Here is a 65,027-nt window from a genome sequence, read left to right as displayed (position 1 = left end):
GGAGGGCCTTTGGGGCCCGGGGGGCTTGGGGACGGGGGGCCTTTGGGGCGCCGGTGGCCCTTTGGGAGCCTGGGGGGCTTTGGGACCAGTGGACCTGGGGTCGGGGAGGCACCCGGGGGTCGGGGGCCTTGGGAGCCTGGGGACTTTGGGGCCGGTGGAGGGCCTTTGGACCCTGTTGGTCTTTTGGGAACTCGGTGGCGCCTTTAGGGGGCCCGGGGATGGCCGTTGAGGGTCTGGGGTGGGCCTTGGGGGCGCCGGTGGCCAGCTACGGGGGCTTGGGGGACCTTTGAGTGTCCGGGGGGGGGGGCAGTTGGGGGCCTGGGGGACATTTGGGGACCGGTGGAGGGCCTTTGTGGGCGCCGGTGGCCTGCTGAGGACCGGGGGCTTCCTTCGGGGTTGGGGTAGGAGGATTGGAACCCTTTGGGGTTGGGTTAGAGGACCTCACAACACTGTTCAAATGAAACTTGTGTATTATAACGACCACAGAGTCTCACCTTTAAACTCTCTTCTAAAATCTCTTCAAAAATCTTCTTTTAAAATGTCTCTAACCGTTTCGCCGAAATAGTTCCATAACCTGTCTAAAACGGTTTCGCCCAAATTATCCCTAAACGTAAATTCAGCGTGTTCCTTTGTTATTGGCATCTCTGTGCTAACGCATTTCAAATTAATATGAAACCTTTTCGCGCGCTAAAACAATTCATCGCTAAGATGCTTCTTGTCTAATTGTTTCCATGGCCTGGAGTTATTAATATCCTTTAGAGTTCGACCAAAAGAGCTGTTTCCGCGGCAAAGACATTAATGACTTGGAACTATTCCTGGAGAATCGTTTCTAGGCGAAAATTTTTAAAGTCTGATAGATGATGTCATTGATTGATTGATCTGTCAAGAAAGGGAAATTAATTTGTTGTTTCTAAGGGGAATTATTGATTCACGATAGGTGAATTGAGGTCGACAGCACAGGTGTTCCAAATTCCGGGTTTTTGTTGTTGTAAGTGCACGCTCTCAGTGAATGTCAAGGTCGTTGTTGTTGTTGTGAAATTTAGGTCATTGACCCCATTAACCACGTGTTCTCCCTAATGAGTCCATGCCCTTATTTGGTGCCCCGTCAGTATTCTATGCCAATATATGGACCATAAAACACGTGGTTCGTACCGGTGTTGTAAGTGCACACTCTCAGTGAATGTCAAGGTCGATGTTGTTGTTGTTGACACCACTTCTGACCCATACTGCGATCGATTACGCAATCAAGTTCTCGGAAATTCACTTCCCCTTTGAGTCATAGATCAAAAACATTGTCCCCGTTAGAATTCAATGCGCATGTGCAACCTTCGCCCCGGAGCTATTACACATAGAAACATCAAATAAATCGACCTTGGAAAAAGAGGTCATTGACCCCATTAACCACGTGTTCTCCCTAATGACTCTATGCCCATATATGGTGTGCTGTCAGTATTCTATGCCCATATATGGTGTTCGTACGGGAGTAGCACCCCCTCCTCTACTCCCAACTGAAGTTTATTCGACCACCCGTTTCGTAAAAACCTTATACGACTCGAGGCCATGACTTACAACCCTATCCCCAGGGCACTGGGGGGTAGTGTCAATCCTAGAGTCATTGTTTTAGTTCTTTGGACCGTTTTGAGCAAAAGTGTTATTTCAAAATTTTAATCAGGTTCGTTTGGGGAAGAGGGGTAATCAGGGAAGAGGTAGATACCCTCCATCACTTTTTTCTCTTAAAAGGGAGCTAGAACTTCCAATCTATAACCAAACGAGCCTCCTCTAAAGTTTATACAACTATCCCTTCCATAAAAACCTTAAATAAGCCCTGGGCATAACTTACAACTCTTGTCTCTAGGTTCTGGGCTTTCCTTCAACCCCAAAAGCCTTGTTATATGATATATTTTGAATAAAATGGCTATCTCATAATTTCTATTAGATGTATTTTGGGACAATACGACGTGTGTTTGTGTGTGGGGGCGGGGGGAGGGAAGGATAGCTGCCTTCTTATCACTTTGACTCTTAAAAAAGCAGTAGAGCTTCTGATTACCAATCCAATAAACTCCCTTCAAAGTTTATATGTCCATGCTTTCTATAAAAACCTTATATGCCCCAAGGGCATAACTTACAATCATTTCCCTGAGGGCTGGGGGGATATGTTTATCCTCAAATACACAATTTCCGGACCTTTCAAATACGTTCAACAAAATGGCTATCTCAAAATTGTGATTGGAAGCGTTTGGGGAAATGGAGGGGGAGGGGGTCATTTGCCCCCCGATCACTTTCGACTAATAAAAAGAAACTAGTCCTGATTTCCAATCGAATGAGCCCTTTTTGAAGTTTCTACGACAACGATTTCTATAAGAACTGTACATGCCCCAAGGCATGTAACCACATAACTTACCAACCTTGTCCTGTGTGCTTTGTGGGGGGGGGGGCTCCTTAAAGACATAATTTCCAGACCTTTCAACTACGTTGGACAAAATGGCCCAATCAAAATGTTGATTGGATGTCATTGGGGAAATGATAGGCGTGGGGGTGATTCTTCCTTCAATTACTTTCGACTATTAAAAGGGGCACTAGCCCTTTCAATTTACAATCGAATGAGTCCTTTTGGAAGTTTCTACGACTACGCTTTCTATGAAAACCTTACATGCCCCTAGGGCATACTCACAACCTTAGCCCTAAGGGCTGTGGGGGGGGGGGGGGGTTGTCATCCTCAAAGATACAATTTCCGGAACCTTCAACTACGTTGAACAAAATAACTATCATCAAAATGTTGATCGGAAGTGTTCGAGGAAATGAAGGGCGGTAGGGGGCATTCGCCTTCCGATCACTTTCGACTATTAATAAGGGCACCAGCCCTCTCAATTTCCAATCGAATGAGCCCTTTATGAACTTTCTTCGACAATACTTTATATAGAAACCTAGATACCCCAGGGAATAACTTACAACCTTTGCCCTGAGGGCTGGGGGGGGGTTGTCATCTTCAAAGACATAATTTCCGGATCTTTTAAATACGTTGAACAAAATGGTTATCTCAAAATTTTGATTGGAAGTGTTTGGGAAAATGGTGGGCATGGGAGGGGAGTTAGTTGCCCTTCAATCACTTTCGACTATTAAAAAGGGCTCTAGTCCTCTCAATTTCCAATCGAATGAGCCCTTGTTGAAGTTTCTACGACAACGATTTCTATAAAAAACTTTACATGCCCCAAGGACATAACTTAAAAACCTTGTCCTGTGTGCTTTGTGGGGGGGGGGTTGTCCTTAAAGACATAATTTCCAGACCTTTCAACTACGTTGAACAAAATGGCTAAATCAAAGTGTTGATTGGATGTCTTTGGGGAAATGATAGGCATGGGGGTGATTCTTCCTTCAATTACTTTTGACTATTAAAAAGGGCACTAGCCCTCTCAATTTACAATCGAATGAGCCCTTTTTGAAGTTTCTACGACCACGTTTTCTATGAAAACCTTATATGCCCCTAGGGCATACTCACAACCTTAGTCCTAAGGGCTGTGTGTGTGTGTGTGTGGGGGGGGGGTGTCCTCCTCAAAGATGCAATTTCTGGAACCTTCAACTACGTTGAACAAAATGGCTATATCAAAATGTTGATCGGAAGTGTTCGGGGAAATGAAGGGCGGTGGGGGCATTCGCCTTGATCACTTTCGACTATTAATAAGGGCACTAGCCCTCTCAATCTCCAATCGATTGAGCCCTTTGTGAACTTTCTTCGACAATACTTTATATAAAAACCTAGATACCCCAGGGAATAACTTACAACCTTTGCCCTGAGGGCTGTGAGGGGATTGTCATCTTCAAAGACATAATTTCCGGACCTTTCAAATACGTTGAACAAAACGGTTATCTCAAAACTTTGATTTGAAGTGTTTGGGAAAATGGTGGGCATGGTAGGGGAGTTTGTTGCCCGCCAATCACTTTCGACTGTTAAAAAGGGCTCTTGTCTTCTCAATTTCCAATCGAATGAGCCCGTTTTGAAGTTTCTACGACAACGCTTTCTATAACATAATTTCCGGACCTTTCAACTATGTTGAGCAAAATGGCTATCTCAAAATTTTGATTGAATGTGTTTGGGGAAATAGTGGGGGTGGGAGGGGTGGTTAGCTTCCCTCCATATCACTTTCATCTATTAAAAAGGGCACTAACTCCTAGGGAACTTCACTATAGGCCCACTGCTTTGTTGCAAGTAGGGTGTCTAGGCCACTTTTGCACTAATTTGATAAGATATTGTACTATTTCTTTTGGCATAATTTCAATTACCAACATTTTTTTTAATGGAATTTTTGGAGTTTTTGATAATATGTACTATTGGAATGATAATAGTTCGTAATTTTCAGAGCTAAACTCGAAGCAAAAGCAAAACTGTATGACAAGATTGTTGAAGGAAAGCTTGGTGATGTACCTTCTGATATGTTTCTCGTAGATTTTGAAAATAAAGCAGTGGAAGAACAATCTGTTCCTGGGAAGCTTCAACTTAAAGGGTAATTTGATTCTATTCCAATTGCTTATAATGTATCGTGAAGAGTATGTATGTGGACTGATATGCTAAGTTTATAGTAAATCATTTATGTGGATTTATAGCACATAAGAAATGGTTTATTTTGAAATTGTGTTTTTCTATGATAAGTGTCTTCTTTTAACTTTTTTTATTTATTTATTTCTTAGAGAGAGAGAGAGAGAGAAAGAAAGAAAAGGGAGACGGAGAAGTTAGAAAAATCGAAAAAATAAAAATTATTAAAGGTCATAAAATTCAATCACTATTGCTGAAGCAGCCTACGAAATGACGACCTACAAACTCATCATAATTTAGAGACATTTTTCCCTGAAAAACTGGTTGCAGTAGCAAAACGGAAAAAATGTCTTAGGAACATTAGACAATACCATGTAAACTCCTTACTTAGATAAGCTTAGAAACTCTAAAATTATTTATAATTTATCGTTAATTTATACAGAGCTGTATCCTCTGGGGTGGTCTTGATGTCTTCTTTTTTCTCTTGTTTGCATTTTATATTTATTTATATTATATTAATATTTATTTTATGTTATCTATATTTCACATCTATTATTTTTTATATTTATATTTTGCTTATTTACCTGAGGTAGCCAACCTAGATGGAAAACAGGGAGGAAAGTTCTCCCTATGGAAACCCACCCCAAGCAAAAGTCCCCCCCGCCCTGAAAAATGTTCATATACTTCCCAATAAAAAATACTATACATAAACATTGGACAAATTTCCTAACTTGCATGCATCTCCCCACGGGGGTCATGTTACCCCTAATAATTTTTATTTTTCTGCCTTCTCCTTCTGTATTTTTCTTTCTTTCTCTCTCCCTATTTGAAATAAATAAATGAACCAAGTTAAAAGAAAGTTTCAAACGTCAAGCTTTCCGCAATAAAGTTAATCACAGACTGAATAAAGTTGTCCTTTATCCTACATTTATGTACATTACCTAATCAACTTATTTTGATTATAAATGCAAAGAGTTGACAAAAGATATACAAATCAAATTCATTATAATGTGAAAAATTGTTAATACGTAGACCAAACATATTACTGGGAATCAAGAAGGATTAGATATTGGTTCTTCCCCCTCCCCACCCTTCCCCCTCCTGAAGACTCATTCTATTTTTATCTGAAGACTACAAAATGACTCACTGCCCCTCCTTCATAACACTAAACATTATTTTTGAAAATCAAGGGAATCAACTTTGTTAAATCAAGCATTAAGTTACACGTCCATATCAATTATTTATTGTGTACTGACTAAGTGAGTTTTTAGGTACGAATGTGCCACCGTGTGGCAATACTGCCTTTTCAAATTGGAAGCTAAATATATTGTTTTTTTGGTACTTTTTAAATCTTTATAAATACAAATGAATGTGCATTGTCAGTTTAATATACATATACTGATATTTAGTAATCAAAATCTTAAAATCATTTGATTTATTAAAGTTATATAAGTAAAAACATTTATATTTTTTTCAGTAGAGTGCAAATTTTTTTCTGGCCTTGGGAAGGCATAGGGGTTTTGCGCCCAACTTATTTTAATTTCTGCTCGTTTTGAGTTTGACTCGGTTATTTATTGTAATTTCCGTTCGTTTTGGGTTTCGTTTATTTATCGATGCTGATTTGTGGTAGTTTCACGCTTGGTAGATTATTTGATTTTATTTTTGCTCCTTTTTTGTTTCTTTTGTTCTTTACTTTTCTCTGAAAACTTATTTTATGGAAAAAGTTTTTTTTAATTAATTTCTGTTCGTTTTATATTGACATAGTCTTTTCAGGGAAAACGAAAATAATGCTTTAAATATTTTCGTTTTTTAAGACTTTACAGTTTGGCCTGCTGTTTGTATGCTGGAGAAAAATTTTCTGCAATTTTTAACAACATACACCCTTTTAAAAATCTAGACACAAATAGTACTGTTTAATTTAGTTTCATACCTCCTCTAGTTGACCTGAAATGGAAAACTTGATACCAGTCGCAAAAAAATCTGTTTACTTTCTTTGATAGCTTGGATACACTTAAGCTATTTTGATTTGATTAAATTTTAAGAGAAGGAAAAGGAGGGTTGGCGTGGGAGGACGGTAGCGAAAGGAGGACTAGTTGCCCTACAATCCCGCTAAACAACTGCAATGATAATTGATACGATCTGTTTTCAGTCGAATAAGCAATCTTCAATTTTTTCTGGACGGCTTCTTTGTAACATAGAACTCGGGTTTCAGGAGCAACAACAACAAAAAATAATGCCTTACGTCTATATCGATCTTCGCTATAGAAAAATCAAGCCTTTTAGTCACTTTCGACTATAAAAAGGGCACTAGGCCTTTCGACTTCCAATCAAATGGGCCCTTTTGGAAACGACAACGCTCTCTATAAATACCTTATATGCCACTAGGGCATAAATTACAACCCTTACCCTAAGGTCTGTTTGGGTGGTTGTCATCCTCTAAGACCGAATTTCAAGAATTTCCAACTACGTTAAACAAAATTTCAAAATTTTGATTGGATGTGTTTGGAGAAATGGTGGGCGTGAGAGGGGTGTTAGTCGCTTTCCAATTACTTTTGGCTATTAAAAAGGGCACAAGCAACTCCAATTTCCAATTGAATGAGCGCTTTTCGAAGTTTCTACGACAACTTCTTCGATACGAAGTGCCCTGCTCTAAAGGAAAAAATTAATAAAAATACATTGTGCCGACATCGTTCTTATATGCCTTCAGGGCATAACTTAAAACCCTTGCCCTGAGGGTTGTGGGGGAGTATCCTCCTATTTAATTAGTCCCCATTTCTTGTCTCGTTCTTGAGTGTCCCCGTTCTTTACTTAGGCAGCGCGATCGTGCTGCCTAGGATTTATACAACAACTTTCTATATAAACCTTATATGCCCCCAGGTCATAGCCTACAACCCTTGTACTGAGGGCTCTGAGGGGGTTATCATCCTAAAAGACCTAATTTCCAGAACAATCAACTACGTTGAACAAAATGAATATCTCAAAATTTTTATTGGATGTGTTTTGGAAAATGGTGGGTGTGAGAGGGGCGTTAGTCGCTATCCAATCACTTTCAACTATTATAAAAGGCACTAGCCCTTTCAATTTCCAATTGAATGAGCCCTTTTGGTGTTTCTACGACACCGCTTTCAATAAAAACTTTATATGCCCCAGGGCATAACTTACAACCCTTGCCCTGAGGGTTGTGGGGGGAGGGGTTATAATCCTTTAAAATCTAATTTTCAAAACTTTCAAATACGTTGAATAAAATGGCTATCTAAAAATTTTGATTGGACGTGTTTGGGGAAAAGGTAGGCGTGAGAGGGGGGTTAGTTGCCCTCAGATCACTTTCGAATTTTAAAAAGGGCACTATCCCTTTGAATTCCAAATCGAATGAGCCACTTTTCAAGTTTCTACGAAAAGATTCTAATAAAAACCTTATATGCCCCCAGGGCATAACTTATAATCCTTGCCCTGAGGGGTGTGGGGGAGTGTCCTCCTCAAAAATATATTTTCTATCTGGAAATCAACTGCGCTGAACAAAATGGCTATCTCAAACTTTTAATTAGATGTGTTTGGGGGAATAATGGACAGGGGGGCTAGGTACCCTCCAATCACTTTTGACTGTTAAAAAGGGCACTAGTCCTTTGAATTTCCAATCGAATGAGCTTTTTTTGAAGTTTCTACGACAACGCATTCTTTAAAAACCTTATCTACCCCCAGGGCATAACTTAAAACCCATGTCCTGAGGGTTGTGAGTGAGCTTCCTCCTCCAAAACATGTTTTCTTTTAAAAATCATATACATTGAACGAACTGGGTATCCCAAAATTTTTAGTAGATGTGTTTGGGAGAATGACGGGCGTGGGAGGGGGGGGCCTAGTTGCCCTCCAATCACTTTTGACTATTGAAAAGGGCACTAGCCCTTTGAATTTCCAATCGAATGAGCCTTTTTTTAAGTTCCCATGACAACTCCTTCGATACGAAGTTCCCTGGTCTAAACAACTGCAGCAACAAAAAATAATACATTATACCCACTTCGATCTTTACTATAAAAATGTCAAGCCTTCCAATCACTTTCGACTATAAAAAGGGCGCTAGGCCTTTCGATTTCCAATCGAATGAGTCTTTTTGGAAACGACAACGCTTTCTATAAACACCTTATATGCCCCTAGGGCATAAATTACAACCCTTACCATAAGGTCTGTTAGGGTGGTTGTCATCCTCTAAGACCGAATTTCAAGAACTTCCAACTACGTTAAACAAAATTTCAAAATTTTGAGTAGATGTGTTTGGGGAAATGGTGGGCGTGAGAGGGGTGTTAGTCGCTTTCCAATTACTTTCGACTATTAAAAAGGGCACAAGCCACTCCAATTTCCAATTGAATGAGCGCTTTTCGAAGTTTCTACGACAACTTCTTCGATACGAAGTGCCCTGCTCTGAAGGAAAAAATTAATGAAAAATACATTGTGCCAACATCGTTCTTATATGCCCCCAGGGCATAACTTAAAACCCTTGCCCTGGGGTTGTGGGGGAGTGTCCTCCTCTTTACTTAGTCCCCAATTCTTGCCTCGTTCTCGAGTGTCCCCGTTCTTTACCTAGGCAGCGCGATCCTGCTGCCTATGATTTATACAACAACTTTCTATATAAACCTTATATGCCCCCAGGGCATAACTTACAACCCTTGCGCTGAGGGCTCTGAGGGGGTTATCATCCTAAAAGACCTAATTTCCAGAACAATCAACTACGTTGAACAAAATGGATATCTCAAAATTTTGATTGGATATGTTTTGGAAAATGGTGGGTGTGAAAGGAGTGTTAGTCGCGATCCCATCATTTTCAACTATTATAAAAGGCACTAGCCCTTTAAATTTCCAATTGATTTAGCTCTTTTGAAGTTTCTACGACAGCGCTTTCAATAAATACTATATATGCCCCCAGGGCATAACTTACAACCCTTGCCCTGAGGGCTGTGGGGGGAGGGGTTTTAATCCTTTAAAACCTAATTTTCAAAACTTTCAAATACGTTGAATAAAATGGCTATCTAAAAATTTTGATTGGACGTGTTTGGGGAAAAGGTAGGCGCGAGAGGGGGGTTAGTTGCCCTCAGATCACTTTCGAATTTTAAAAAGGGCACTATCCCTTTGAATTCCAAATCGAATGAGCCCCTTTTCAAGTTTCTACGACAAAGATTTAAAAAAAAAACTTATATGCCTCCAGGGCATAACTTAAAAACCTTGCCCCGAGGGTTGTGGGGGAGTGTCCTCCTCAAAAATATATTTTCTACCTGGAAATCAACTGCGCTGAACAAAAGGGCTATCTCAAACTTTTAATTAGATGTGTTTGGGGGAATAATGGACGTGGAGGGGGGGGGCTAGGTACCCTCCAATCACTTTTGACTGTTAAAAAGGGCACTAGTCCTTTGAATTTCCAATCGAATGAGCTTTTTTTGAAGTTTCTACGACAACGCATTCTTTAAAAACCTTATATGCCCCCAGGGCATAACTTAAAACCCTTGCCCTGAGGGCTGTGAAGGAGTGTCCTCCTCAAAAAACATATTTTTTTTTATCTGGAAATCAACTAAGCTGAACAAAATAGCTATCTCAAAATTTTGATTGGATGTGTTTGGGGAAATGATGGACGTGGGGGAGGGCTAGTTGCCGTCCAATCACTTTCGACTATTGAAAAGGGCACTATCCCTTTGAATTTTCAATAGAATGAGCGTTTTTTGAAGTTTCTACGACAACGTCTTCTATAAAAAACCATATATTTCCCAATGGCGTATCTTTAAAATCGGGCTCTGAGGGGAGTGGGGGAGTAACATCCACAAAAATATATTTTCTCCCATGAAATAAACTATGCTGAACAAACAGGCTATCTCCAAATTTTTATTGGAGGTATTTGGGAGACGGGTGGGCGTGGGGGGAGGAGGGCTCGTTGCCCTCTAATCACTTTCGACTATTAAAAAGGTTACTAGCCCTTTGAATTTCCAATCGAATGAGCCTTATTTGAAGTTTCTACGACAACGCCTTCTATAAAAGCCTTATATGCCCCCAGGCCATAACTTGAAACCTTTGCCCCGAGGGTTGTAGGGGAGTGTCCTCCACAAAAACATATCTTCTATCTGGAAATTAACTACGCTGAACAAAATGGCTATCTCAAAATTTTGATTGGATGTGTTTGGGGGAATGACGGGCGTGGGGGTGGGGCTAGTTACCGTCCAATCACTTTCGACTATGAAAAAGGTCACTAGAAATCTCAATTTCCAATCGAATGAGTCTCTTTTGAAGTTTCTACGACGACTCCTTCCATATGAAGTGCCCAGCTCCAAAGGAAAAAAAATAAATAAATAGTACATTATTATTGTTATTATTATTTATTGGAAAACCCGTCCTACAAAAAAAGGAAAAGACGGAGCAATAAGCAAAACAACAAAAAAAAAGCAATACACATAAACTTAGGAGTTATACATGTGGTTTGTAGTGACGAACGCTGGAGCTAAGATCTAAATCAGCACTTAGAACAAATAACACAAAACGATAAAGAAAGACACAATTATACACTGCTCTGTAGGTACGCGGCATGTTTCTTTTCTTTTTTTTTAGGCTCCTAAATACTGAACAAACATAAATAATATGAACATCATTGCATCAAGCCGTAATTGGTAAAAAAAAACAACCAAACACTAATTACACTAAGCGCGAAAACAAACACTTAAAAAAAAAACAAAAAAAAACAACAAATACATCTTAACTAATGGGTTAATACTGACGACCAGGGATGATTCAACTTCACTAAACGGGAATTATAAGCACGAATTTGCTTTTCCACGGCTATAACGGGGTCAGCAATGCTGAATTTTCTAATCAGATAAGAATTGCGCGTCCAAGGGGGAAAACGTAAAAGATATTTTGCGAACCGGAAGAAAACTGAACGAATTTTTGACTTGTCAGAATTTGTGAGCATTTTCCAAAACGGCGATATGTACAAATAATGTGGTAGAGCGACAGAGTTAAAAAGTTTCGAGAGAAGATGACGGTTAAACCGTAACTTATTAGTTACAAAAGAAGCATATGATAACCCAACTCTACGCTCAATGTGAGCAATTAATAGTTTTCGCGTGTGCATTACTGACGAGCCAATGGGAAGACCGAGGTAGGTGATATGATCTACTGGCTTAATCCTACTTTTTCCGAGAGGAATATCCCTAGGTGACGCTTGCTTCCAATTGAAGAATACAACTTCGGACTTTTCAGCATTGAACTGAAGACCTAGTTTCGCATACTCAGAATGTAGCGTTGTGAAAGTCTCGCTTATGCGCTGGATAGTGCGGCTCACATTCAGAATGTCGTCTGCATAACATACGAGAGATAAATCAAGACCGGCAAAGATGAATGATGTAGGAACAGTTGACTGTACATCAAGAACTACATTATTGAAGAGTGAAGGGGAAGAAACAGCACCTTGACGGGTACCTTTTTCAACATTGACAAAAATATTAGGGGTTGGTGCATAGACTTGAGAGCCGTCAACTTTAGCTAATGGGTGAAGTATTAGGCGAACATTAAGACGATAATACATGTCTCGAAGGGCTCTGATATATGAGGGGCTCACTCCACGTTTTGCTGCATGGAGTAGCGCAGTGGCGTGAGTGATAGAATTGAACACTTTATGAATATTATGTCCAGCCAACACAAGAGTTTCACCTGATATATCAGCATTGACCAATGCGTTCGCGACAATCAACAAAGCGTGGGCGCAACTTAGCACTGACTGGAATCCAAATTGGTTAGGTGGAACATAGCATTTTGTGTTCAGTTGGTCAATGAACAGAAGTTCAAAAAGCTTGCAGAAGGTAGTAGCCACTGTTATAGGGCGGAACGACAAGCACTGGGTTGCGAGTTTACCTTTCTTCGGAATTGGAATGAGATCTCTAATTGAAAAAGAAGACGGTATAACTCCTTGGGTAAAAATTATCTGTATCAACAGATCAATATGGATTATTTGATGTTGACTTCCATACGGACCGGGATGAGCGCTGATCTTATTGAAACCAGAACATTTCTCACGACTTAGGCGTTTGATATCTCGCTGAATAAACTCAGCTGAAACAACAAAATTGTCGGTTGGACACCTAAACATAAATTTATCAAGCTTATCTTCATATTCAGACTGTAGGGCGGCATCTGGTGGGAAGAACCCAGCAGAGATGTATGAATTCCATTTGGAATCAGGAATAACTTGAGCAGAAAGGCGGGCCCTAGGAGGATCTCTTGATACATTTCTCCAGAAGGAAGGTTGGGACAGAGAAGCTTGCTGGGATGTCTCTTCAACTATCTGGTTCATGTGGATACATAGTTCTCTTGCAAACTTTCTTTTGGTAGAAAGACGAATGTCAGAAACCCAGCCAGAGCGAGGACGGTCGCACTGGTGCCACAAATGGTACCAAATTTTGGATTTTCTCCAAGCTTCAACTAGGCTCGGATTACTGGACCTGTGCTTTGTGACACCCCGACCTACACGTTTAAGAGGTATACTGACTTTTTCTGCGCATCGCAGAGCATGGCAAATTGTGCAAGATAGATATCTACCAACATCCGTATTTCATTTGCATCAACTTGCGGATTTTCCATGAGCAGCTGGAACGGAACATGAATTTTATAAAGGACAGAATTAGTTACTTCAGCAAAAAGGTCATCTTGGATATTTTCCCAATCCCTGTAAAATTGGGCGTGGGGCTGATGTGGTTGTGTAGTGGGAGTAGACTGAACAGAGGAACAATAAATAGATGCAGATATTGGAAGGTGGTCTGATAGTTGGAAATCAGTAACGACGTGAATAGGTGACACTTGGAGATTTATAGAAGAAACTGCATGGTCAAGGTTCGATACGTGACTTGAATGGTGTGTGTAAGTGTAATTAATATCTTTCGGCAATATCCTAAGCCAATCGTCAAAAATACCAGACAAAATAGAAGTACGCAATCAGGAGGTGTCAGTTAAATTACAGTTAAAATCTCCTTTAATAATACAACACTTACCTAACAGGCGAATCTTTGAAAGGCAAGACCCTAGTTTCTCACTCGCAGAAGTAAATAAAAATTCTGATCGGGCATTGCGATAATCTGTTGTGAGATAGACGTTTACAATAACATACTCGTTTACACGGACAGCAAGAAAAAAAATCACATGAATAAAAAAACTCAGGACATAACTTAAAACCTTTGCCCCGAGGGTTGTGGGGGAGTGTCCTCCTCAAAAACATATTTTCTATCTGGAAATCAACTATGCTGAACAAAATGGCTCTCTCAAAATTTTGATTGGATGTATTTGGGCAAACAATGGGCGCGGGGGGGGGTGCTAGTTGCCCTCCAATCACTTTCGACTATTAAAAAGGGCACTAGCCCTTTGAATTTCCAATGGAATGAGCCTTTTTTGAAGTTTCTACGACACGCCTTCTATAAAAACCTTATATGCCCCCAGGGCATAACTTAAAACCCTTGCCCTGAGGGTCGTGGGGGAGTGTCCTCCTCAAAAACATATTTTCTATTTGGAAATCAACTCTACTGAACAAAATGGTTATCTCAAAATTTTGATTGGATGTATTTGGGGAAATAATGGGCGTGGGGGGGGGCTAGTTGCCCTCCAATCACTTTCGACTATTAAAAAGGGTACTAGCCCTTCGAATTTCCAATTGAATGAGCCCGTTTTGAAGTGTCTATGACAACACCTTCTATAAAAACCTTATATGAACCCAGGGCAAAACTTAAGACCCTTGGCCTAAAGGATGTGGGGGAATATCCTCCTCAAAAACATATTTTCTATCAGGAAATCAACTACGCTGTAAAAAATGGCTGTATCAAAATTTTGAGTGGAGAGGTTTTGAGGAAAGATGGGCGTGGGGGGGGGGGCGCTAGTCACCCTCCAATCACTTTCGAATATTACAATGGACACTAGAACTCTCAATTTCCAATCGAATGAGCCCCTTTCAAAGTTTCTACGACAACTCCTTCGATACGAAGTGCCTGACTGAAGAAGAAGAAAAAAAAACACCTTGTTCCCACATCGTTCTTTACTTAGGCAGCGCTAGCGCGCTGCCTATGATAAAAGCCACGCCTTTTTTCATTCTGAACCATTATCCATTCCAAATGTGTAACTGGTCATTGCCGCATTACTAAAAGGGATACGAAGAATAGAACAATTTGTTCTGTGTATCGTTATTTGCTGCACGTGCCGCCTTATTCGGGTTATTGCCAAAAAATCAGGGATCTCCATTACAGTTATTTCTCAATTAAGACAAGCCATTGCACTAGTTAAAACCGGCCTTAAAAGGAAAAAACTTAGGAGAATAAAGAAAGAACGACGTAAATCGCAGTCTGGGAGAGAGAAATGCAAATATTTTAGCTGATTTTCCTAATTTATTCAACGAATGGTTCTCTTGTTTGTATTCGTTTTTGTGTTTTTGTTGCCAAATTGTTTTACATTTTTTTTAATTTACTGGCTTGTCGTTTCTGCTATTTCTGTTTCCTTTTGTCTTTCTTTTTCTCTTTGTTTCTACTTTTGACTCCAAAATGTGAATTTGGCCTATCTGGGATCGTGATATACATTTTGTAGAAAAGAACGTCTCACCGTACCCAACCATCCCTTGTTGAGAAATAAGAATAGACAACTATATTAGAAATAGCAGTGAAGAGGCAACTGAAAAGACAACCGAATATTGAGTGTTTATTTTTTTGGTTCTCTTACCTTTTCTCGTTTAGTGACGCAGCCTCCGTGAATGATCCTGTGTCCTTCCAGATAGAGGTTTGAATCCGGTTGTCGCTAATGCTTTGGCTTGGGGTGGGGGGTCAGGGGTGTGACTCTGCAAGCTCAGCCGCCGTGAGTCTGGAGAGTTTACGGCTGAACAAATTCCCACAAAACATCTGAATGTCTGATGCTAGGTGTGGCGGAAAAAGGCCTGGTCCTGTTACAAGCCAGCAAGCAATCAAAAACTTTAGGACTATAGACTGGGAAATATGAGGTCTAGGGGCACATTTAACGTCGTAGCATTGGGTAAGGGGGCACAGTGTCTTGACTTGCAGGGAGGCACAGTCAACATCAACCGACCAAGCACAAAAATAACTCTGAGGCTTTCTAGGTTTGAAGATTTGCCAACTTTTGGTCAGATATCAGATGCTGAAGAGGAAGAGTTGAAAAAAATGCACCAAAAGTGGTCACAAGAAGAAATAGAAGCGAGTTTGAAAGATCATGTGACTTACCAGGATGTTCTATATGATGGTAAGTCAAGTATCTATTTTATTAGCTGTCTTATAATATTTATGCTAAAACAAAAATCAGCTAAGTCTTATTTTTGCAAATTTACAGAAGTAAGATTTTTAAACTGAAGAATATTTAAATAAATTAGCTATATGAAAAATATGTCTAAATTCAAGAAAAGAAATCTAAGCAAAAACAAATTTACAAGTAGGACATGCTTTTTATTTACATTGTTATTACATGCTTTGTTATTACATTGTTATTTACATTTTTATTACAAAAATTGGTATAAAGTATTACCTCGTAACTGAAGTTCCCAACAGCAAATAAATTACTGTTAAATATACTGAAATTGTTGCTGCTGTGAATGAGTCTCTAATAACCATCAGCAGTGCTACAGTCTGTTGTTCCATGAAGATGTAAACTGACCACAGTATTAGGGAATATCAAGTATAGTTGACTCAGCCTTTTCGCTGTAGGAGGAATCCGATCCCATATATACCAGATTCGTCTCTGGATCCAAAACTGTAGAAATGACATTTATTACAAATGACTGGTCATGAATGACATTTTATCTCTGGCCATTGATCCTCGTTTCTTTTAGGCATAAAACGAAGTTATAACGATGGAATTCTGTGATGGTGAGAGCTTGCGTCACGCCACGCTTTCACAGAAGATACACTCCAGCTCGTTAGCATCAGACTTTCTTTAAGCAGCCTTTAATAACAAAATTGATGAAGGACCGGCCAGCTGATTTTTTTTATCGAGGTTGCTGTTTTCCTTGGCACGTCCCTACAAAGCCAGAGTATAATTTTTTATATTAGCCACAAATGGCATTAATCTTAGTAAGATTAGACAGCAATAAAAATATATAAAATAATTTATAAAAATACCCCTCCGCCCTCAGTCCTTTACTTATACAATTGATGGTTCAAGTATGGTCATAGTTATACCCACTAGCTCCTAATATGAAATCATGCCAGAAATCATTCAAACGAAGAGCTGAAAGAAAACTCCAATTGACAAAATATACCTTGGTCTTGATACGACCTTCCGTTCAATATGGAGGAAGGGGTGGATCCATCCACCTTCTGTAGGTAACCTTGTCGACTCTACAATCCTTTAACGAAATTTTGAAATCTTTTTTTTTGGGGGGGGGGGGGTAGATTTCTGTCGATTTATAGTGATCAAACATGAGTGATCCCTTGATTCCTCTCCGCCTGAAATAGACACGCTATATTTACTAAAAAATTAATATACTTTCGAATATGCAGTGACTTTTGCACTGAAAGATAACCCAAACATGGGGTTTTATAGTCACGTCATTATTTACATACTTATAGGTCACGTAAAAAAACTGAAAAAAAATAAAAAATCGTGGGTTGGGGGTTGAGCGATAAACGCGTCGGAAAAATCCCCAGTGAATAAAAAAAACAACAAAAAAAGCTAAGAAATATAGTATAACATGACTATAAAGAATATTCGTATGATGTTTTACCTCAGCTTAAATTGATTTATAATTCACTTGTTGCTTGAAATCAACCAAGGACATACATTTTTCACATCAACTCTCACACCTACATACAAATTGGGAGGGGAGGCTGGAATTCCCTCCAGAAAAAAAAATAGAAATGGTGAACTAAAATGCCCTTCATATTTTGCTCCTCTCCATCCCTCCTTCCTACCTTCTGCCCCCATCAAAAGGGCGACAAGCTTGCTACTTGTCCCTGTAATGACAAGTAGCAATGGCGGCCTGTGCGTCAGCAATTGTTTTAGAGGATCCTTATCCTTCGTCTATTATACCCCCCAGAAAAAATTCTTTTATACCCTCGTCCATAAAAGTTGCAAACTTTTTCTCCATTCGGTGTAAAGAGCTTAATAAACTTTAACATGGATTCTCAAACTTTTTATTGTTCTCATTTTTAAGCAGCAGATTTCTTGTAGCGAATTATGATCTATGGGTGACTTTAGCAGAGGACCATTTACTTCACCTGAGGTGTAGGTGAAGTGTTACTTTACAGGAGGTGTAGGAGACTTAACACAGTGGTGGATCCAGGGGGCGAGGGAACGCCCCCCCTAGCCTAGTCTAGAGTAGTATAATTTACTTAATTAACTCAAGTTTGTGTTAATTAGACTTGCTCCTAACGCTAGTTTATCGGACCAAACTATTTTGCCCCCCCCCCTAAAAAAATCCTGGATCCGCCCCTAGCTAAAATACTATAATAAATGTATACTAAATTTAATGCTATATGAATGCTACAAATATGAATACTACATATTATGTATTAAATGTGACTGTTTTCTAGGTTTGTGTAAAAAGTGATTCTTCATAGTAGCTGATGTGTACCTATATATATCTGCAAATAATTTTATGAATCATCTAGCAAATCAATTTAGTTAAAAAAAAATTTAAATAAATTCCAGAAACATTTTTTTTGCAATAAGGAGGGAGCTACCAACCCGCGGCACCCTTATTCAGGCTTAGACTGAATGAAGAGGGATATCAGAGGTTAATTCCCTTCTTCTTAATAATTGCTGCCTAGTTATAAATGAATGAACATAATTTTATGAAAAATTAAGCGGAACAACTTAGTTCAATGAAGCGTTCAAATAAATATCTATATTACCCTTTTTTTCCTTTTTTTATATAGAAAATATAAGTAATTTGTTTCTGAGAAGAATTACTGTTGTTGTTTGATATTTCCTAACATAAAACTGAGTGTCACCTATACACCTAAACACAAACATCGCCTACATTTTGTAGTGGAAATTCTTCAAATGTCAAATATTATGATTTATCTTAGTGTGTCTAATATAGTATTTGTATTTAGAAATTGAAATTTTTGTTCAAGAGTTTTTGTCTAACTTCTGACTAAAATGAGAAATAAAAAATTTCTTTTTGGTCCGTCGAAAAGACTGTGTATTTATAAAAATATGTCTATATTTTCTAAATGAAATCAATTTTATTCACTTGATCAATGTAATTTCGTATTTATATATAGCGTATTTATATATTTTATATATATTTATATATAATTTCGTATTTATATATACCTGTATATAGCTGCCTATAATTTTATGAATCATTTAGCAAATCAATTTAGTTAAATGAAACTTTGAAATAAATTCCAGAAACATTTTTTTGGGATTTTTTTTTGTAAATATCATTTTTGTAAATATTAACCTTTTCCCCCTATTTTTATCCTTTTTTATCCAGTGTCCTTTTAATTTCCTTTTTATCTGGTATCCTCTGCGTAACTTTTCAGGAACGAGTGTACTACTGCGTGAAGTTACTTCCTCTGCAACTGGGAAGCTCAGTATATAGTTTTTCGATACTTTTAATTAATTTACATCAGTTTGCACAATCAGTTTGCACAATCGATAGCAACTTGGATCTCTTTGGGGCTAAATTCTGGTGCAGTTCCCCAAAATGGGAGAAAATGCCACTTTCCCATAAAGTGGCATAAAATGCCACTTTCCCACAATGAAAATATACAATCGATAGCAACTTGGACCTCTTTGGGGCTAAATTCTGGTGCAGTGCCCCAAAATGGGAGAAAATGCCACTTTCCCGTGCTGTAATCTTTTTGGTCCTTTGAAAAGGGGAAATAGAATTTTTAATTTCCGTTCAAATGAGTACCGATCTTCTTGGTCAAGTGTATTGATGCGATAACCCTAAAAAAAACAAATAAACACACATCCACAATCTTTCTTGTGGGAAAAAAAAATAATAAAAAATTCAACATTTTTCTAGATGATAGCTTGAAACCACAATAGGGTTCTCTGATATTCTGAATTTGATGGTGTTAATTTTATCAAGATCACTTGCCTTTTTATGGGTATTTCTTACCTTGTATCCTTTCGACAAAACCTTACGCTTAAACCAGCTTATAATTTGGCAATAGCGGATTTAGCGGTTATTCTGGAGCATATTTTGAGTTAGCCGATAGTTGACACGGTATTGTGGATATCGGTGCTCAGCCGTATCGCACTAGTGGATTGATACTCTTGAAATATATTGGTAATCTTGATGTAAAAATTCCGGTCAATGTCCAAAATACGGTTGCTTCGTTTACCAATGCCAACGTTAAGCTAATTTCAGCAATAGCTTGAACTGATCGCTCTTATGTCCAGAACTTGGTCATGTGCGAGATGTGATTATTTACCATATATTGGGAATACGTTAATTTTTGCCGTTTTTCAGCTTTTATAGTTTTGATTCTTATGACTGACATAAAGTAAACTGCCCTAAATGAATGAATGAACTTCATTTCCCCATTAAAATGACATAATGTCTCTAGCAGAGTAATAAAAGGAAAGATAACAACTAAAAAGCATCAAATAAGAAACACACAAATATATACAAGCAGAACAACAAATGGACGCTAATATCGCAAGCATCACACTGTTTATTTTCCCTTAAACTCATATAAAACTTCTCTGGTCTTTTCTGAACAACCATGTACGAGTCCGGTATGTTATATTGGTTGCTAATAGCTGTTTTACGCTTCCAAGGAGGCACATGCAAATGGAATTTACAAAAACGGTAGTAACAAGGATATGTTTATTCTCGTCAGATAAGAGAACTTAAAAAGGAGAGAGAGCCAATATATGTGATGTAATCCTCATCGAAAATAGCTGGGCCTGAATCCGTCGACAATATGAATCTTTCGAACATACGATCATAGAGAAAGATTTTCGGACTTTACTAGTAAAATCATATATTAAAGACGTGTCAACTTAACGCTACAACACCAAGTTAGACGAAGATGAACTATACTTGAAGAAGATTTTATTATCTTCGGATTTAATTGGATTCATTTAATTTATCTCAGTAGTGTATAGACCCCTTTCTAGCAAATTGGCCATAGTTTTCTCAATTACAACAATTGCCAACTTAACAGAATTGTTATCTTATCTATGAATTTTAACCAGATTGATTATGCATATATAAGAAAAGTTTCTTCTATAAATAGAAAATGAGTCAAAATTAGGTCCACACTGGTTCTATGTTTAGGGGTCGGCGTCAAAGAATAGAAACATTACATTCTTAGACCAATATTTTTTGTCGGGGGTAAGGTTTTATATACCAAAATCGGCCCACCCCCATCGCCTGATCGTGGCTATGGTATATTTGACCCTTCAAGATGAAAATCAAGTAAAATAACCTGTTAAATGAAAGTGAAGAGAAAGTGAAGAGTTAATGGACTTTTGTACGCGAAACTGTATGGAAAAAGTAAAAAAGAAAATCCTGCAGTCAGGAAATGTGTAAAATTGTTAAGATTATAAATAAAAGCACGGAGAAGTCATGAAGAATTTAACAACTTTTCATAGACATTTTTGCGTTATGACCGCTCCCCTCTGCTTTCTCTTTTTTATTCTTTTTATTTTTTTTTATTCTGCTTTCTCTTTGTTTACAACATTATGAATTTGTCTTAGTAACAGTTAAATTTTATATTTTTAGAGCATTTGACGACGTGTTGTTTAAAAGCTTTCATGTTTTTGAAGTTTAGTTTTGTTATTTTAGTTTTATTTTATTTTAGTTTTCAGTTTTTTGATCTTTGATCAATTTTTTGTTCTTCTTACCTCTTACTAAGAATCCATACTTACGTTCACGATTTTCACTTTTGGTATTCCATTCCGATACCATGTCAACCTCTCCTTCAAAGAAAACCGTTATCTACAGCTGTGCTCATTGGAGAGACAACCAAAGGCCATAACCTGATTACGGAAATTTGATCTTTGGTGCGTGACAATTAAAACTCTATAGAATTATCCACTAGGGTGCTTTTGAGCTTCGTACCCAATGACATCATAACCTGTCAACGGGAATTCGATCTTCGGTACGTGACAACCAAAATTCTATAGAATTATCCCCTAGGGTGCTTTTGAGCTTCGTTACCCAATGACATCATTACCTGTCAATGGGAATTCGATCTTAGGTACGTGACAACCACAATTCTATAGAATTATCCCCTAGGGTGCTTTTGAGCTTCGTACCCAATGACAACATTACCTGTCAACTGGAATTCGATCGTCGGTACGTGACAACCAAAATTCTATAGAATTATCCACTAGGGGGCTTTTGAGCTTCGTTACCCAATGACATCATAACCTGTCAACGGGAATTCGATCGTCGGTACGTGACAACCAAAATTCTATAGAATTATCCACTAGGGTGCTTTTGAGCTTCGTTACCCAATGACCTCAGTAGACGAAGCTAAATATCATCATTAAACGCCGAGCACAGCAGAATAGATGTCATGCTTGTTTGTTTGTAAAACAAGTCAATAGTAATGCAGATATCCCCTTATTTATTCTGTCTTTAGGGTGGTTATCAGCCAAAGTTTACGAAACTGATTTACACATTATGCTATAAAATATCGCTGTGTTTGAAAACTTTTATTTCACGCATTGTAAATTCGAGCGTATTATCGATTTTTTTATTGTTGTTACAATTATCTATTGCAGCCAGCTTTCAGAATCCTGGATTTTCAGTTTGTTTGAAAAGCATTGGTCCGGAAATTAGAAGCAAAACTTTCATGGAGATCTTCTCTCTGATGGATTTTCATCGAAATTAATGAAAACCATGCATGTTTTTACTTATGCCCTGTAAAGTTTTTCAAAGTTTTTCTTGCGAAGTTTTTCTTATTTAGGAACCTTGGTAGTTTCAAAACAAAATTAACCGTTAATAACCAGTATTCTAATGCCATCTTCATACCACGAAATGCGTTTGAGTCTTTGTCTGACTACTGTAATATACTTAAAAGCGGAAAATTGGCACGGAGTGTTCTTGTCGAGCTTTCCAAGGCGCCCCTAAAGTCTTCAAGCTAGTCATGTCGAAGTAATCGAGAGAAATACAATCGTATTGACCTAATAATCTTTCCTTTACCTTATTTCATCACTAGGTTTCTTACTGTTCTTGCCTTTACTGATATTTAAAGGTAAATACATTAGTGTATATTCTATCTTATAATTTTGGGGTCCATAAATTTCTTTGTGTGTTTCTTTGATATCGAAATAAAAATAATAGTAAAAATTATCGTATTTTCTTTCGAATAAAAAAATCGGCCAAGAGGATACATTTGTCTGGTAAATAATTGAAATACAGTAGCATAAAAAGGAGCATTTTCATGTCTTTAATCCCCCCTCTAAGTTGTGGACCTGTATACCTCTATGGTAAACGTCTGTGTCATCTTTAAGTATTTTTCACCATTAAGAAAAAAACACAAAAAACTGAACAAACAACCCTGGTGACGCCTATATATTTTGACTTTTGTAGAGGTACGATCGCATGGCGCAGGGTATTACGCTTTTTCTCGGAACGAAGCTGAAAGGGCAGCAGCGAAGGCAAGTTTAGATGAGATGCGTAAGGAAACCCTGGAAAAGCAGAAAGAGGCAGATGACTTCAAAAGGAAAAAAGAGCAGGAATTGAAGGAAAGAATGAAGAAAGTGAGAGAAAAGAAAAGATTACAAATGGGGCTTCCGTTAGAAGAGGAACCTGAAGAAGGTAATGACTATTGTAATTTTGAATTTACTTTTTTATTATTTTTACTTAAAAAGTGCATCTATACATGAAAAAAAAAAAAAAAAAATCAGGAAGCGTACTTGCACCTTCTCCTGAGCATCTAATGTCACATACTAATTGGTTTACCCAAGTGGAATACAGAGGAGCAGGAGGTGGGGGAGTCATTTTTTCTTGAGATTGGCCCTTATTTCAAAAGTACAACTAGACACTTAATTTTACTTTCCACCAAGTTTGGTTGAAATATGCGAACCCCTTCTGTAAGATGTCTCTTGAGGCTCATTTCGAGCCCAAAAAATGTATAAGAACCAACTCTAACCTCTTTAATTTTTAAAAGGTTTGATTCTGTGCAGACTTGCGCAAGTCCTTGGTGTAATAGCCTACGTAAGGCTCTTTAGGTCATTTGATGCCAAAATGTGGCTAGTCTGTTTACCCCAGGTGATGTTTGAGACCCAAGCAGTGCTATGAGGGGGGTATTTAGAGATACTGCGTTTGTACTCCCTTCCACGTTGTTGTTCCAATAAGCTCCAAAACTCAGTTGTCTAAGATATTTTAGAAAAATAAATATAAAGTAAAACATATAAAATATGAAGTACAAACATATAAAGTATAGAGTACAATCATATAAAGCACAAAGTATAAAGACATAAAGTATAAAGTACAAAATATAAAGTATAAAGTACAAACATATGAAGCACGAAGTACAAACTTATAAAGTATGAAGTACAAACATATAAAACATAAAGCGCAAACAGAAGTGTAAAGTACAGAAATATAAAGCACTAGCATAGAGTATACTTTAAAAACACATTTGTATCGTGAAAACTAAAACACACCTCTCCTCTTGATTTAGATTCTTTTTTTTGTAAAGTTGCCGCAGAAAACAAAATTATTTGTCTTCATTCTCTTTTGTTGTCCCTTGTCGTATAGCCCATCTAAAGGATTTTTAGTTTATTTGTATTTTGTTGCTTCCTTTATGCTAGGAATGAAATGGGGAGGGGGGGAATAACATCTCTGTTTATATCGAAATGCCTTACAAAGTTAACCCTTTTGTCGCTGATGAACGATGACATAAACTTTACCAATCATCGTATTATTTTAAGAGAGTACAAGAAATGCAAACTCGTCTCATTGAGAAGTGTAAAAAGTAAAATTTATTATTATAGAATTTGGAATATACATTTTAAAGAAAATTAAAACATTATCTTGTATTTATGTATTTTCTTGGGGTATCCACATGAAATAAATTTGGATTTTCAGAACTTTTGTTTTCAGAACTGCAGGAAGAACCCTGGATTACAAAGAGAGATAAAGTGGATAGATAACTTAAGTTTTAATTATATCCCCTATAAACGATGTAAGTTTTCAACCATCAAGATCGTTAGAAATGAAAAAAAATCCAAAGAATTAATTCTTATTTATAATTTAATTGAAAATCAACGAGAGAGTAAAACACAAAAATTCTAGAAAGGAAGAAAGTAAGTCTAGGAAAAGCGATAAATAAAAGTAAGAATAGAAGAAATTTGAAAATAGCAAAAGTAACTAATAATATGTAAATTATGCAAAAGACTGGGAAGTTTAAATAGTAAAATTTATTACCATCAGTTGAAATATACAAGTTCGAATATAATTATCAGTTGGAATATACAAGTTAAGGAAGTTTAAAGTATTATCTAGTATGTCAGTATTGTATCGGTGGTATCCAGAAGAAATAACTTTTGTATTTTCTATAGTTCATAATTCTATATAATTGTATAGAATCATAAACTATAGTGAGAACCCCAGTGAGAACTATAGTGAGAACCCCAGTGAACTATGAACCCAACTAATAAAACAAAAATTTATCTTGATTGAACACCCCTCATAGTAATATTGGGAATTAGTTAGTGAGACTTTGTTGGGCAAGAAATCGGTTCAAATTCATTCATCAGCTTATTTTGAGTAATTAAAATGTTTGATTTTGTGATTTTAACATTAGTAAAAACCAACGCCCAACGTCCCTTAATGTGTTGATGAATAAGATAGAAATTCATATTTTCATATTTAAATAGATTTTACTCCAGATTGATCTATTAGATTAACCCAAATTTAACCCCTAGTTTCCAAATTTGATTTAATCTAAGAGCCTAAACTATGATAAAGATAATATAAAAATGAGTTCCAAAGAGTGAACAGGAGAAAATATATAAAAAATAATAATTGAAATAACCTGAAGACGTTTCGATTTCGACTTCAGAGTTTTCGGGTTCATTTAGTTTCAATTTCTTGGTTTGTTTTATTTCTGTCTAATAGAGAAAATATTTTTATTTCAACATTCCCAATAAAAGAAGTAGTATTATTTCCCCTTCTTCTATAACAGTTTTGATAATTTCAGCAGCTACTGTTGAAGATGCTCTTCCAAAGTAGATTGAAGAAGAAATGCCAGTGCCGCAAGAACTGCCTGTTGAAACAGAGACAAAAAACCCGTCAGTTCGTCCGTGGGATATTGGAAAACCTGGTGTATTTCCTCCAATTGAGATTAAACCTACCAGAAAAGGTAAGGACTAAACTTACCTTTATTTTCAATTATCTTTGTCAGGTTTCGGTTTAACTTTTAAGTTTTCACCCTCGTATAATGTAACCATACTAACAATTTTACCAACTTTAGCCGTTTTTAATATGGTTTTTAAGAAACGTTTTAAATTTTTTTACAAGGACAGGTAGCAAGCTCAAACCGACTCAAATAGCACTGGACCCCGGGCACTATATTGCTAAGCAGAGATCAATCCACAGCTCTATCACAATGCTAGAGAATCCTCACCTTCTTTTTTATTGTGTGTAAAGTATCTTTGGTGACCGTCACCAAAGATCTTATGGTGGATATTACTCCCTTATTACGGTAGTTGGCTGAGACATTGGTGAATATTTAAGAATATTCTAACTGAGTAACTGAGTAACCATTTCTAACTGAGTAACTAAATCTTACTGTGGATTTGTCATGGTAAATGAAGGAAGTTGATTCGTTCCGTCATGCAAAGTGACAGTTTCAATTTGGATATTATATCACGCAAGTAGTTACATTGTATGTATTCATTATGTTTTCCCCATTTTATGATCATAATCATTATAGCTATTCCGGTCTGATACCAAAAAACTGTATTCGGTGACTATAGAGGAGTATAATTAAAACTCATAACAAGTAAGAACCTTTCTGTAGAATTGAGAGCTACCTAGTTTAGGGACCACTTAAGGAATGGTCCTTAAATCTCGAAGATTGAAGTGTGATTCCTCTAATTAAAAACACTAAGCTTCAACTTCTTGACATTTTTATTGATCATTACCAAGGCTTTATGTTAAGTTTTCTTTCTCGTATACTCTGAACATAGTTACGATTTCACTTCATTTAGCTGTTTCTTTTTTGGTTTAAAAAAAAAAAAACGTTTTAAATTTGACTTGCTTTTTGGTAGTTGTAGGTAATCATTAGCGTCCGCCAGATATGTCTGTTTGTAGGTTGTGAGTTCAAATTCTAAAATTCAGAGACTTGCCTAACGTAAAGTTGAGAAACGGGAAGTAATGAAAATTAACTCTCATGTACAAGTTTTTCATCTGCCAATAAGCATAGTGCCTGAGAAAGTTACAGGACAGAATTTTCATAAAAAATAGAAAATAACTGACTATAGGCCGATAACACTTTTGTTTCATACTTTGTTCTGCTAATCTTGTTCTTGAAGCAATAAATCAATTTGTGGCTGGTTTTAGAATTCCTTCAGGACGTTGTAACTACACAGAGCACCTACGTTTCTTCAGTGGTTTGGCTCAACTTCGCTCAAATTAAATTAATTAAGTTAAGTTTATCAATATTTTGTTAGGAATTGTTAACAGTTTTTTTTTCAAATTAAAGTTTCGACCCTTGCCCTGGCTGCGTTGTTTCTTGTTTTACAGATCAGAATGTAAAAAAAAAGTATTCCAATAACTGAAATAATGAAAATTAAAAACTTAAGGTAAAAAAAAGAGCGTCTGGATAGATCTCCACTATTTTAGTTTTTTGTAATCTGATGACACTCTTTAAGTACTTTAGTGTAATTATTATTATAATAATGTTACAAGATGTTAAAAGTAGAATAGGCAAGGCCCATGTTGTTGTTTTTTTTCACAGTTGAAAAAAGTTTGGAAGAATAGGGAGACGAGTCTGCGAACCAAGATTTGAATATTGGTAGCTACATTGGTCAAGCATGGTTCTAAAAAGCAGATTCTTCGGAAGACATTTGTTTGATATTTTCTGGAGGAATTGTCTACAGATTTTTCTTGACAGATTTTTGTTTGACTGACCGTATTTCAAATAGTAAGCTTGACGAAAAATGTGGCTCGAGGGCTATAATCAGAGAGCGATTGAGATGGCTAGGGCACGTTTTCCAGGTTTAGAACACCTCGATCCACTTCATTGATCTTCTTGTTACCCAACATCACTTCTTTATCTTGATTTATTCCTATTCTAAGTGACTTGGTCTTCTTACCATTAATTTTCAAGCCTATTCTTGCACCATGTACTCTCATAAACTCCAAAAAATCATTCATTTTCCTAGCCTTTTTATCTAGGATGCTCAAATCGTCAGCATAATCTAAGTCTATGAGATTTTTGCCTTCTTATTTGATTCCAAGCTACTCCATAGGCTTTGCCATGTTCCTTAGGATAAAGTTCATCAAAATGAAAATTTTTAGTTGGGATAGATCGCAATCTGCTTAACTCCTGATTCAGTACGAAACCTAAAAATCTTTTTCTGATCAGCTTGAATATCTTTAAGTTTTTGGACAGAATCCAAATGCAGAAGGGTACATAGAAATATTGGCTCCCCAAAACAGGCCGAGAAAAGGGAAAAACTTGTCCTCGGCCACTTTGTATAAAAGAGGTGTCCGCAGAAACTTGTTTGGAGGATTCGATCGAAAAGTTCTAGTGTCCTCATTAATAGCTGAAGTTATCGGGGGGGGGGGGGGTAGACACCCTCTCTTTACGCATTATTGTTGCCTCGTGCCCCCTCCCTCAAAAAAAAAACACCTTACCCTTGAGCCGGAAGATAAAAGTATTTTGTACTTTTTTCTACCCAAAATCATTCAGAAGGTATTTAAGGAATGGTCGTTGATTTAAGATGTTAGCATTACTAACCTTAGCAAAAAGACAACAAAAATGCATACTTCAAAAATGACGCTGAAGAAGTTTATAACTCCGAAATAAATCAGCTTATTCTGATTTATAATTGTTTAGGAATCACTTAGAGAATACTACTACTACTATTAACAACTCACCCCTTCACCAGGCCGCCTTAGGCCAACACAGTTAGGCACGCTCGTCCTCCATCCCAATCTATTCAACGCCTCCCTTTATACACCCTCCCAGGGAGTTCCCATTTACTTAAAATCTTTCTTTATGACGTCCTTCCATCCCAGACGAGGACGATCTGCTTTCCGTTTAGCCCTAGATGGTTGGTCGAAAAGGGCAATCTGTCATCCTTCATCCGCACAACGTGCCCTAGTCATCTCAAAATTTCTTTCATTATAGCCCTAGAAAGCGTGATTGAATCACATTTTTCGTACAACCTACTGTTTGAAATACGGTCAGTCAGCCGGGTACACAGAACAAATAAAAGCAATTTCTCTGGAAAAATTCTAGCAAATCTTCATCCGCTTTTCGAGTCATGACTGTTTTATGGTGCGATCCCAAATGATTAAATATTCATCATTGAGATCATATGACAACTGCCTTAATTAAAACGAATCCTAGGTATTGATCCCAAAAACGTATCACCAATGGATATCATCGGCTAATCGAGCCTTACTTTATCGTTGATGGTAATTTGTATTATTTTTGCACGAATGGGAGGATATCCTTTAAGAACTGTTCTAACTTAATCGCAGGAAGTTTATAGAACAGAAGAGGTATCTACAGAATTTTGGATAGAACTGGTGGTTATTGAAATTCGAGGAAGAGTTTATTTCGTCAAAAAGCCTTAGCTTTAAATCACTTTTCAAGGACAGAACCCAATCACAGGACAACATGGTGCCGCTTTACCAGCTAATCTACAAGTATTTTCTGTATGTATGATTGAACCCATGGTCGCAGAAATCTTCCAGTTCCCCATCCCCAACTTTATACACCTTTGTATTTTGCATCTTTTCATACTCGTTATCATTTAGAGGTCACTTAAGAAACCATCCCTAATGTTTAATGATTAATAATAATAATAATAAGGGTTTATATTTAAATCAAACAAATAAATAAATCAACCACCAGAAGCAACCTTGTTTAGGCTATACAGCCTTCAAAAAAAATCCTGATATCTACATCGCTATCAACAACGTAAATCAATAAATAAATAAAAAAGAAAAGAGAAAAAAAAGCACGGTACAACATCCTTCAACTTAGTGCAACTCCTAAATAAAAAAACAAAAAACTATAACTACTTATCACCGTTCTCTAACTACCACCCTCATAAAACCACAATAAAAAAGAAGCAAAATGTAACTGATAGACTCCTCAAGAGAAAATAGTTAAGAACTATTATAGCCACCAAGACACAGAAATAGTGACCTACATATAACACTACAAGTATTTTCATTGACTAATAATTTATTTGGTAAACTATTATAAAACCCTGGTCCCATGTGACGGATAGGGAAGAATGATCTTCGTGTTGAAAGTATGAGGTTGTGTTATCTGGATACTGTTCTGATTGAGTATTCATGTACATTACATCCAGCCACGAACATTTGACCGAAAGATTGTGGCAATAATCCACGCTCATATTTAAACAAAAACAAAGCTGAATAAAATTTAGAAACTCCAGTGTAAAGGCAGAATATGTCGTTCAACATATCTCCTTCTCACTGATGCAACTTTTTTATCACCACAAAGAACTCTAATAGCTCTAATGATGACGAATGAATCAAAATCAACGCAATAGCATTGTCTAACTAAAGATTGATGTAGTTTCCATGCATATTTTCCCCAGGGGGCATCATATAGAATCGAGGGTTATAGAAAGACTGGTTAAGGGCTTGGTCGATTACAAATTCAGAGGTCTAGTCCTCTTCTTAGGGCTAAAACCGATTAGAGGGCAACCTCCTACTGGTTTAACGGCCCATGTACCCTGCTTCTACACATGTCAATGGATTAAAATTTCAAGACTTCACTTTAAGCAAAGCAGTCAAAAATCCAAAATATCTGCCTCTAGGGTACCGGAGGTATCATCCCAAGGTTGTAGGTTGTAGATTATACAGATAGCCGTACAAAACAGAGGCTTTATATAATAGAAAAATAAACCTGTTGTACCCAGTTGAAGCCAGAGCCATGCAAGGATTTTCATTGTGAATGATCAGAGGCCCCAAAGTAATTTCCATAAGCCCCTTCTCCTCTGACGTCTCCTACTCTAAATTAGATCAACTTTTGATTTACTTGACTCAAAAAGATGGTATTGGAGTTTTCTGAGCTTGCTGATCACAAATCTGTGAGTAATTTAAGAATTTAAGTATGCAACATTAAAACGTGCTAAGTAACCTTTTGAAAATAGCGCTCTTTTTTTTTTTTTTTTTTTTTTTTTTTTTTTTTTTTTTTTTAATCAGTCTTGCAAGGATTTTTAATATATATGATTTAGCCCCTGTCCCATTCCTAACTTCACTTACATAGACATGATGAACCTCATTCAACACATGATCCCTGAGGGATTATTTAGGGAATTATTCTAAATGGTTAAATGTCCATGATTTGAAATATTCAATATTAATACTGACGAATACCATGCTGCCTTTCCATCATACAAAACAAGAAAAGATTAGAGGGAGTAGGTTTTTTTTTTTATATTGTATGCCACTGAGAATGACTGTAATAGAGATAGCTGAAATATCCGCTTGGCTTGTAGTATCTGTCTTCATAAATTTACTCCTTATGTTTTCTTGTTTTGTGTATTCAATATTGCAATTTGACTGTCCTAAATCAAAACCTACTTTGTATAGATGTCAGAAATGATTGTATTTCTTGCTAAATTCGACATTTAATAGATTTTGAGCATCCTCGGCCTTATATTGTAACGTATACGTCCAAAACTAAAAAACGCAAAAAAATCTATTTCACAAACAGTGTTGAACAGTAATTAAAACAGTGTTGAAATTGAAACTGTTTGTGTGTAACAGTTTCTAAGTTTGATAATTACAGATCTGAGGCTAATATTGGATCGCAGAAGCCGTAAAACAAAAGTTATCAACTAATATACTTCAGAAATGGCTTTTATTTCACTCAAGCTGGTATTTAAGAGTACTTTGAGTTTGCTGGGGTTAATAGCATAATACAGAATTCCGAAATCAAAAGACGCTAATTACTTATTTCACACCTGTTTTATTTCTAGCAAAGCTGGCATTCAAAGGTTCTGTGCGTATTGAATACAGAGCTAAGTCTAATTTTTATAGCATTGAAGTCTAAAATCCAAACAGATTAAGTATATATTCCCGCAAAGTTGAAATTCAAGAGTTTCTGATTTTGCTTATCAATAGTCTGACGCAAAATGTTTCAATATAAGGGGTCTTAAATCAACATATATTATCCACATATTTCACAAATAATTAACGTGTGAGAATATGCTTGGATTCAAATACTTGCAAGAGTTTTTAATCTGAATAATAAGGGGCCCCATGTCCCTCAAAACCCTTCTATTCTCGCCCTGGCAGATACAGCTATGTTGTACCTCTTTCTACTCACAATTATTCAGATAACATTTAAGGAATGATCGTTGATTTAAGATCTTGACTTTACTGATTAGAAAAAAAAAAAAAAACACGTTTACATATTTCTCAAATGATATTGAAAGAGTTTATAACTCTGATATAAATCAGCCTATTCGGCTTTAAGATTGTAGAGGAAATTATTTGGGGTTAAACGCCAAATTTAATTATGATCTTAAACGCCCCAAATTTTATCGCTAACAATCACAAGGATTGAAGGGTCATTGTTCGAAATAATATGATACTAAGCTCATGTTTTACAAGTGATGTTTGATTTCCACTACGGATTTCTAACCCTTCTGAATCATAGTTAAAATCATAGGACAACCTTCCTGATTAGAACGAATATAATCTAGATATTTCATAATTGGTCTTTGATATCGGTCAAGGCTAATACTTTAAGGTTCCTGAGCTTCTGGAATTCTAACATGCGTGCAATGTAGACAGTCAAAATCAGAACGAGTTAAGTACATATTCGAGCTGAACAGAAGTAATTCATTTATTTTGAGATGATGAAAGAACCATCTCAGATCAACTTAAAACTCACTATTCAAATCTGAGAAAAAAAAACACATCTTTTGAAGTGTGATTGCTCTTAGAAAAACCTACTAAGCTCGTGTTTTACAAGTTATGGTTGATTTCCCTTCTGATATTTCAGCTTCCATTTAACCCTAGACACTATTAAATGGTGATCTTTACTTTTAACATCAATAAAAGCACTCCTATATACCCTAGTATCTTGTATTGATCCTGTCAGTCTTCGGTTTACTATAACATAATCAATAAGGTTTGCTGTTTTACCATCACGTGAATACCATGTTAATTTATGGGTCATATTATGACCAGATACTGCATTGGCTATAACTAGATTGTTATATCTACAAAATTGCTGTAGTTTCTAGCCATTACTGTTTTCTTTTCCTATACCACATTTACCTTGGCTAGGATGCCATCTATCCCTATTTCTACCGATCTGGGCTTTAAAATGCCCTAATAAAAACACCATATTTATGCCAGGGACCGTGTTTATTTGTTCCTGTAACTGTAAGTAAAATGCATCTTAGTCACTACTATGTCCATCAGTTGGTTCTAAAAGGGCATATATTGCTATGACTGATACCCTGTACTTTTTAGGCATAAAATGAGCGATTAATATTCTATTATTAATACCTTTCCAGCTTAAATAGGATTTAATGGCTTCCTTATTCATAATGAACCCTACTCCCTGTCTATGGACCCCATCCTTACTGCATGAGTAAATAAATTGTATATCACCTAAGTTCATGTTTCCTATCCCTGGATATGAGTTTCTGAAACTCCTAATAAGTCCATTTCGAAGCGTTTGAATTCGTCAGTCAAAATGTCGATACGGTAGTTATCTTTTAACATCGTAACATTCCAACTTGCAATATTTACAAGTCTATTACCTCCAACTCATTATACATTCATGCCTACAAATATTATACTATGTAATAAATATTATATACAATACAAATGTTATAATAAAATGGACAGGGGCGTCCCGAGTGGCCCCCCTCAGCTTTTTCGGCATTAGGTAAAATTTTCACCGAAGGCGGAAATTTCGGCAGAAATATTCCAAAATCGGCCGAAGTTTGGAAGAATTCTTCATTTCTACAGAAAATTCGGCATAAATCAGGCAGCGATTCGGTAAAATTTACGAAGATCGCCCCCCGAATAAAATGAGCCTCGGGATGCCCCTGACTATTGGGAGCCAGCCCAATGTGGATAAATTAGCCAGAAAAGGTTTTTCAGCCCGAAAACGCCCGATAAAAAAAACTACCATCCGGGAAGTTACGACATTGGTAATCTCCAGGATAATCCCCAGGATTTTTTGAAGTTGAAAGAAACTTTCAAGGAACACTTAAATGCTAAACTGGAGAATTTAAAATTTGACAATGTAGAAGATGGTTAAATATTATATAAATATTATATATTATATACAACACAAATGTTATAATAAAATGGGCAGGGGCGTCCCAAGGGGGTCCCCCAGCTTTTTTGGCACTCAGTGAAATTAGGTAATCTTAGGTAAATAATTTTTGAAGTTGCTGATGGTGTCTTAAGGAAGAAAGTTAGGAACGCAACTAGGAGTATTAGTGAAAGGGCTTTATTTTTAATAGAGAGGAGAAGGGGCTTATACAAGAATTATCTGAGTGATAGATCATACGAAAATAAAAGGAATGTAAAGAAAGTGAAGAAAGCATTAAAATATGAACTAAGGAGGTGTGAAGTGGAGGCTAAAATTGGTGGATGGATAAAATTGTCGAGGATCTGAAAGATGCAGCTATACGGCATAATACTAAAATACTGAACTGGCAGGTTAATAAAGTTAGAGGCAGTAGTCAATCTAGACTTGTACCAGTTTAAGATAGGAACGGGGCCACAATTAGTGATAAAGAAGAGTTAAAGAGAGATGGGTAGACCATTTTGAGAATGGGCTAATCCGAGATAGAGTTGCAGGAAAAGATATAGAGGAAAATGAAAAAATTGTGACACCTCGGATGTGAAGGAAGATTTATTTTGCGAGGAAGAATTAGTGGCAGTACTAAAAGAATTAAAAAGTAATAAGGATTCAGGTGCTGTTTGGGTGGTAAATTAGTTTCTTAAATATGGTGGTCATGAGGTTAGAAATAAGTTACTGAAAATTATGAGTTTTGAAAAAGGGGAAGTCCCTTGCGATTTTAGGAAAACCCTTTAATTATAACCCTTTATAAAAGAGGTGATAAGAATGAGTGTGGTAATTATGGAGGCATTAGCTTGGTTTCTGTAGATAGCAAATTACTTAGTATGAAGTTACTTTTTCAAAACTCATAGAAGAATAGTGCAGTTTTAGGAAGGGTAGAGGATGTGTCAACCAAATTTTCTCTCTTAGGTTAATAATTAAGAAGTGCCTGAATCATCCAACTCCTTTAATCCTCATTTTTGTAGATTCTGAGCAAGCATTGGGTTCAGCTAATAGAATAGCTTCAGCGAAGGTCTTATCCTAATACGGTATACCAGACTATGTACGATAATAACAATGCTGCGATTAAGGTAGGAAATGAGCTTAGTTGCTGTTTTCGTATTAAATCAGAAGTTAAGCAGGGTTGTGTTTTACTCCCATTTATATAGCCATTTTCATGGACTTTGTTTTAAGGAGTGCAGGAAGGGCAGTGGGAGAACACGATATCAAATGGGAAAGAAAAACTCTTGGATGAAACTTTCCTAGATGAAAGTTTGAGTAAAATGAGTGAACTTTTAAAGGTTTTACGAGCTCAGGGCTCTAGAATAGGTATGAAAATTAATATTAAGAAGACTAAGTCGCTAATGGCTAGGAATAAGTGAAGATGAAAAGTTGACGTTGGGTAACGAAAAGATCGATGAGAGGAACAGCTTCATTTGCCTTGGTAATAATATTGGTAAAGACAGTGGAAGAAGTGAAAACGTTAAAGGTAGAATAGTTAAGGCTCAGTTTTTTTTCACAGTTGAAAAAAGTTTGAAAGAATTGGAAGATTAAGTCTACAAACCAAGATTAGAATATTGGAGGCAGCCTAGAACCAACCTGACCATAGTAAGGTGACCAAATCTTAAAAAAAGTGCGTAACTTGTGATTCCTCTTTTTTATTTCCCTTTATTTTGTTGTCTCATCTATAATACTTTTTTTTGCAAAACTTTTTTGTTTCTTTTTTGTTTTACTGTTCAGTTTATTTTTCCTTTCAGTTCTTGGACAAGGTGAATGGGTTGAAGAAAGACGAAAAGACCGCCCTACTGAGTTTGCTCCTCCAGTGGCTTATCAACAAAATAAGCCTCAACATCAATATAGTCAAAGGAAAGGAACACACTCAGCTCATTTATTTTTTACTCAACAGCAGAAAAGGACAACAGCTACGCCAACAACAGTTGAAAAAAGCAACAGTAACAACAACAAGTATCAACAACAGCAGCAACAAAAAGTAATTCTTACTCTGCAACAAAAAACTAATAAACCTGAAAACGCACTTGAAGAGAATCTGTCCATATCCAAAAACTCTAATGATTTAATGCATATTTGTGGCTCAGGTAAACGGATCACAACTGCTGACATATTTAATTCAGAACTAAATTCAAATATTGAACCGAATGATATAACCACAGAAACAATAAATGGAACCTCAGTGTCTATGGATTCGACAAAATTATATAAAAAGAGTTCAAATCTTGCCAGTAATAATGCTGAGGAAAGGAAAAATAATTCTGAGTCAACCCCTGGATTTTTGAAAGAAGATTTGAATGCAGATAAACTGCTGAAAGATGTTCAAGGTGTAGAGTCAGATATAATTGACGGAGACTTGGCAGCTACGGAATCAGACAGACCCAGGAAAGGAATGTCTAATTTTTCACGTGACTACGTAAGTGAAGAGACTAGCAATTTTAGTTTAACTGCTTGCTCATTTAAAGAAGACTTAAATACGAAGAAGACGCTCAAAAACGCTGAAAGTGTGGAGCCAGACTCAATAAACAAAAACCTAGTTGCTCTGGAAACTAACAGATTATGTAAAGGAAATTCGAATTTTGCAAGTAATTACTTAAAAGATAAGACTAGAAACTATAAACCAGGAAGTACACTGAAACTTTATTCAAGTGATATAACAACTAATTTCGATGAGGACATCAATTCCTCTGATAGGCAGAAATCTGCTATACCTCCACCTGCATCTATGGACTATTACACTTCGTCAGTTGTGAAACGGGGACCACCAATAAAGCGTCCGAAAATACTGGAATCCCTATCAGCTGGACTATCAGCTAATGACGAAAAGAAAAGTGTTGATCAAAAGAAAAAAGATAAGGGAATGCTTGCTTTATTTTGAGATGTGTTTTCTATTAAGTTGATGTCAGTAAACTATTAATTAGTTTTTGCTTGTTTGACGTGCGTTATTATATGTAGATCTTTAAAATGTGAAAAACTTGAAAATGTTTAAAATCACAAGAGGTCATTTCTAAGCATGGGGATTGGGGTCAAAATTCTTTGGGAGAAACTCGAAAAATTTCGAAGCCGGAAGAGGTCATTTTTAGGAATGGGGGTCAAACTTGTTTGAGAGAAAAAAAATACGAAATCACAAGAGGTTATTTCTAAAGATGGGGGCCAAATTTTGTGGGGAATATTCTAAGAGTTACGAAAACCCAATAGGTCATATCTAAGGATGAGGATGAGAGTCAAACATTTTTGTGGGGAAAAAATTTACGAAGTTACGCGTCATTTTTAGGGATAAGGACCGAAGAACTTTTTTGGGGAAAGCTCTAAAATTTACGAAATCACAGGAGGTCGTTTTTATGGTTGGAGGCACAACTTTTCTTCAGATTAAAGTTATTTGATAAGCAGCATACCATTAATCATGCCCCTTTGCGCAAGAATAGAGTAAAGCGAGGAGGAGGACCGTCTGAACAAAAAGTGTCCAAGAGGCAAAAGTTGCATCGAGTTTACTGCTGCCAATTTAATCATGAAAATAAAGGAAATTATTTGAAACAGTTCAAATTTCGGAAGGGGGGGGGGAAGACTCCGATAAAAGTGTCAAAAATGTTAGACTCTGAGTCAGTTGCTCTTTAATCGTTAAAGAAAAGTGATAGCTAAAAGAGCCAGGAATACTTATTTGATTTGAAAATTGTTGACTTGCGCTTACTTGTTTATTTTTTTCATATGAATCGCTTTTGCTTCACATGCCTTGATATGTACAGTAACAAGTACATTGTTGACTTCGATGGTTTTTTTTGTGTTTTTTTCAACCAGGGCTTCCTAGAACCCAAGGACTCTGCAAGAAAGAGTGAGTTACGATGGAGCCAGGTGATTTATGAAATGCAAACATGAAAAAAGATGCATTGCAGTATGTATGGTATGCATTTTGCAGAGGTTTCTTGAGAAAATTGACTTATTTTAAGGTTTCTTACCAAGTAACCCCTTGCTTATCTTTCACCTCCTCTCCCTCCCGCTATGAATTCACTCTGCTTAAAGCAAGATGTTTATCATAATATCCTTTATTCAGTAAACACTACAAACAACAGAAGAGAAATCAACAAAGGAAAAATATTATATCAAATAATCAGAAACTGAGCTTACATAAACAATAAATAATAACAAAATTAGAGGCACATGATAAGCAACTTTACAACTCTCGCCTAAAACAATGCTTTAGCAGCAGGTACCAACATGGGTGAAATTTCAGCATTTTGGTTGGAGGGGGAAAGAGTAGGTTCACATCCGAGAGTCTGAGATACCATTCAGGAGAAAGTGAGGTTTCGAGGGGACTTCCCTCGGAAAAAAAGCAATTCTAAGTATCTTCTTAAGCTTTTTCATTTCTTGAATTCCGATTCAGACGATGGCTCAGTTCAATCCGGGGTAGGGCCCATATTCTGCCAGATATAGGCTCAATCAGACTCATTGAATGGTAAGGTATTTCCTCGCGTTTGGTTATGGCCTGCTTTAAGAGCCACTTATTCAACAACAACTATTATTGACACATATGCTCACATGAAATTATCTGAAGAATTCGTAATGGATGAGCTCTTTGATAAGCTAACAATTTAGTTAGGTCCATACCAAGGTGTGACCTTCTGACATCTTGCAGGCAATTTAAACGCCTTCGTCGGTAACCGTGAACCCGACAATGAACGAGTTGTAGACAAATTTGGATTCAATGATAGATGCCAGCCAGGGGAAAGACTTGTCGAGTCTGCTCAACTGCACAACCTAGTCAGCCAATACCTTGTTCAAGCACAAACCGTTGTACAGGATTACCTAGAGATCTTGGGAAGGAAGGAGACAAACTCAAAGTCGACTACTTTCTAATATTTGGGCGTTGGAGAAGCTATATCATGAATTGCAGAGCCTTTAGAGGCACTGATACTCCGAAAACGGGTCCAACCACACGCTAGTGAAGTTCATAAACAACAAAATACAAGTAGGATATTAGGGAAGTTTTTTTTTTCCTATAAGACAGTAGAATACGAACTTCAAATAGATATTTCGACCCCGTATCCAAAGGCCGTCCTCGGAAAAACAAATGAAAAAAATATAAAGAAACTCGCATTAAAATACGATCATTAGAACTAAAATTCTTATAAAAACAGTCCTAGCATCACTTCTTCAGGGAAGTTCAACCAGGACTGGTATATCAAGTGAGGTGACAAAAGGCAAATCATTCGAGCGAAATAAAAATAGTTAAAAACAAGCTTTCAATGCTAATCTAACCGTTTTGGCTGCTAGCCTAGGTATTGTTTACTGGTTTTTTAACATAATTTTTAAATCGTTTTTAATTAAATTTGTGTAAAACGCATTAAGTAAGCATCCCCCGAAATCCTTATTCAAAGAAAGTGTTATTCCATCCCCCCCCCCCAAGGTACGATAAAGGATGCCTTGAAGACAAACAAATACTGGAACAATTCGCTTAGGGTTTTTTAATCCGTTCAGCATCCTGGCTCTGGGTCAGCGCTCAATATCGAGGACGAATGGAGGTCAATCAAAGAGAATTCAAAAGAAGCAGCCAAAAAGATCCTCGGAAGAAGAATACGAAAGCGTAAAAATGTATCTCTGATTAGACCATAAAACTGACTTCAAAGAAGCAGTAGCTGGGCAAGATAGGGCGATGTCGGACTTAGAGGACCTCGGGAAGCAATGCTATAAATCAGGTTGCCAGGACTGCCAGATATATCGGGATCAAGCAACAAAAGAAATGGAGAAGACTACACGGCACTCTAAGAAGGAATCCTAGTACCCTTCTCACCCGTAATGAAGGTATTAGCAGAAAGACGGATGTCTCACTTTCAGAATTTACTTAATCCTACAACGTCTACAGCAACCCTCCAATATCAAAAATATTTTCCTAAATAGGAGTAGCTCTCCTAATCAGTTCGATAAGGAAAATGGAATTAGTCAGTATGGCCCCTATGATGATGTCGATGGTGGACAACCAACTTTTCAAGAGATCTAGGCAGTTATCAAGAAATTCATGAATCGCAAATCCCCAGGAACTGCAACAGAAATCCTATAAGCTGTCCCAAACCTAGCTCCAAGACTTTGGGATCTTTTCAATACAATTTAGGCGCAAGAATCATTCTCCCAGGATTGGCGAGACTCAGTGGCGTCACTTTGGGGGGGGAGGGGGGGTAGTCATCCCCCCTCAATAATTTGGAAAAAAAATTAATAAGCCCATGCCCCTTGACTCTTTGGATGGACACCCCTCTAGCCCCCCCCCCAATAAAAATACCGAAGCTACGGCCCTGGTGAGACTGTTATCATCCCTCTATCCAAGAAGGATAAAAGAGCTGAAAGCAAAAAGTAACAGCGAATTCCTCATTAGCATAGCTGCGAAGATCTTTGCTGTTGCTCTTGTGAATTTCTTCAGATCTGCAAGAAACTCGACAGCCCAACCCAACGAAGCTGAATTCAGAGGAGGCACAGGATTCATCGATAAGCTCTTCACGCTGAGACAGATGCTCAAACACTAGCAAACAACAACAGGAATTTGTGTAGATTTCGTCATCGCTTTCAATTTGGCATTTTAATGTGAGTTTGGATGACAATGCTGAAAGATGCAATAACACCCAAGATCGTATACCTAATCCAGGCATACTGCAAACACACGTGAGACTGCATCCTGTCAATGGGGAGTTCCCATCTTTGTTCAATATTAAATTAGGTATGATAAAAGGTTTTATCTTCTCCCTAGAGCGTTTTTTATTTTTTAATGGGCTAGATTTTGAAGAAAGCCATGAAAGGGGGCGCTGAAATTGAAACAAGTCCAGATTTGCATGTCACCGATTTGGACTGCGTAGAAGATGTCTTGCTACTAGGTAGTTCTTTCCTAGAAACGCAAGAACTGCTCCAGAGAGTATCTGCAGTAGTTGGTCCCAAAGAATTGAAGACCAGTATTGAGAAGACAAAAATGGTAACAAAAGGTGAATCTCACCACCTCTAATGCTAAATAACTGCCAGATTGGGATAGTTAACAAATTTAAATATATCTAGGCTCAATCACAGACATTAATGGGAGTAGTACCACCTCCATTGGTTCAAACGCGCCCATAGGGAAGTTAATACAGGGAAAATAGCATAGGATTTCTACGGCAGTCCTCTGACGTCACGATACCCATAGGAAAAATAGCAATGGATTTCTGCGGCATGCCCTCTGACGTCACACCCTTGCACCTGTTTCTAGCTGGCATGATTCCCATTTTGGGCAAGAGTTCAATTTCCTTGGCAAGAGTTCAATGGTTGGGTTAGGTCAGGTGACACACCCTTTTGTTTTTCTATGACAAGCCCTCTGACGTCATATGACACACCCCTTTTCTGAGTATTTGTTGTTTCTAGGCAAAATCATGTCTAGACACGTTCCCAGGTGGTAGAAGCCCCCTGCGATTGTTTTTCTAGACAAAAACATGCCTCTCCAGGTATTTTTCCTCCTATACATATCCAAACATATCTCCCCAGGAGGTAAAAGTCCCCTCCGATGTTTTTCTAGACGCTTTTACGAAATCATATTCAAACATGGCTCCACAGGTGGTTGAAATCCCCCACGATGCTTTTCTATTAAAAGCCATAGAGAAATTTCCCCTTCAAAGTTGGCTATAAATATCCAGAATGGAAACAATTCATCGTCAGTCTTATATAACCAGTTGACAAGAAAGCAAGTACCTTAAATAATGGATAACTCCTATCAACAAGTAAGTCCCTTTCTCTCTAGTATACCCCCCCCCCAAAAAAAAAAAATATTTATACTTTGCTTTGTCTATTTAAAGCGTATATTTTCACTACGTAACCCCCCCCCCCCCATTCGTTACCATTTAATTCTTTAAAAAAAAATTATTCTTTTACTCCCAAAAGTACTTTTTTCCTATCATGAGTTCCATCAAAATAGAACCGTCTGCCTTTTCGGTCTAAATTAAAAAAACCAGGGTGCTATTCCTGGCACAAGGGAAGTTTCGTAAACAAGGAAGGGATTTATTAAGGCTACATGGTTTGCCGTAATTTATAGCAAATGAAAATAGGGGACGAATTGTCTGCAAAATTAATGCGTAATAGTCATGTTTTAGGATATTGAAATTATGTAAAAGGTGAGGGCATACGGTGCTTATTAGAAAAAAATATTTACATTCTAAGTATAGACAAACTTAATAAAATACAGCTCATTATTATTTTTATATGTTAAAAAAAGGATTTTTATGCTTTTCGGGTTTATTTCCAGCATGAAGTGTATTTAAATGTTTTCTAAACGGTAAAATGAGAGTATTTCTATGCTTACTGGCTGGAGATGTATTTCTCACAAATTTTACTTTATGCTTTGCCGAAAAGGAGTGACTTATTTAAAGGCTGAAAGGGGGTGCTTTGGGCCAATAGCAAAACTATGGCTTCCAATAAAGTTTTTACAAGTCTATTTATCAAGTTTAGCCTTCCTGGAAAGGAGGGGGGCGGATATTTTTGAGGGCGAGATCTAGATTTTTTTAACCTTTAAAACACTGCATATTATTTGATTTCTATTTGGTGCTTTCTTGAAAAGGAGGGGACTTATTTAAAAGCTGAACAATGTTTGAATATTTTTAGCATGAAAATTCTGTTTTCTATGGCTTTTGTAGGTGGTTTCTAGAACAGGGAACTAATGTATAGCATATATTTACAGTAAATAATATTATATACTAAATTTTTTCTCTTTTTTAGAATTTCCCCGCTCTCCCCCCTCCGAGCAAGAGAGCTAGGGGCAATGAAGTGACACTGGTAAAGACCTCAGTCATCAAATATGCTTCCCCTTCCAGACCCGCACTGCAAGCGCAGCCCATGGCTCCCCATCAAGAGAAGGTCAACCCTAACAGGGCAATGCCTGTGCAACCCTTGGCTCCCCATCAAGAGAAGGCCAACCCTACCAGGGCAGTGCCTGTGCAACCTTTGACTTCCCATCAAGAGAAGCCTTGCCCTTCTAGGGCTGTGCCATCCAGAGCGCCTTCCAGACAAGCGATGCCTGCAAAGGTTCCACCTGCATCACAAACACCAACCCATCAAGCTACAGTGCAACCAACGCAAGCCCCGGTGCGACCGATAAGGAAATTAAAGAGAGAATGGGTTGCTCCTCACATGAGGGTGAGCCCTGCTGTTCCAACCCCCAAGCCCGTGACTTCGCTGCCCCACCTGCCAAAGATCGTGATATCGCTGCTTCCTCCAACCTCCATCATAAGTTACCGGGGGCTTCAAGAGTTCCACACCCAAGTGCAGCTAGAATTTCAAGAAGTAAGTATTTTTACCTCTCAGAGATTCTTTTCTACCTGGACCCGGTTATGAAAATATCTAAACAAAACTATTTTTCAACCTAATTAAATCTTGTCAGAGACATTAAAAGCTTTTCGCAAGAATATTAGAGGTTTCTAAATAAGACTGTTTTTATTTGGCCATTTTTTCACTTGTCAGAGGAATTAAAGAGCTTTTCGGTTGAATATTAAAGTTTCCCCCCACTCCTTGTTTGAAAAGACTCAGAAATAAGATTGTTGTTCGCTTGTCAGAGGAATTAAAGAGCTTTTCGCTAGATCATTAAAGTTCCACCCCCCCCACCACTCCTTGTTTTAAATTTCACTTTCCCTCAGAGATATCTAAATATAATATAATTTGTTTTTTACTTGTCAAAGAAAGCTCTCTTTTCTAATTTTAAGTGCATACTTTTGACTTTTCAGCTTATTTACGCCCCATTAGGTTTAAAAGACTCTAAATAAGGTTGTTTTATCAATTTTAAACTCTAATAAAAAGGTAATCTTTAAGCTAAGAAGTATTCACTTGCTCGCTTTTGGGAGGGAGAGACATCTGTGTCTACCTCTAAGGACCCCCCCACCCCCTGGTAGCTCCATTCATACCTATTTTTTTCTAGACTAGTCGGCTTTTCAAGTTTGTAACTGCTTACTCTTTTGTTTTACCCTTTTGATTAAACATTAAAAGCACAAGTATATGCTATTAAGCTTCAAAGGAAATAGCAAATAAGGTTATTTCAGGGGTCCTAATAATGGGGCACCCACCAGTAACATATCAAAGCACCCACCTGGGGGAAATGGGGAAGTTCATGTTACAGCTAAGAATATGACCCAAAGAGTTTATAGAGCCCCTTCTATTTCCGTTCATACCTATTTTTTTCAGGCTGATAACGATATTGATTGGATAGTAGCCCAATTTATTGGAGGACCTGGAGCAGTTGAGGAAGCCTCGGATGAATTGATGGCCTGGGCCGAGACTCTGCTCGACATAATTCTTCCCCCGGTAAGTTTTCCATGACTTTTTTTTAAATACAACAAAAAAAATCTTTTAGAGCCTTGGTAACATTTATAGCAATTGTCTGGGGCATACCTTTCATAATACAACGAGTAGTAGGGTGCCTACACTTCCAAGAGGGCATGGTACCCGTTCATAAAATAATGAGTAGTAGAGTGTCTACACTTCCAAGGGGGCTAGGTACCCTTTCATAATACAACGAGTAGTAGGGTGTCTACACTTCCAAGAGAGCATAGTACCCTTTCATAACAGTTCTCTCTTTTTCACAGGGCAATACTTTCCAGTGAGCTAAATATGCTCTTATTATTCTTCTAGGTTCAGACAACACCTACACCACGGCCATCAGAATTCCACGAGAGTACGACTGAAAGTGAACACGAGGGGGTTTACTGTAGGGGTGAGTCCGGCTAGTTTTCTGCGGGATGTCGGCCTCAGCAATGACTTTTCGGACAATTTACTGGATCAGTTACCATCAAGCGATGTCGAGACAACCCCTCACAGTGATATTGGACAAAGTGGAGCTGGCCCGCCCCCAGTGTTACCTAATTTTTATTTAGCCGATACTTCTTTGCGCAATATTCACGTGTATAGAGCCGATTTTTGTGACCCATTTAATTCCCTGTCATGTGGTAGTATTCAAACGGATCCTATAGAAACGACACATTCCTACGTCAGCATGATTCGGGCATTTCTCGAAAACCCTGTACGGGACGCGGGAGGACGGGACTCTTTAAAAGCATTCATCACGTTTAAAATTAATTTTTAATGCAAGTTTGGGTGTTTTGCGTTACCATTTTATTCAAACAAGAATGCAGACGCTACACCCTGACTTACATAATTATGAGGGTGTGCTTTCGGATTGGTTGGGTGAAATTTTTAATAGGATGGAGGGATATAATGAGAATGGGAGGGGGTTGTCAGTATTATTTATAGAAAAATTAAAGTTGAATATAATTAAATATAAAAGGGAATTTGCTTTAAGTCATTGGAGGGGGGGGGGCGGGGGTGCAAGATATAATAGTAATCTAAAAGATACTAGACGTGTACAACACTTTCATTTTGACAAGGGCTTGGAGTGTTTCAAATATTCCGTCCTTTTGGAAGTACATAAGCCCGAGGCAAAGGATTTTAGTAAGACGGATTTGGACGATTGGACAGTAAATGACAGTGGGGAAAACTTTCCAAAAGTAGATTTTAATTGTTTAAAGGGTTTTAATCCAGTAGAGGTTAAAGGTATTTATATTTTAGAAAGGGCAAATGAACATTTAAAGGTTTGGGTAACAGTTTTACAGTTTGATGAAGAATACGAAGATGGGGAACTTAGTAATAAAAAAGGGCTAATTTATTCTGTAAGAGCAATGTCCATTGACACACTGAAACACTGGGTATAGCTTCTTTACGAGCCCGCCAAAGATCCTGAATCAATTGGATAGTTCTTTCCTATTCCGCATATTAACAGGTTTTAATTCTGGGTAAAAATCAAACAACACGCTATTACTGCCCAATATGTCTGTATAGGTTTTTTACAGAATTGAAATTAAATAATCATTTGAAACACTGCAAGCATCATGGGTACCAGTCTGGGAAACCATTTCAGGGGACAAAAGCTTTCAAAACACTGTTGCAGGGCAACAAGGTGACATTGGACATTGAGGCTGCTCTCATGGATGTGTCGGATCCGTCAAATTTGATTCATGTGAAAAAATATAAAGCCAATGCTATCCCTTTTGCGCACGCGCGGATAGATTCAAATAATACCATGCAATTGGTAGATTTTGTGAGATGCTGGGTGGTGAAGATTGTATTCGCACAGCTATGGTTGCTCTCATTAAAACAGCACATTAGGCAATTTCACGGCTGCGGCATACACACTTTCCAATGAATCTATCCCCAGAGGACGAGTTGGCTATTAAATATCAAGACATTTGTTGGGTTTGTAAGAAAACATTACCCCCCGAAAGTTAGTTCCCCTTGATGAAATCTCTTGACATAAATGATCATGATGGCAGATTTTCGCGTCCCCCTCATTACTTTTTTTCTTGCAAACCTAACAAATGTCTTGATTTTTAATAGCCAACTCGTCCTCTGGTGATAGATTCATTGGATAGTGTGTATGGCGCAGCCGTGAAATTGTCTCATTTGCTGTTTTAATGAGAACAAACATAGCTGTGCCAACACAATCTTCTCCACCGAACATCTCACAAAAATCTACCAATTGCAGGGAATTACTTGAATCTCTCCGCGCGTGCGTAAAAGAGATTGCAATGGCTTCATGTTTTTTCACTTGATTTGAATTTGACGGATCCGACATATCCATGAGAGCAGCCTCAATGTCTAATGTCACCTTATTGCTCTGCAACAGTGTGTTCTGAAAGCTTTTGAACCGCAAGGCTGCATTGTTCCCTGAAACGGTTTCCACAGACGGGTACCCATGACGCTTGCAGTGTCTCAAATGATTATTTAATTTTAATTCAGTATAAAACCTATACAGACACATTGGGCAGTAATAGCGTGTTGTTTGGTTTTGAACCCCGACTTAAAACCCTGCTAATATACGGAATAGGAAAGAAATGTACAATTGATTCAGGATCTTTGGCGGGCTCGTAAAGAAGCTATACCCAGTGTTTCAGTGACTCAATGGACGGTGCTCTTACAGAATAAATTAGCCCTTTTTTATTACTAAGTTCCCCATCTTCGTATTCTTCATCAAACTGTAAAACTGTTATCCCAACTTTTAAATGTTCATTTGCCCTTTCTAAAATATAAATGCTTTTAAGCGTTACTAGATAACGACCCTTAAAACAATGAAAATATACTGTTGGAAAGTTTTGCCCACCGCTATTTACTGCCCAATCTTCCAAATCCGTCTTACTAACATCTTTTGCCTCGGGCTTATGTCCTGCAACAAGGACGGAATATTAGAAACACTCCAAGCGCGTGTCATGACGAAAGTGTTTTACACCTCTAGTAGCTTTTAAATTACTATTATATCTTGCACCCCGCCCCTACTCCCTCCCACATCTTAAAATAAATTCCCTTTTAAATTTAGTTATATTTATTTTTAATTTTTCTATAAATAATACTGATAACCCCCTCCCCTTCTCATTATATCCCTCCATCCTATTAAAAATTTCACCCAACCAATCCGAAAGCACACCCTCATAATTATGTAAGTCAGGGTGTAGCGTCTGCATTCTTGTTTGAATATGATGGTAACGCAAAACACCCAAACTTTCGTTACAAAAATTATTTCATACGTTATGGATGCTTTTAAAGAGCACTTCAAGTCTATGACTAGCACGTCAAGTCCTTGTATAAATTTTATGCTTGGATCAATCTTCTTTATTTGATCATAAGATTCTTGCCATATACTAATGCAATAATAGATATTTTTGGATTCTCTAAAAACATTTTATCACGGTTTTGAATTATTTTCGTTAAAAGTGTTGTATTGCCGGACATGGACGGTCGGCAAAGAAATGATCTGTAGGGTGTTTTCAATTGATACACACTCTTCCAATGTAAAAATGCGACTAACCTAACCTCAATCTGTTGAATAAAAAGTCAAAAGGAAATATACATGGTTTCTATAATTATTAAATATATACAAAAACATTTTAAAAACTCTCGAATAAACTTAAATAGACACCTGGGGTGCCCAGCGACCGGGCCAGCACCCGTGGCGGCCAGCGATAAGGGAGGCCGGTCCGACATCCACGGTGGCAGTGGCAAGATAAATAAATAAATAAACACTTAAAAAACAGTTAGAAATTACCGCTTTGCGAAATGAAAAAATTATAAATATAAATATAAATAACAACGCAATGTTGAGCTGGTGAAAAAAATTATAAACATAAAAAAGGGCAGTGCCGAGCTGGTGACGGAAAAAACGGCCCTCCTCCCCCCAATAGACGGCCCCCTCCCACAACTATAGAGCTTTCTCCAGACCAAGTTGCTTTCTATAATTTACAGGTACTGGTCATGTGGTAGTACTCTCACACCACCCTCGAGTACATAGACTTTGTCAGATATGGTGGGCATGGCATTTTTTCCACTCGAGCTGTATAGTCTTTATATTTTAAAGAGCGAATGGCCATGACACTCGCTGTAGGAACTAAATTTTGCTCTATACAGTTCCTATAAACCCTCATGTTGAAATTTTCCTTTACATAGTATGCAGGCACCCCCTTATAGACTTTTTTGACAGTCTTATTGTGCGTTTCCACGCAGTACACCTTCGGACCGGGAAATTAATCATGCGATACCAAGTCACTTCCCGTTTCTGATTGAAATTTGAACAACTAATTTTGGACCTGGCGTTTCACCAGCTCCGAATAGCGGGACTCATCCCAATTCGTATAATCAATCCAAAAGCTAATGCACTCTCCATTTTCCAAATCTTCCAATAAATTATCTTTATTAACTTTTAACAATAATGAATCTGTATCCCAATAATAAACTTGAACTTGTCCCTCCCTCGGCCATTGGCGCTTACACACATTGTAATAAAACTCCAACATGAGTTTCTTTGAAATTTATAAGATGACAGTGCCAGCGGCAATATTTTTATCTAAAATTACGTTTCTTTTTTTCCTATGTAAAAGGACCATATTCGAGTCTATGATCGTGAATGTTGTGATGTTTGGATCCGCAATGATTTGGGCACATTCTTTTGGGTCAGTTTGGGTCAGTCAGTCACGACTCCTGTTACGCACACTCTCACACATCTTACCAAAGGCCGAATTTAAAATGAGTGTTGACAAAAGTGTCAACAAACGTTTTCAAATAAGGGTTCTGGTCAAACTGGAGGGCTCTATGAACGTTTATGATATTGAAACTGTTGACCAGCATCCACCGCAAAAGAACATGGTGTAAAACAATATTCTGTTTCGGCTCCAGGTCGGCAATAAGCTTTTGTTTTGAAGGTGTCCAATGCATGTCTTTATTCTCTACTGATGCTAAATTGCAGGGACTCAAAGAGTCCCTAGGCATCGGTCTATTGCAAGTCCAATTTGTTCCGCTAAATTTATTTTGTGATAAATTTTTCCAACTACTTTAAAGCTAAATATATTACGACTATTTATGGTTCGATCATCGCCAACGTTGAATGAAGTTCGAGCAAAACACGAGTTTAAGTTTCGAATACGTTTATGAAACTCTTCAGAGAGCAAGTGACGTCTTAAAAAAAGGTAAGTTGATCTTCATTTTCATTTTTTTGTCTCTTATTTTCGGTGTCGCTCGTCTTCTAACCGCGTGTGTCTTTGTTCTTCATTTTCAATTTTTACTCACTCAGATTTTCGCTTTTGCATATTTTCTAACCGCCCGTGTCTTCGCTCTTCATTTTCATTTTTAAGACGCTTTAATTCTACTTTTCGCATATCTTTTAACCGCCAGTGCTTTTGCTCTCTTTAATGTTCGACACGTTTTGATAATCGCTGTTGCGTATCTTCTAATCCCATTTGTCTTTCCCTTTCATTTTGGATTTGATTACTTTAGACAATCGGGCAATACCTTTTTTTAGCTATCCGTATTGATCTTGTCTCATTTGACGGTCCAGGTTGTCGATTTTCATCCACTCTAAATTTCATTTGTTCGGGCCATTTTCTCTGTCCTATCGTGTTTGATAATTTATATGATTCCAAAGAATCATCATTTGTAATAATTGCAAATTTTGTTTTTTTTGGGCCTTCCTTCTGACATTGTATAACTGGTTGCGTTTCACGAAAAACTAATTTTTAATTTTTCAAGTGTTTTTCATGTTTGAATGAAAACATTAAAATTATTTCTCAGGCACCACAAATATGTTTTGAGTTTACATAATACATATAGCGATTCTGAACTGAAATGAAAAAAATTTTAACTTTTTTATAAGTCTTAAAAAAACATAGAGTATAGTCATAATAAAAGAATCAAGACAATAATGTTTTTAAAATATGAAATGAAAATTTTATACGTATGCTGGTGGGTATCTTGTTTTTCTTTTAGAATAACATTTGTTGCCGTTTTTTTATAACTTAGAAATTTTTCAAGGAACATGAATTGAAAATAATATAACGTGGCGCTCCACTTCAACCTATAATAAACTTCGTCCTGAGTAGGAGAAGGGGTCCCAGTCCTGTACGAAGTGACGTCACAGCCACAAGCCCGTAGAATACTACCTAGACGAGGTGACATCACTTGACCTCTATGAATCTAACTTGAATTTATGTAATATGCATGTCGAAATCAACGTACGCAACATCTGTTTTGATGCAGTTTCACCTTTGAACATTGTATAAGTTGTTTGCGCTTCAAGCCTAAGATAGTAGTTCTTTTGAAACCATAATAGTGTAACCTGACATCATAGATAATTTTCAGAAAGTCAAACGAGATACAAGGAGATTAATAGAGATTGAATATATTAATGAGCCAGATTCCTGGGGATTTAAATGTATCTCTGCATAGTTGTCAATCCACAAAGGAACCTTCAGGAATTAATTTTAGAGGATTATTTGGGCGAAACAGATCGAAATATCTTAGGGATTATTTGGAGAGGAAAAAGTTAGAATTTCAAGGCTGCTGTCGGTATAATAGACAAGTTCCAATTTTCAATATAGAGGCTCCATTAAAAGTTATAAATGTGTAAGAAAAAAGTTATCAGAACGTCTTTCAAACCTCATCTTTGAGATGTAAGGCAAGCGAATGAATTGAACGTTCAATTCTGACACTTTTTGCTTAACATTATCTTATATGACATTTTAGAATGTTATCTTTTACCCATGGCCTAAATGTTTCCCTATTATGACTTCTTTATTTACTACCTTTAGACCCATCCACTTCAGCTATTCATAAAAACATCCAGCAATAAAATCAATATTAAAAAGAAAATTACCACCATTTTAAAAAATTAAACTCATCGAAACACTTATTTTCAAACGCATTTTTGTCTGACTAATTTAAACGGGTAGATACAGTTTGAAGACGTTCATGAAAGGTTGAATAGCTCTTTGTTCCTAAGTAATGCGTGAAATTTAGACACAGATATTAAATCTTAGATGAATCTACAGAGTTTAAAGTTTATTCATTTTAAGCCTTTTTTTCTCATATTTATTATTTTTGCGGATCGAGTTCAGAAGGACATTTGAGGTGAATTTTTATTTTTAAGGCGGATTTGAAAAAATTAAATAAAGTTATTAATTGGAATGAGAGCAACTCATGTAAATTTGGGGAATGAGAGATTACACTCTTTTGGAGGGTGGGGGAGAAATTTTATTCAAATAGTACTGTTAACTAAGCTTAGCAACAAACACGATACATCTGAGCACACCACTGCTACAGTCTAGGGGGATGATCCAAGAGCTCATTGGGTACATTCCTATGTCCTTCTTTTTCAAAATTAGCTGGTGGATGATCCAACATTAAACAATGTAGGCAATTTATGAAAACTATAATATTTTTTAGGGAGGTGAGGGATGATCCAAGAGCACATTGGGCACATTCCTATATCCTTCTTTTTCAAAATTAGCTAGTGGAAATATTAAATAATGTTGGTGACTTATGAAAACTTTTAGGAAGGTGGGGAAGATCCAAGGGCACATTTGGTACATTCCTATACCGTTCATTTTCAAAATTAGCTGGTGGAAATATTAAACAATGTAGGCAACTTATGAAAACTTTAAAATTTTTTTAGGGAGGTTGGGGACGATTCATGGGCTGATTGAGCATATTTTTAAACCCTTCTTTTTCAAAATTAGCTGGTGGAAATATGAAACAATGTAGGCAACTTGTGAAAACTTTTATATTTTTTTAAGGGGGTGGGGGATCATCCAATGGCTCATTGGATACATCCCTATGCCTTTATTTTTCAAATTAGTTGATGGAAATATTAAATAATCAAGGCAACTTATGAAAACTAATATTTTTTTTAGGCGGTTGGGGGATGATCCAAGGGCTCATTGGGTACATTCTTAAGCCCTTGTTTTTCAAATTAGCTAGAGGAAATATTAAACAATATTGGTGACTTACGAAAACTTTAAGATGAGTTTGGGAGGTGGGGATGATTCAAGGGCTCATTGGGTACATTCCTATGCCCTTTGTTTTCAAATTAGGTGGTGGAAATATTAAACAATGTAGTCAATTTATGAACTTTAATGTTTTTTTAGGGGGTGGGGGATGATCCATGGGACTCATTGGGTACATTCTTATGCCTTTCTTTTTAAAGAAGTTTCTACGACAACTTATTCGATACGAAGTGCGCTGGTCTAAAGAAAAAAAATAAATAATACATTGTGCCAACCTCTTTCCTATATGCCCCACGGGCATAACTTACAACCCTTGCCCTGAGGTTTGTACCATACCAAAATGTTGATCGGAAGTGTTTGGGGAAATGATGGGCGTTGGGAGGGATTCACCCTCTGCTTACTTTCTGCTTAATTGAATGTGTTTGAGGAAATTGTGGGCGTGAAAAAGGGGTTATTTGCTCTCCATTCACTTTCTACTATTAAAAAGGGCACAAGCCCTTTCAATTTCGAATCAAATGAGCCCGTTTTGAAATTTCTACGACAAAACTTTCTATGAAAACCTTATATGCCCCCAGGGTATGGCTTACAACCCTTGCCCAGACGGCTCTGAATGGGTTGTCATCCTAAAAGACCCAATTTCCAGAACCTTTAACTACGTTGAACAAACTGAATATCTCAAAAAAGATATTCATTTTGTGAGTGAGAGGGGGTTAGTTTCCCTCCAATTACTTTCAACTATTAAAAAGGGCACTAGCCCTTTCAATCGAATGAGCCCTTTTTGAAGTTTTACGACAATCCTTTCTATAAAAACCTCATATGCCCCCAGGACTTAACTTACAACCCTTGCCCTGAGCGCTGGGGGGGACTGTCATCCTCAAAGACATAATTTACAGAACTTACAACTACGTTGAAAATATGGCTATCTCAAAGTTTTGATTGTAAGTGTTTGGGAAAATGGTGGGCGTGAGAGGGGGGTTAGTTGCCCTCCAATTACTTTTGATTATTAAAAAGGCCACTAGCCATTTCAATTTCCAATTGAATGAGCCCTTTTTGAAGTTTCTACGACAACGCTTTCGATAAAAACTTTACGTGCGCCCAGGGCATATCTTACAACCCCTGCCCTGAGGGCTGGGCGAGGGGGGGGTCGTCATCCTTAAAGACCCAATTTTCAAAACTTTCAACTACATTGAACAAAATGGCTATTTATAAATTTTGATTGTATGTGTCTGGGGAAAAGGTTTACGTGAAAGGGGGGTTAGTTGCCCTCAAATCACTATCGACTATTAAAAAGGGCACTAGCCCTTTGAATTTCTAATCGAATGCGCCCTTTTTCAAGTGTCTAAGATAAAGCTTTCAATAAAACCTTATATGCCCCCAGGGTACAACTTATAACCCTTGGCCTGAGGGCTCTGAGGGGGTTATCATCCTCTAAGATCTAATTTACAGAGCTTTCAACTTCGTTGAACAAAATGGCTATGTCAAAATTTTGATTGGATGTGTTTGTATAAATGGTGGGCGTAGAAGAGGTGTTAGTCGCCTTTCAATCACTTTCGATTATTAGAAAGGACAGTATCCATTTCAAATTCTAATCGAAGGAGCCCCTTTTGAAGTTTCTACGACACTCTTTGTATAAAAAACCTTATCTGGCCCTAGGGCATAACTTTTAACCCTTGCCCTGAGGGCTGTGGGGGGGGGGGTTGTCATCCTCAAATACCTAATTTTCAGAACTTTCACCAACGTTGACCAAAATGGCTATATTAAAATTTTGACTGGATGTGTTTGGGGGAAAGGTGGGCGTGAGAGGGGGGCTAGTTGCCCTTCAATCACTTTCAGCTATTATATAGGACTTTAGCCTACTGAATTTTCATTTGAATGAGCTTTTTTTGAATTTTCTTCAACAACGCTTTCTATAAAAACCTTATATGCCCCCAGGGCACAACTTACAATCCTTGCCCTGAGGGCTGTGGGGGGGGGGGATTGTCCTCCCCAAAAACAAAATTTCTATCTGGAAATCAACTACGCTGAACAAAATGGCTATATCAAAATTTCTAATGGATGTTTTGTGGGAAATGGTGGATGTGGAAGGGGTGTTAACTGCTTTCCAATCACTTTTGACTATTTAAAATGGCACTAGCCACTCCAATTTCCAATCGAATGAGCCCTTTTCGAAGTTTCTATGACAACTCCTTCGATATGAAGTGCCCTGGTCTAGAACAAAAAAAAATAACACATAGTGCCAACATCGTTTTTTTACTTAGGTATCGCTACTGCGCTGGCTAGGATTTGGGCGTATTCATGAGTTAAAAACTTCGCAAGTCGCTGGATTGACGCTGGTCTTCTTCGTTATTCATCAAGAGAAGTTGAAACCTGGTAGAAATCAAATGGCTGTGAAATTTCAGAATCCTTGCCTAATATTGGAAATATTAGATAATGGATTCGCCATGGCATTCAATAAGATGCAAGGAATCATAGGCAGCGAAATCGCGCTGCCGAAGCAAAGAACGATGTTGGCACAATGTATTATTTTTTTTTCTTCTTCCATACCAGGGCACTTCTTATTGAAGGAGTTGTCGTAGAAACTTCGAAAAGGGCTCTTTCGATTGGAAATTGGAGTGGCTTGTGCCTTTTTAATAGTCGAAAATTATTGGAAGGCAACTAACTCCCCTTCCACGACCACCATTTCCCCAGACACATCCAATAAAAATTTTAAGATAGCCATTTTGTTCAGCATAGTTGAATTCCAGATAGAAAAGATTTTTTTGAGGAGGTCACTCCCCCACAACCCCCAGGGCAAGGGTTGTAAGTGTATGCCCGTGGAGCATATAGGAACGACGTTGGCACAATGTATTATTTATTTTTCATTTACTTTAGAGCAGGGCACTTCGTATCGAATAAGTTGTCGTAGAAACTTCAAAAAGGGCTCATTCAATCGGAAATTGGAGTGGCTTGTGCCCTTTTTAATAACCTACAGTGATTGGAAGGCAGCTAACACACCTCTCACGCCCACATTTTCCCCAAATACATCCAATCAAAATTTTAAAATTGCCATTTTGTTCAACGTAATGGAAAGTTCTGGAAATTAAGTCTTTGAGAACGACAACCCTTTTTAATAGTCAAAAGTGATTGGAAGGCAACCAAAATCCCTTCCAAGCCCACCATTTCCCCAAACGCATCCGATAAAAGTTTTGAGCCATTTTGATTCAAGCAGTTAAAGTTCAGAAAATTATACCTTTGAGCAGGACACTTCTCCACAGTCTTCAGGGCAAGGGTTTATAAGTTATGCCCTGGGGGCATATAAGTTTTTATTGAAATCTTTGTCGTAGAAACTGGAAAAAGGGCTCATTCGATTGGAAATTCCAAGGTCTAGTGCCCTTTTTAATAATTGAAAGTGATTTGAGGGCAACAAACCCGTCTCTGACGTCCACCTTTTCCCCAAACACATCCAATCAAAATTTTAAGATAGCCATTTTATTCAGCATAGTTGAATTCCAGATGGAAAAGATGTTTTTGATGAGGTCAACCCCCCCCACAACCCTTAGGGCAAGGGCTGTAAGTTATGCCTGTGGGACATATGGTAACGATGTTGGCACAATGTATTATTTATTTATTTTTTTCTTTAGACCAGGGCACTTCGTATCGAATAAGTTATCGTAGAAACTTCAAAAAGGCTCATTCAATTGGAAATTGAAGTGGCTTGTGTCCTTTTTAATAACCTACAGTGATTGGAAGGCAACTAACACACCTCTCACGCCCACCTTTTCCCCAAACGAAGGGTTGTAAATTTTGCCCTGGGGGTTATAAGGTTTTTATAGAAAGCGTTGTCGTAGAAACTTCAAAAAAGGCTCATTCTATTGGAAATTAAAAGAGGCTAGTACTCTTTTTTAAAGTCATAAGTGATTGGAGGGTAACTAACCCCCTCTCACGCCCACCTTTTCCCCGAACAAATCCAATTTAATATCAAGATAGCCATTTTGTTCAACGTAGTTGAAAATTCTGGACATTAGGTCCTTGAGGATGGCAACCCCCCCCCCCCAAAGCCCTCAGGGCAAGGGTTGTAAGTTACGCCCTGGGGGCATATAAGGTTTTTATAGAACACGTTGTCGTAGTAACTTCTAAAAGGACTCATTCGATTGGAAACTGAAATGGCTAGTGCCCTTTTAAATAGTCGAAAGTGATTGGAAGTAACTAACACCCCTTCCACGCCCACCATTTCCCCAAACACATCAAATCAAAATTTTGAGATAGCCATTTTTTCCACGCAGTTTAAAGTTAAGGAAATTATACCTTTGATCAGGACAGTCCCCCCCCCCCCACAGTCTTCAGGGCAAGCGTTAGAAGTTATTCCCTGGGGGCATATTAGTTTTGATTGAAATCTTTGTCGTAGAAACTTGAAAAAAGGCTCATTCGATAGGAAATACAAAGGGATGGTGCCCTTTTTAATTGTCGAAAGTGATTTGAGGGCAACTAACCCCCCTCTCACGCCCACCTTTTCCCCAAACACATCCAATCAAAACTTTTAGATAGGCATTTTATTCAACGTAGTTGACAGTTTTGGAAATTAGGTGTTTAAGGATGATAACCCCCCCCCACACCGCCCTCAGGGCAAGGGTGTTAAGTTATGCCCTGGGGGCATATAATGTTTTTATAGAAAGAGATGTTGAGGAAACTTAAAAAAGGGCTCATTCAATTGGAAATTGAAAGGGCTAGTGCCCTTTTAATAGTCAAAAGTGATTTAAGACCAACTAACCCCCCTCTCCCACCCACCGTTTCCCCGAACGCATCCAGTCAAATTTTGAGATATCTATTTTGTTCAACATAGTCGAAAGTTCTGGAAATTATGTCTTTTAGGATGATAACCCCATCAGAGCCCTCAGTGCAAGGGTTGTAAGTTATGCCTGAGGGTATATAAGGCTTATATAGAAAGTTGTTGCAGAAATTTCAAAAAGGGCTCATTTGATTGGAAACTGAAATTGCTCTTTTTAATATTTGAAAGTGAGTGGAGTGTAATTAACCCCCCTCGCACGCCCACCATTTCTCCAAACACATTCAATCAAAGTCTAGAGATAGCCATTTTGTTCAACATAGTTGAAAGTTCTGCAAATCGTGTAATTAAGGATGAGTAGCCCCCCTCAGCCCCCAGGGCAAAGGTTGTAAGTTATGCCCTTGGGGCTTATAAGGTTCTTATAAATAGAGTTGTCGTAAAAACTTCAAAAGGGGCTCATTCAATTGGAAATTGAGAGGTCTAGTGCCCTTTTTAATAATAAAGTGATTGGAATTTGACAAAAAATGCTTGGAGGGTAACTAACCCCCCTCTCACGCCCACCATTCCCCCAAACACATCCAATCAAAATTTTCAGATAGCCGTTTTGTTCAACGTAGCAGAAAGTCTGGAAATTAGGTCTTTGAGGGTGCAACCCACCCCCACCAGCTCTCAGGGCAAGGGTTGTAAGTTATGCCCTGGGGGCATATAAGGTTTTTATTGAAAGCGTTGTCATAGAAACTTCAAAAGGGTTTATTTGATTGGAAATTAAAAGGGCTAGTGCCTCTTTTAATAGTTGCAAGTGATTGGAGAGCGACTAACGCCTCTCTCACCCCCACCATTTTCACAATCACATCCAATCAAAATTTTGTTACAGCCATTTTGTTTAACGTAGTTTAAAGTTCTGAAAATTAGGTCTTACAGAATGACAACCACCCTCACAGCCCTTGGGGTAAGGGTTGTAATTTATGCACTGGGGGCATATAAGGTGTTTATGGAAAGCGTTGTCGTAGAAACTCAAAAAGGGCTCATTCGATTGGAAATCGAAAGTCCTAGTGCCCTTTTTAATTGTCAAAAGTTATTGATAGGCCTGTCATTTTTGTAGTAAATATTGATGTGGGTATAATGTATTATTCTTTTGTTGTTGTTTAGACCAGGGCACTTCGTATCGAAGGAGTGGTCGTAGGAACTTCGAAAAGGGCTCATTCGATTGAAAATAGAAAGGGCTGATGCCCTTTTCAGTCGAAAGTGATTGGAAGGAAACTAATCCTTCTCCCACGCCCATCCTCCCATTTGCCCTTATGTTTAAAAACTAAATGTTGCCTTAAGATTAAATCAAAATGCACTGTGTTAATGCTGTTTTCCCAATGAGGCATCTAAGCAGTATCCCAAGAACGACTGAGGGTATTATTTTCAAACTTTCGGGGCTACTTCTGCTCTTAAAATTTAACCAAATAAAAATAAAAATTAAAAAATACAAATGAATGTATATTGTCAGTTTAATATACATATCCTGATATTTAGTAATGAAAATATTAATATTATTTTATTTATAAAGTTATAAAAGTAAAAACATTAATATTTTTTACAGTAAATTGCAATTTCTGTTCTGACCTTGGGATGGCATAGGGGTTTTGAGCCTAACTTATGTTAATTTCTGCTCGTTTTGAGTTTGACTCGGTTATTTATTGTAATTTATGTTTGATTTGGGTTTCATTTATTTATCGATGCTGATTTATGGGAGTTTCACGCTTGGTAGATTATTTGATTTTATTTTTGCTCATTTTTTGTTTAATGGAGGTCCTTACTAAGTAAGAAAGCTCTTTAATGGTAAGAAATTTTCAGAAAGAAGATGTTATTTACTTTAAACTATCAGATATTTATTAATTGTGCATTAAACATTAAGAAAATGTAGCTAAAAATAGCAAAAGTAAACAAAATTCTACAAACTTACGATTCAGCTGTTGCAACAATTTGTTGACTATCAACTTCAAAATCCAACTGAGCCTGTATAGTGTATGCGTTTGGTTCAACTTAAAAATAAAACTCTTGACTACGAATGATGTAAGAATATTATAGCAATTGGGAAACTGCAATCGAAATGGTTTAATCTCATCAAACAGTTCGTGATAACGAACTGTAAGTAAGGGGCGACCCAGCTCAATAGTAACCGAAACTCTAAGAAACGGATACTAATTTTTATACCAATAGATACATCAAAAGAATCAGATTTTTCCGATCCCTAAAAGTCATAGTATCTTAATGAAAATCACACCATCAGATAACCCTATTAGATAACCCTATAGTAGAGTTTTAATGCTCCTATATGCAAAAATATAGAATTTTGTATTTTTTTTCTGTCAGAAGAAAGATCACGGATGTGTGTTTATTTTTTTTGTTTTTTTTCCAGGGGTGATCGTATTGACCCAGTGGTCCTAAAATATCGCAAGAGGGCTCTTTCGAACGGAAATCAAAAGTTCTAGCAACCTTTTTAAATGACCAAAAAATTGGAGGGCAACTAGGCTCCCTCCCAAGCTCATTTTTCCAATAGTTACCGGATCAAAATTTTGAGATAGGCATTTTATTCAGCATAGTCGAAAAATCTTATAACTATGGCTTTAGGTGTAAAATGACTCGCCACAGTCCCCGGGGGAAGGGCTGCAAGTTGTGAACTTTGCCCATTGTTTACATATAGTATTTGGTAATGGGAAATATACAGCCATTTTTTTTTGGGTGGGGGGTGTATGTGGAGTGGATTTCTAAGGGGAGAATCTCCCTTTGGAATGGAAATTTCTGATGAGCGAAAGTTCTAGGGGGAATGTCACACTGGAGGGGGGGGGAGTTTGACAGAATTACTGTAATCTTGTTAATTGTCTTACATTCTCTTTGCCAAATTTTTCATATGGAGATGTTCCAGGGGAATTATCTTGGGGATTTTTCCCACGCGTTTTGTATTCTGCGAAATAATTTCCGCAGAAGGGGGCGTTTCCTTAGGGATCGAGAAACCGATTAGAGATTAAAATCTTATTGCAATGAGAAAATGCTAAAGAGAATTTTTCAGGGTGAATCGTCCACAAATAATTTTACAGAGAGGGGGGATTCTCAGCGAGGAAGGAACTGTATGGGGGGAATTTGACAGGGGGGGATGCACTTTACGTTGGATGAAATTTGGATGCAGAATTCAAGTGAATTTACTGAAAAAGTCTGCATTATCAGTTTAATATACATATGCTGCTATTTATTCCTTAAAATCTTAATTGATTTTTGATATCTTAAGGATAGAAAAGTGAAAACGTTTAAAAGAATTTTTCAGTAAAGTTCAAATTAAATTCTCACATTTAGAAAGATTGAGGTTTGGAACCCTGTTCCTATTAATTTCTGCTCGTTTTGACTTTGGCTCTTATTTATTTTAATTTCTGTTTGTTTTGGGTTTTCATTTATTTATTGATACTGATTTTGTGCAGCTGTATGCTTGGTAGATTATTTGATTCCATTTTTGTTCATTTTGGTTTATTGGAGTTCTTTACTTTTTTTAAAAAATTATTTGAAAAAGTTCGAAAAAAAGTTTTTTAATTACTTTCTGTTCGTTTTATAGTGACATAGTCTTTTTCAGGGAGAAAGACTGAGCCTCTTTTAAAGTTAAACAACCATTCCTTCCATAAAAACCTTAAATACCCCCTGAGCATAGCTTAAAACCCTTGCCCCTAGTCTCTGGGGATTTTTCAGCCCCAAAGGCCCTGTTATATGATATTTAGACCATTTTGAATAGAATAGCTATCTCAAAATTTCTATTGGATGCAATTCAGGAAAAAACGACGCGTAAGATAAGATAAGATTTATTGCTGAAAAACGGCTATCACAAGCCCAAAAGGGCCGAATTCGTGCTTTAGCGTCAAGTAAAGCGAAAAAAGAACAACAAAAACAAACAATCAAACAACAACAGAAAATTATAAAAGGGTCAATGTCAAATACGTAAAAATGTTAAAAACAAAAACAAATTAAACTCATAAAATTAGTAGGTCAATGTCAAGTCAGGAAAAATGCCAAAAAAAAACAATATCTCGTAAAATTAACAAGGGGATAAAATAAAATTAAAACAAAAACATAAGTTAGTTAGTGACTAAAAAACATATATAAAAAACCTCCAAATTTGGAAAATGGGCATTAAAATTAATAACTATGAGGTAAAAAGTGAGTGAGGGGGGGGGGAGGCTGCGGAGATTCACTGGTTGAAAATGTCAACTATGTAAGGGATAAAAGTTCTTCTATATCTTTCAGTGCAAACTTTTATTGGGGCAAGAAGGGGGATTTTGTTGACACAGAACCCGGGAGGCGAGGTCGAAGGGGTGAATATTGACCAGGGAAAAGGGGAGTTGTTCGAGGGTGATGAAGGGCATTGTTAGCAAAACGCAAGGTAATTTTTGCTCTCTTTCTTTAAGGGTGACAAGATTAGCTCTCCTAAGAAGGGAAATATAAGGTACTTCACCCTCATTGAAGATAATTCTTCATTAGATAATTGAAGGCACCTTTTTTGGACTGCCTCTATTCTGTCCGACAATTCAATGGAAATGCCAGGATGCCAAACAGAACAGGCGTACTCAAGGGTTGGGCGTACAAATGACAGGAAAATCATCAAACAATGCGATTTAGGCCATTTGAATTTTTTAAGAAGTTTAAGGAGGGAAAATGCGGCATTTGCACGTTTTAAGATGTCATTAATATGACAATCCCATTTTAAGTCGCTTGAGATGGTAACGCCCAGTAATTTCATAGTGGTAACAGACATTTCAGGGGGATTGGACAGGAGAAAGAAGGGGGAGTTTTAAGGAAATTAATAGTAAGAACAGTTGACTTTAAAGGGTTGACTTTCATATCATCAGTAAGAGCTTCGGCTGATATCGATTCCAAGATGTCCATTGGGTTGCTTTTTGAATTTTTGAAACATGTCTCTAAGACAGTTAGATCATCAACGAATTTCCATCTATCCGGAAAATAAACACCAAGGTTGTTTATCACTGTAAGAAATAAAATTGGACCTAAGAGGGCTTCTTGGTGCACACCATTATAAATTGGGAGGGGATCAGAATATACATTCAGGTATTTCACGGCTTGCGTTCTATTAGAGAGGCAAGACGCAATTATTCTAATTAAATAAGGGTCAACTTGAAAGTCATTAGATAGCTTTTCTAATAATATATTGTGGTTGGTTAGATTAAAAGTTTTTTGCAAATTAACAGCAATAACTTTGAGCCAGGTATTGGGGTTTTAGAGTGTGTTACATATTTTGTCCATAAAGCGAACAGGATAGTGGGTGGTATATGTTGAGTGCAAGGTTCCGAATTTACTTTGGTCAACATTTGGGATTATTTTTACTTTCAACCACTCGCCTAAAAAGCTTTCATATAACTTCGAAAAAACTGGAGTAAGAGTAATGGGACGGACACCATCAGAATCTTGATTGTTACCTTTCTTTTTTTGCGGGAGTAATAAACCCTAATTTCCAACAATTTGGGAATTTACCAGTAGGGGTAATTTCATTAAAAAGTAAGGAAAAAGGCTCTGAGAGATTGCCGGCAAATGCTTTAATTAGTACAATCGGGATGTCCAGCGGACATGTACTACACTTTTTAATGTTCTTAATTTTTGTCTCACATCCGAGGGCGAAATAGCGGGAAAATTGAGAGAGCACAATTCATAAGGAGTGTCAAAAAAAGGGGAGGGAGGTTCTGAACTATGGAAGAAAGAAACCTGTTCAGATCATTGGCTGTAACTGAAGGGTCTTCTTGGAAATGGAAATCTATATTATTATGTGTTTTCCCACAAATTTTCTTTATTCTATTATACCAATGTTTTGGCTTTGTAGAAACTAAATCCTGGACGTTGCATATGTAATATGAAGAAGCAGATTTACGTATTTCTTTTTTTTATATGTTTACGCAATGAGTTCGCTTCGGATGTTTTGCCACTCTTTAGTAGATTCAATTTAATTCTAAATTTTTTTTCAATTGGCTAGTAATGTATGGTTTGTCATTAGAACATGTTTTTACTTTTTTCACAGGGAAGAAACTTGTGTATTTTGTTTTAATCAGATTTTGGAATTCAGAGACTTTAAAATTAATATCATTTTTTCCCTTGAGAGCCAGCTAGTTTTCATTAGTAATCCAAGATCCAAATGTGAAGGCCATCATTGGAAATTGGGTGTTAAGAGGACTCAGTAACAGAAAAAGTATGATTAAAGCTGTTGAGAGGCTTCGTTAATAAACAAAAATGGTAACTTCCTCCTAACGGGGGCAAGGGGACAGGAGGGGCATAGAATGCCTGCATATTGGTGCAAATCAAGGGTAGAATTTCCTTTTGTTGTAAGTATTTTTACTATTTGTTTTAAGGAACTATAAAGGGAATTTAACTTAAAATCATTAGCATCACCTACTAAGAAAATACCGGCGTTCGGGACTTTGCAAAGGACAAAGTCGGCACTACTATGCAGTTGTTGGTAGAATCGCTGTCTTTGTGCAGAGTTTTGATTTGGGGAATAATAGAAGCAGCAAGACACAAACAAATTAAAGGGGTGTGGTAAAAACTTAGGGTCTTACACTTACCCAAATTATATCATCGTAATCTGAAAGGTTGGGAGCATGAATTAATTTAGGAAAGAGATAATTATTTACAAATAATAGTATTCCACCTCCCTTTTTACCTAGGGGGTGATCATGGGGACGAAGTTTTATGAATTGGGAGTGGTTATTAATTTTCAGTTAATCAGGGTTCTGTGCTTGGACCTCAGTTACGGCAATAACATCAATTTTGTGTACTTGACAGAGGGCCTTTAGCTCGATCAATTTGTCGAAATTCAGGCTTTCGGCGTCATAACAAGGAACTTTGGGAAAGTAAAACGGTTACTAAAGAGGGCAATTTTTTGTTTGTTAATTGTGGGAGACCGTGGGGGGGATGGGAGGAACGTGGATCTGGGAGACGAGAGGCATCTTTTTCGGGATGAAGGCTGGGATTCTTTTGAGAAGCAGGATTAAAAGGCGGGGCTGGACCGGGCTTGAGAAAAAAGGAGGACAGCGGACAAATTATGGGGATATTATTAAGTTGGGATTTGGGGGGACAAAAGTTAGAACTAGAACACTGGTTTACACTAGAGTCGCGTAATTCGATGCTTCCATAACCTGAAGTACTTTAGAACGAATGGATGGAAGTAGGATCTTCTTTGCGGTGATAGAATACGGTGGGGGTCTTAAATTCCCCGGAATGAGCTGGGGTGGGGGGTGCTTCAATGGACACTGGTGTGTTACTTGACAGGCTCGGTGACTCTCGTTTTTCTTACAGAGTTTTCTTGGCACTGTTGGAGGGGGGAGAATTTGTTTTGGTTGAGCTGAACTGCTTGCGGTATCTCACTGACCTTTGATGTAATGGAGGGAAGGTTTGATGTAAATCGTTTTTTGACAGGTCCGAAATGATGAAAGAAGGAATTGGAGGGGATGCTGACTGTAGGTTTAAGTTTTTTCGGCACTATTTAAGAGCTTTTTAAAATATTTGTATCCATATTTCAAGTGGATTTGACTGCATTCGCCGAAGCAAAGCCCACTTCTAAAACTGTCACACACCCTGGAATGCAAGAGGAACACTACATTTTTCTTCAAATAATAATTCTTGCACAAATGAAGGTATTTACACGACTCTTCCTTCTTGCAAACCCCTCTCCAGGCATATTTGCATATACCTTTATTAGCATTAACTTGCTTCCTGGATAGTTCATCATCACTAGTATTGAACTCACACCTGGGTTTACATGTATAATTAAGGTCAATTTCAGAATGAACTTGACCTTGAACACTTGTTTCTGAGAGGGGATTAAAACCAAGACAGTTTAATCCTTTAAACACACGAACTTGTCTTTTTACCTTAGTTGAACCGGAAATCACTAAATTCGTATCGACAATTTTGTCTTTGACCTTGTCTTC

The 65,027-nt window shown here is 37.4% G+C and overlaps 2 protein-coding genes across 3 annotated transcripts; both read left to right on the top strand.

Moving 5' to 3' along the window:
* Positions 1 to 23,141: 23,141 nt before the first annotated feature.
* LOC148955783 (uncharacterized) lies at positions 23,142 to 36,922 on the top strand. Of its 2 annotated transcripts, none has more exons than XM_089108347.1 (3): positions 23,142 to 23,267; positions 25,660 to 25,818; positions 35,748 to 36,922. In XM_089108347.1, exons 2-3 carry the CDS (start codon positions 25,701 to 25,703, stop codon positions 36,875 to 36,877), a joined length of 1,248 nt encoding a protein of 415 aa, XP_088964473.1. In that variant the 5' UTR covers positions 23,142 to 23,267; positions 25,660 to 25,700; the 3' UTR covers positions 36,878 to 36,922. The 2 variants fall into 2 exon arrangements, with proteins under 2 accessions (XP_088964473.1, XP_088964472.1); XM_089108346.1 differs by having other exon boundaries at positions 23,144 to 23,267; positions 25,657 to 25,818.
* A 6,153-nt stretch (positions 36,923 to 43,075) lies between these two features.
* On the top strand, positions 43,076 to 44,992 carry LOC148955782 (uncharacterized). The gene is made up of 3 exons (XM_089108345.1): positions 43,076 to 43,278; positions 44,170 to 44,289; positions 44,617 to 44,992. Exons 1-3 carry the CDS (start codon positions 43,126 to 43,128, stop codon positions 44,710 to 44,712), a joined length of 369 nt encoding a protein of 122 aa, XP_088964471.1. The 5' UTR covers positions 43,076 to 43,125; the 3' UTR covers positions 44,713 to 44,992.
* Positions 44,993 to 65,027: the final 20,035 nt, after the last annotated feature.

The sequence above is a fragment of the Artemia sp. Qi Xiang Cuo genome, chromosome 2 (assembly GCF_049724085.1).
Source record: "Artemia sp. Qi Xiang Cuo chromosome 2, ASM4972408v1, whole genome shotgun sequence".
In the NCBI taxonomy this organism is placed as follows: Eukaryota; Metazoa; Arthropoda; class Branchiopoda; order Anostraca; family Artemiidae; genus Artemia; species Artemia sp. Qi Xiang Cuo.
This window is presented reverse-complemented; position numbering and strand designations above follow the sequence as displayed.

Excerpts from the sequence above, each read along its gene's own strand:
- LOC148955783 (XM_089108347.1), top strand. The coding sequence starts at position 25,701 with ATGCCAGTGCCGCAAGAACTGCCTGTTGAAACAGAGACAAAAAACCCG. Across the intron at positions 25,819-35,747 it reads GATTAAACCTACCAGAAAAG|TTCTTGGACAAGGTGAATGG; the intron begins GTAAGGACTAAA and ends TTTTCCTTTCAG.
- LOC148955782 (XM_089108345.1), top strand. The coding sequence starts at position 43,126 with ATGAGGGTGAGCCCTGCTGTTCCAACCCCCAAGCCCGTGACTTCGCTG. Across the intron at positions 43,279-44,169 it reads TGCAGCTAGAATTTCAAGAA|GCTGATAACGATATTGATTG; the intron begins GTAAGTATTTTT and ends TATTTTTTTCAG. Across the intron at positions 44,290-44,616 it reads TCGACATAATTCTTCCCCCG|GTTCAGACAACACCTACACC; the intron begins GTAAGTTTTCCA and ends TTATTCTTCTAG.